The following is a 72,089-nucleotide window of genomic DNA, read 5'->3' as shown; positions in this document are numbered from 1 at the left end:
GTGAATACAGACTCTGCCTAGATACTCAGACATTTTGTCTGGACCCTTGGACTTACCTTTGTCTGATCCTGTACATGTATAGATGCAGTTCTACATGTAAAGAGAGACAAAGAAACGTTCGGTTATCCCTGCCTCAGGCAGAATAAACTGTACATAAGCAAGCTGCTTGAAACACTCGGGGTGAACCTCTGGGGGAGACGCTGTCACTTTGTCAGTCGAACCTTGGTTCACCCAGCGCCCGCACCCGGGGCTGACGCTGTCTTGGCTGTGGTGGGTTTTTGAAATTATTTTTTTTTTTGTTATTGATCTAATAAATCTTTGTTAAATTCTTTATAAATTTGGCTACCAATTTCATAATTTATACCAGTCTCAAACACACCCCTCCACCCCGGTCCCCTGCCTGTGGATGGGTGATACTTACCAGCTCCACTGTGCCTCATGCGTGCCTCAGGCCTCTCCCCCTGGATACCTAGGCAAGGTCCCTCCATGGAGGAGATAGGCGGGCATCCTGTCCTTCAGGTGGGTGAGGTCATATCCCAGCAAAGCCCCCAAGCTGTTAAAAATGAGATCAGACTCTTGGTACTAAAGTGATTTCAGCATTTATTATAAGAAAAAGAAAGTTCTAAAGCATGGGGGCCTGAGGGCCTAGCAGCGATGTAGGGATGTCCCTGATGTCCCAGATGGAGCAGCACACCTTCAGTGGGTCAGAAGCCCCTTTTTATCCTGGTTTTTGTCCCTCTGGATTGGTTCCTTTTTGGATCCTTCATTTGCATGACAGTTTAAGGCACTTGATTGGCCCATTACAGTTCTGTCCAGGCTGGCTCGTTTCGCTTGGGGAGTGGTGCACTTTACTTAGGTGTATTATGGTACGTTGAGTACCGTATTTCTTACAACTACCTTGTGAAAAACGTCAATCGCTTGTTTTTAAAATTGTAAAAGTTTAATTGTAATGAAATGGTTATAAAAATAGTAATATAATTAGAGTAATAAAAATTTGAACAATTGTGATTAGGACAATATGAGACAATAGAAACAAAGACTTACGAACAGTCTGGCTACCTCTTTCTGGGAAAAATAAGCCCGAAAAAGGACACCCGCTAACAGAGGATTAACCCTTAAAAACAATAACTTGTTGCATCTTCATACACCTCATACATGATGCATAAATTCCATTCAAACACAGGATTCTGTCTGGTCAGTGTCAACTTCTTCCTCCTAATCCTAATGGTGTCTTCAGGGCTGAGCAAGGCAGGAAGAAGTTAGTTTCTTCTGATAGGAGAGCAATAAATTCGTTTTCTCTGAAAGATTTCGGTGTCCTGTGGCTGCTATCTTGCTGCGAGTCCTCTCTTTAAAAACAAGTATCTGACATAGCATAGTTTCTATTTTACATTATTGAAATAAACAGGGCCAGGAGACTTCTTCTCCTTTATAATGCCTTTATTAAAAGTGATCAGCTCAGGATTGGGCGGCTTGGCAGGGCTGCAGTCCCCGTCGCGTCTCCCAGGGCGACTCAGAGGAGGAGGATATGCGCAGCTCTGTCCACTAGGGGCAGAGCCGGGGATCCAGTCCTCGTGGGAGCTCTAGGGCTTGGTGTCCCCGTCAGATGTTGCTTTTGAGCCTCGCCGGTTACCCTGGTCCCGGCGTTGGGACCACTCCCTGCTCAGGGCGAGAGGGGCTCCAAAGGTGTTCAGCATCTCTGCAGGCTCAGCACTCGGCTCCTCACGTCCAGACATCACTTTAGTCTCTCAATTCTTATTTGGCTCGTTGTTTTTGGGGTTTCCTCGTTGCATTTCGAGTCGGGGTCCCACAAAGCATTCTGGACTTTGGAGTCACTTTGCATAACCCCCCCCACCCTCTCAGGTGTCTTCCCTATGCTGGAAGAGCGCACTGCCTCGGGGAAGGGCCATTACCCCACCCAGCCAGGCTTTTTACTAATACAAAAGAGGAGATAAGCCTTAACGACCCGTGATTACAATAACAAAGCACTAAGAATCCTGGCAGAGACCAATCTGGCGGTATCCCTGTAACTCTTTCTCACAAAAAAATATTAACTGAATTTTTGTTCATAACAGTCCCCCCTCTTTTTCTTTGATCGAGCTGAAATTCTTAAGCTCGCATCAACTCACAATTTTTTGTTTTGAATCTACTATAAATCTCTTGTGCACTTTGGTAATCATGCTTACTTAACCTTGTTACTTTTCTTGGTTTTTCCAGATTGGTTTGTACAGCCACTACTGTTTTACTAAAACAGACAAATAAGCATAGTAAAAAGAGCAATCCTCCAAGTACACACACAGCGAGAAAAACCACTTTTTCCCATACATATTTTCTGAAAATCTCTAAATTCTCCCACCCACTGGGATCAAGTGTAGGAGTTTGATCTTGATTATTTACACATGCCAATCTTTTTATTTCGTTTGTAATGTCCCTAATAATTGAATTCTTTATTTTTAATACAGCCTGGAGCCGGATGACTTTGTTCAACACAGATTTTGGGATCCGAACTTGGCTTTTACAATTTTGGATTTTCCCAATTTCTATTTCACTTTCCCGGTTTTGTTTAATTTCTCCCAAATCATTATATATAGGAACTCCCAAACTTGATCCAGTTTCTTTGGGTAATAAGAAAATTGGTTTTATCACTCTAGCAATGCAGTTGCCAGATGAGGTCAAACTTAGGGGTTTAGAGTTCCCCTGAAATGTGTTCCAAAAGGGGTTTATCTCTTTTCCAGTACACTCATCTAAATACTTGTAACAAACAATTTTTCTTATTATTTTCACCATTTCTTTGCTTTTTACTAGATCTGCTGAGCTTGTTTCAGCAGCATCACATTCAAAGCAAAACCAGGCTTCCTCTATAGGGAACTCTCTTAGGAGTGGCTGCCTAAAAGTGGTAGTATTCTGGGCTATCCAATACATTCTCTTATTTTTCTGATAAAGGACCAATTGGGAGAGGTTAACACCATCAGGGTTAGAACTGATGTGGACTCTCGAGAAGGAGCTCACTTCTTCCTCATAGAGGGGTTGGTAGCACTCTCTGCACGGCTCAGCTGGGCTCCCCTGAGCACCACCAGCAATCAGAGCCAGCATTACTACCCTTCCCAAGAGTCCGGTATGGGTCATCTTGCACAGCCTGCCCACCCGGCCTTGCCTCTTGGGGAATTTTTTTCTGAGGAGAAGCTTCCAAGCTCTTTAGAGTCCCTTCTACCCGCTTCTCTGGTTAAGCCTCTCTTGGTCTGTTCCCTACAAATTTTAGTTTCCCCCCCCAGGGGAGTGTTCTGTAGAGGGTTAACCTGGAGTCTTTAGAAGTATATTGGGGAACTTAAACTAGAATTACTTATTTACAGCCTTAAACTTTTTACCAACATAATTTACACAAAACAGTTTTGAAACATTTTAAACAATATTAAAACTCTGATACCAATTTTCCTCTATACAGTCCAGTCTTTTTGACTCTTCCTTCTGAGAGTCAACTTTAAATCTCAGTATACTCAGGTGAATTAACTTGTGATGCGGATAAATTCTTATCCAGTGCCCGGAGGTGAGTGGTGTGGACTCTGGCTCAATGCCAGAGGGGAAAACTGGGAGTCTGGCCCAATGCCAGAGGTAGAAACTGGGAGTCTGGCCCAATGCCAGACGGAGACAGGGGTGGAGTCTGGTCCAATACCAGGGAGAATGGGGTGCAGTCTGGTCCAATACCAGAATGCCAGAGGGAAAAACTTGGTGTTGAATCCTGGTCCAATACCAGGGGTGAGAGTGATGTGAGTCCAACCGTCTTAGTAATGAAGAATACCTGAAACGGGCTTTCAAACACAGGCATTAATGGTCTACTGTTAATGATTTTATCAAAACTCAGCTTCTCTGTTTAATCTTATCAGTAATTTCTCTTTTTCCATAGCTTGTATGCTTCTCTCATCAACTTCTACATACTCTGTATTTTGCAAGGAGTTGTATTTCTCAGCTAACTTAACTCTCAAAGTACTTTTATTCTCCTATTTTTCTGTGTATTTAATTCACTGGTTTTCTGTTCTATTTTCAAGATCTTATTTATTTATCTCTTGCTTCTGTTTCATACTTTCACTTACAGCTTAAATACTTCTTTCAACCCCTTACACTTTATCTCTTTTTTCCCTTTTTCTTTCTTACACCATTCTTTTACACAATACAGTTCCCTCTAAGGAGATGTGGTAAAACTTGTAATGCACAATCTACATTACCTCTATTCTAACTCATCTATATTCACTCTCTCATTTCTCATTCACTTTCACACATTCCTCCACACCTTTAACACACAAACTTATTGCTAGAAAATCACAGGTCCCTATACCCCCCCCTCACCTTGGGGTTGGCCCACAGGTCTCAGTATCTCTGGGCCTCTTGGAAGGGCCCTGACTCTGGTTGCCTCTGGTGCACATTCACCTGTGAGGCTGTCTGCGTGTCACTCATGCTCTTACAGCTACGGCTCCCCCACACATCTGGGCAGCACTAGTCTGGTTTGCAGGTCACACACACACACTCCCACTGCCTCCTTCCCACCTGCCCGGGAAGTTGAGGCTGACTTTTCTTGTGACTCACTCTCACACACACAACAAGACAACAATAAGGTACCTTTTACATTCACACCACTTATAATAAGTTAAGTATTACTGGCCAGATTTGGTGGTATTGGATATCCTTTCTGCCTAGCTGTTTTTTTGTCTAACTTCAGATGTTCCTTTGTTGAGACAGGACTTATCTGCTCCTGTATCAACCAAAAATTCAAATTCTTCATTTAGGGGTCCCACCTCAAAGTTTACCAAGGGCTCTTTTAGATGTTTCATCGGGTCCCCTAAAGTGTAAAGCCCCTGACCCTCTACTCATCACCTCTAAGGATCTTTCCAGACATCATCTTGTTCCCTGGCTATTGCCACATCGAGACTGAGCTTACTACAAAACCTCCTGGTGTGTCCTGGCTCTCCACAGTAATAGCAATGTCGTTCTCTCAAAGGGACTTGAGGTGTCTCTATCCCTTTTGCACCTGACAGTACAAGAGGCCTATCCTTGCCTCCTCCTGGTGGTGGTCCCGCCCACCCTGCACTTTCTCTAGCTACAGCAACCATGATCTTAGCCTTGGCCTTTGCCTTTTCTTCCTCCCTCCTTAAATACACCTTCAATGCCTCTCTTAATAACTCATTTATGTCCTTCTCTTGCCAATCTTCCATCTTTTCCAGTTTTCTCCTTATATCAGGCCAAGATTTGGTAACAAATTGGACCTTCAGTAGCATTTGACCTTCTGGGGTGTCTGGGTCTATTCTAGAGTACAACTGGAAGTTCCTCTTTAGGCGGTTAAGCCAGGCAGCAGGAGCTTCATCTTTCTCCTGCATGCCCTCAAATGCCAATTGGGTGTTAGTTCCTTTGGGAACTGACTCTTTGATCCCTCGTATTATCAAAGACCTGTATTCCATCATGGCCTTCCTCCCCTCCTCCTGGTTAGGGTTCCAGCTGGGATCCGTTAGTGGCAATTTCTGTTCACCTGATGGCACCTGGGGTCCTGGACGGTTATCCTTCTCCCAAATTCTTATGCCAGCCACCCTAATCATCTGGACCTCTTCTGGGGAAAACAATATGCTCAGGATGGAATTCATCTCCCCCCAAGTGTAGATATTTGGACCTAGAAATTGATCCACTCGGTTGGCTATGCCCACTGGGTCCTCAACTAAATGCCCCAACTCTTTCTTGAATCCTCTCACCTCAGAAGCAGTTAGGGGAGCATTCACAAAGCCAACACCTCCCGCTACTCCTCCCATAGGAACCTCTCTGAGGGGAAAGAGTCTCTCTGCCTTGGAGGTCTTGGATCTGGTACTACAGTATGGCCCATCTTCAGATGCCAAGCTGCTTTGAGGGATATCTGGGTTACCCTGAACGTTCTGCCCATCAGCAGGTGTATTTGCTGATAGCTGTTTATCGGGTGAGGAGACATTTGTGTCCCAACTAGGAGGAGGTAAAGGGACAGCAATAGGAGGGGGAGAAGAGCCTGAGTGAATATTAAGTGCAGCTGGAGAAGGGGTGGAGAATGCAGCAGGTGGAGTAGGCACTTGTGGTGGTGCAGAAGGAACTGGAGGGGATACTGGGTTTATCATAGCGGAAGCTGAAGAGGTAGAAGGAGGAGTTTGAACAGGTGGTAGTGAGATGGCAGCCAGGGGAAGAACCGGACTTGCCATTTGAGGTGCTTGAAGAAGAGGATTATAAAGTGGAGGGGCAGAAGGAGGCAAATAATCCAGGGGATCCCATCTTTTACTAGTCCTATCATCCCCTCCTTCATTCCCCTCTTTCTTCCTCTGTACCTTACAAATTCGCACCCCTTCATCCCCAACAGCGCTCTTTAACCAGCAAGCTACATACAATAATTGCTCAGGATCAGTATCCCCTCGAGCTGTCAGATAATTATTTAACAGCTGGCACATCCACTTATCCTTTGTCCCACACCAAGGCCATCCTCCTTGTATCTCTAATTCTGGCCACACTTCCATACAAAAATGGATCATTTTCGCTTTATCTAATCCCTCTGTGGCCTCTATAGAATCCCATTTTACTAACAGTTCTCCTAAGGGACTATTGGGATGTATATACCTCAGTCTCTTACCGGTCTTTCTACTATTACACCCTCCCATTTTAGTAAAAAATCCCAAAGGTGCCTTTACTGACCGGTAATATCAAAAAGAACCTTCTTTGAGGAGCTTCAGCCTCCTCCACTGAAACTTCAAATTTTCTGCCTGATGCTCAGGACTTTATACTGAAACAACTGCCCAATCTCTTGATTGCCTAACTTTCCCCACGTCACGTCTTACATCTATCGGGACTTGAACACACGAAGCCTCGGCCTAAGAATCCGGGTCGTGCCTGACTCCCTCAATCAGGAAAAACAACTGCCTGATTTTTAGTTTGCCTAACCCGCCAATTTTTAGGCTTCACCGTATCAGGACTTAAAAGCAAACCACAGCCTCCTTCGCTGGGGTTTTTGCCTGGGTCCTGTGCCAGGACTTACTTTTGCCTGCAGGGCTTGTGAGCTACCCGAATCCTTCTCGGGACTGACAAAATCCTACGGGAATCCTTCTCGAGACTTACAACTGCTACCCGAATCCTTCTCGGGACTGACAAATCTGCCTGACTTCCCTCTGTCAGGGCCTATTTTGGGTGCGTGCCACTCATACAAATATTCCCTCCGCACGCCCGGAGGGGGGGGGCCCTTTATTCCCCCTTGGGAGACGACTCACTCTTGCTGATTCCAAGCTCCGCCCCCTGTTCCCGGCCGGATCCTTGACAGGAGTCCGGAACCGCGGTACTGAGAGGTCTGCTCTCACTTCGAAAGTCCGGCTGCCGGCCTTCATCTCATTCACACACACATGCGCACGTCTCCCGCTCCCGCCACCGGCTTTCTCACCAATCCGGTGCTCCAGTGCTCCTCTGCGTCGCTGCTCCTGAGCCGATCCCTCTGGTCCTAGTAGCCAGCTGTCCTGAAGTCCAAGATGGCCAGTCTTGAGTCTTCTTGCGGCGTGGCTATCCCGGACGAGTGCCCCCAGCTGATTTAAACAGGGCCAGGAGACTTCTTCTCCTTTATAATGCCTTTATTAAAAGTGATCAGCTCAGGATTGGGCAGCTCGGCAGGGCTGCAGTCCCCGTCGCGTCTCCCAGGGCGACTCAGAGGAGGAGGATATGTGCAGCTCCGTCCACTAGGAGCAGAGCCGGGGGATCCAGTCCTCGTGGGAGCTCTAGGGCTTGGTGTCCCCATCAGATGTTGCTTTTGAGCCTCGTCGGTTACCCTGGTCCCGGCATTGGGACCACTCCCTGCTCAGGGCGAGAGGGGCTCCGAAGGTGTTCAGCATCTCTGCAGGCTCAGCACTCGGCTCCTCACGTCCAGACATCACTTTAGTCTCTCAACTCTTATTTGGCTCGTTGTTTTTGGGTTTCCTCGTTGCATTTCGAGTCGGGGTCCCACAAAGCATTCTGGACTTTGGAGTCACTTTGCATAACCCCCCCCACCCTCTCAGGTGTCTTCCCTATTCTGGAAGAGCGCACTGCCTCAGGGAAGGGCCATTACCCCACCCAGCCAGGCTTTTTACTAATACAAAAGAGGAGATAAGCCTTAACGACCCGGTATTACAATAACAAAGCACTAAGAATCCTGGCAGAGACTGATCTGGCGGCATCCCTGTAACTCTTTCTCACAAAAAAATATTAACTGAATTTTTGTTCTTAACAATTATGTTATAACCTAAAGCAAAATTTACACACTGCTTAAGAAAATTAATACAGCATAACTTTCTAACATAACACATATAATATTAATTTTAATATTTGCGAAAAGCCAATCATAAAATATGCATTTTTCAAAACCCTTTTAATCCCTTTTATAATATAATAACCAAACTACCAGTACATGCTTAACGATCAACTATTTTACAACTGTTTCTAACCTATTTTTAACACAAGGACTCGGGAAGACCGTGTCTATTGCCGTGCGGTCTGTTGGCATTTGAAAGAAAGCAGGCAGGGAAGGAAGAATCCCCGCCGCGGCGATGGGCATTAGTGAACCACCGCTTGTGATTTCTGGGTCTGTTTGTAACCCTCGGTCTGGAATAAGAACTGTCTTCCCGTTCGCTTGTTCCAAGTGGTTCCTGTTCTCCCGCAACCTCTGTTTGCCCCCAGCTTGTCCCCATCAGGCTCTGCGAACTTGCTGAAGGCAAAGCCGTGCTTGTGACATTTAAAAATTGCCACGGAACTGCTGGGGCCACCCCGCTGGACGCCATCCTACCTGCACCGGGCTGCGCTAATTCCTTATTTTTCGCTGTTCGCGGTGGCTGTGCACTTTGCGTAGCCTGATCCGTCTGTGCAGTTCCTGGCTGCGCAGATTGCGTATCTTGCGAGCATTTCAGGGTTTTAAACTGTTGTGCACGGGAGAGCGATCCACCCGCTCTCGGGCTGGTCCCCATTAAGTCAGGGAGTCCCCTGTCTGTGGGGAGCGTTTCCGCAGGGTTAAAATGTCCCCGTCCCCTGGGGGAGCTATGGTTAGCGACTTCTCAGGCTCTGCTGACGCTGCTGGAGCGGGATCAGGGGGAGCTAAAATAAGAGATTTTTGGAGTTCACTTGAGTTAGTAATATGAATTAAGCATTTAAAATTTAGCCTGTAGAACTATGTGTTGAAATTTAACCTTTTTACTTAAGAAACCTCTGCCATGGTACAAAGGGCATAGGAAAATGCAAATTTTGGAAGCTTCTTGCATAAAGGACAATACCAGAGGAGACCACGGGATGCAAAGAACCCAGATAAAGGGACTCCTCCGTCTCCAAGCTGATCAAGGCCGACAGACGTACTCAGATAAGCACCAAGGGACCAAAAGTGCACGCGCAAAGGAGAAAAGTTCAAAAGTTGTCGTGATGAAGACCACAGTCTTCAGCCGCAGAGACTACCGAGAGACCCCCGTGCGACCATCACAGCAAACAACGCATGCCCAGAAGGGCGTGGATCTAATTACCATGCGAGGAGATGACAGGCAGGGCCAGGGCTTGAATATGCATGGCAAAGTTGTGCAATGTATTGCATATGGAACACCTTTGTGAATAAACATGTGGGTCAGACTAAGGCTCGGGGCACAAGTTTTCATAAGAGCTATCTCGGTTGCGCCGGGCGCTGACATACATACCCACTTCATAACTATATCTGGTTGTGGAGTCTATTTATTCCACGTATCACTTCAGGCTATCCCTCCCACCGCTTTTGGATGCGCGGGCTGGAGGGGAGAGGCTGCTCCAGGCCGTGGAATGACATCCGACCCACTCTATCTGGGTTCCGCCCTTTGTGCCGTAGCCTGGGGCTCAGAGGCGGGAGGGGGTGGGACAAATCAGACGTCTACTGGGTGCGGGGCCGCCCCTGCTGACCGAGGGGGCTGGAGAGATCCTTCTGACATCGGTTTTGGGGCTTGGACGGGGGCAGGAGCTATGGGTGGACCATCAGGTAACAGGGGGTTTGCCACCCCAGCTCCGGAGGCTGGCTCAGCCATTTGGAACTGCTCCCAAGGTGTCGAGAGGGGTGGGGAAAGCAGTGGCTTCCCGAGCCCCTCCCGCTTCTATCTCCGAGATACGCGTAGATGTAAAGAATTCAAAAAATGCCATGTCTGCTTCGTCCGCCTCCCCCACCAACAGTTTCATCTTGGGAAATCCCCCTGGTTCCCTTTCGGGCTTTGCCTGGGCTGCATCACCCACACCGCGCACCTCCCCCGGACCAGGGGATGACTCCAAGACAGCATTTATAGGGATAAGACCTCCCTCTTGTAATTCAGGGGGAAAAGGGGCGGGGGGGACAGTCTTTCCTCCTGTGGGGGCCGCAGGTCCCTGGTTTCCAGCCTGCGAGGAAACGCCCTGCAGCCACAGAGATGTTTGCAAAGCAGCCTCTGCAAAGGGTTTCTTGCATTTTGCCGCACGTAAAACTTCATGCACAACTGTACCAACAAAAAGCAGTCTCGCAGCATTTTTGCCTTTATGCGTAGCCACGTGGTAAAGCTTAGTATTTACATCTTCCCACAGATTTGGGTCAAATAAGACATTAAAAAGATATTTGGGCACATCTTCCTCACCCAGGATGACAAAAGTTCCTGTCTTGAGACTCGAGTGAGATGGTATTTCATCAATATTTCCAGATTATTTAGGACATCCGATTCAGTTTTTGAGGGGTTACTCCCCATCCTGACTCCTTGACAGCTTACCAGACCCTAATGGGTCTGCTGTTCATGGGTCTGGTCTGTTCCGCGACCTGAATGTTACGGGAATCGGCTCCTTCCACCGGGTTTTCCGAATGTCCAAACACCAAGATGTTCATCTGTGGAGAAATTTTCCTGTGTCCCGGTTTTCATCAAGGGTTCCTGGCACAGTTTCTTCTTACTGAGCTGCCACTTTTACACGGAGGCACCAGTTATCGGTTTCTCTAGACTGGATTGAAGGCACTTGAGACAGTAGTTCATGTTCGGACTCAGGTGTTTATTATTTCCTATCAGTGAAGCAGTCTCACAACCATGAGTTCTGCAGCCTTTCATTACCAAGGAACAAAAGGGCTATCTCTTGTTACAAGGTCTTTTAAGACTTTTTAAGACTAAACTATCCAAATAAGAAATGACATCTAGATTATTTTCCCTTTTAACCCAATAACTGATCCCTCTAAGCCTGCAATGCAGATTTTTCTGTCCAATTAAAAAACATCACCCAAACCCATGAAGAAGGAAGAAGGTAAAGAAGAACAACCTGCCTCCACCCTAAAACCTCAATTTTTCTTCATATTTATTTCTATATTCTAAAATCCCAAACTTTAAGTTTTCCACCCTGTGATATTACACACTTGTAACCAATTACACACCCGTAATCCCAGTGCTATCAATCAATTTTGGAAGTCTTCTCCACAGCCTCAGGTCAAATGCAGTGCACTCTTGTGGATCTGTGACTTTAAGCACAGAAAGTTGAAAATTCTCAGCATCCAGGGTCCCAACATAGAATATAGGCTTTTCACAAATATTAAAATGGATTTTATATGTGTGATGTTAAAGTAACTTTGTTATAAAGATATCGTTTTTATTTCTGTTGTTAATTAAGTTTAGACATAGTAGTGAAATAGCTATGCTTGTGTAAAAATGCCTGCTTGGATGGCATAACATCCAATGAACACAGGAGGAGGACACCTGCTACAGATATGCCAGCTATCAGCACTCACCGTTTGAAGGCAGTGTGGACCAAGGCCCAAACTGGAAGTGATAAAGAGGAGACAAAATCATAGCCAAGAAACACGCATGCTCTAAAAAGACAGACCCAAGGACGGGCCGTGTAAAACAGTTCCTGGAAAATGTAAACTAGTTCAGAGAGATGCATAAGGATCTATGAATATGCAACAGGCTGATGTAATGGAAAAGGTATTTAAGGGGTATCCCTAGAAGTTAGTGTGCTCTTGGCTAAGTGCCAAGATACACCTGGCTGTAATAACCTTTGCTCTACGATCCTTTTCTCCTATTGTCCTTTATTAAACTTTTTAAATTTTTACAGGAGTGTGAATGTGTTTTTCACAAAAACGTAACTATGCAAACAATAGATTAGCAAATTTAAGACCCACAGTCCCACTCACTATGTAATACCCCATTTCCATATCCCAAAATAAGGGAATTTGCAGGGCACTTTCCATTTCTATAGGAGCTTAGCAGACCAGGTTTTCATTGAATGCAGGTTCCAGAACTCCTCAGCTCAGAAGCGATGCTCCATTCACACAACCATGACCTCTTATTTGGCCTTTCAGACAGATTTTTACATCTGGGTACCCCATAGAGGAGTTGAATAAAAGAAATTAAAGTAATTTACAAGTATACTAGTTTAGAACAAAGGAAGAAATGGAAAATTATGGGTGCAGTAGTGATAGCATATCAAAGTAATCCACAGGAAATCTTTTATCTGCCAACAATGAATCAACCTCAAAAATAATTCTGCAAGTCAGACCTGTATCTGTTATGTGTCAAAACGTCTAATGGTACATCTTAATTACACTTATGATTCGATAGGATGCTACCAAGAAAATTATTTACTACATATCTGGTTTTGACTCAACAGCTATTTTCCCCATAGAGAAACAAATCACACTAATATTGCTAAAAAAAAAGAGGAATTTTATATTACAAAACACATATTAAAAAACAATGCAAATCCTTATGAAAAGACTGTTAAAAGGCAGGTATTTTTTAAAAGTCCTGTCTTCAGGTACTTTGAAAATGCACCTCAACATGCTTTTAAGTAAACGTTCAAATAGTCAAAAATACAACCTAAGAATGTAACCAGCATTTCCTCATCTTTAGAAATAGTGAACACTCTGAGACTGCGTATTAAGGAGGGATAAACCAAGCTAAGATACATCTTTTTCTGGAAATACGTCTGCATGTAATGAATGAATAAGCGAAAAGCTTACCTCTTGCATGCCCGACTAGAACGTCCTTATAGTTAAAATACTCGACTTCTTCAGTGTAATTTTGTGTATAGGCAGTGTTGGATCCAGCATTTCTAGATTCGCTCCAACGTACTTTTGCATGTCCTCTTGCATGAATTTTAAGAGCTTTCACTCTAATTTCCCCAGTAACTTCTAAACTGATCCTTCCCGAGACTGTGTCCCCGCTAGAATACACGGGGATATTGCTGTTACTGAGACAGTCAAAGCTTATTGTCAAACTCTTCACCTTCCCCAGCACCATGATTTTTAATGAAGTGTATAAAAATATACTGCAAGGAAAACAAAAAAAAGTCAAGGTCTCATACAAAACGCGACCTTCACGTTACACTGAACAACGCCTCTGCTGCGTAGAGCCTGCCAACCAGATCAGCGTCTCCCCTACGAACGCTTCATCGGAATTGCTGAGAAGACAACGACAGCCGCCCAACACTACGATATCTGTACAAAGGCAGCTGGCCCGCACGCTGCCAGGTCACTTTAAGAACAGCTTTGTGAAAAACAACCACCCCTGCGCATGCGCGAAGCGAGTCGTAGCGGCGGTTTCCTCCACCGCTTGCCTGTCTTTCCTGCCGCGTTCGGGTTTTTTTTGTGTTATCGCTTCCATCTCATGCAGAGAGTCAGAGCACTCCCTGGTGGAGTCAGGGCTCTGCTACGAGTTCGCAGTATGGTATTGAAATACGTACTGAAGAACTGAGAGAAAAACGTCGGGGGGAGGGGGCGCTAGGGCTCCTTGTCCACAGGGTCATCTCAATCTCATCTCATCTCATCTCATCTGTCACGGCCTGGGGATCCTGGCTTGCTGATTGGGAGGTGTCTCGGAAGAAGCTGGCAGCTGAAATCGGGCAGCAGTCGGTGGGCACCAGGCCCTGGATTCTGGCAGTAGACAGCACGGGTTCTCCCCCTCAGCCGGGGGTTGCCTGGCTAACAGTAAAGAATGCAACGACCTTAAAAATACATCATCTGTATCAAAATAATAAATGAGAAAACACTATAGAGCCATATCCAAATTATGTGAGAGTATTCCCTTCCTTATTAACGCATATACAAAAAAATTCCATAGCAATACCCACTTGGCTAGCAAGATTTGGGTCTTTAAACTTTGCAGTTCTTCAAGGGCCTGCCAAAGGTAAGCATCAAAGGTAACTGCTATGCACTTAAAATTCTGTGCAGATGCACACTGACAGAGGTACATGGTGACCATGAACTCAGAACCAGAAGGACAGGAATTGTGACCCTCCTGTCTGAACTCCATGAATAGAAGAAGTGGAAAAAAGGGGGCAAAAACCAACATCAGCAGCAAAGAAGCCAGACCCTAAAGGAAGATTCATATTAATTACATGTAAAAGTATTTAAATAGAAAACTTCACCTTGATAGAGGTTTAAATGTATACTTTCGCATAATGCCATGCTTTTGTACCCTCACTCCTCAGTTAATGCAGCGGGTGCTGCAAAGCAGGGGGGGGCCGGCAAAGGCAGCCGTGCCCCGCTCACCTGCCGAGGCCTGCCTATAATTTCGCCAGGATTGGCCCCTTCACGAATAAAGCTTTGGGTAAGGTCTGTAACTGAGCAACGTGCCGAGCAATTCCCTGACACAATGGTTCTGTTCTTTACTGTTAGCCAGGCAACCCCCGGCTGAGGGGGAGAACCCGTGCTGTCTACTGCCAGAATCCAGGGCCTGGTGCCCACCGACTGCTGCCCGATTTCAGCTGCCAGCTTCTTCCGAGACACCTCCCAATCAGCAAGCCAGGATCCCCAGGCCGTGACAGATGAGATGAGATGAGATGAGATTGAGATGACCCTGTGGACAAGGAGCCCTAGCGCCCCCTCCCCCCGACGTTTTTCTCTCAGTTCTTCAGTACGTATTTCAATACCATACTGCGAACTCGTAGCAGAGCCCTGACTCCACCAGGGAGTGCTCTGACTCTCTGCATGAGATGGAAGCGATAACACAAAAAAAACCCGAACGCGGCAGGAAAGACAGGCAAGCGGTGGAGGAAACCGCCGCTACGACTCGCTTCGCGCATGCGCAGGGGTGGTTGTTTTTCACAAAGCTGTTCTTAAAGTGACCTGGCAGCGTGCGGGCCAGCTGCCTTTGTACAGATATCGTAGTGTTGGGCGGCTGTCGTTGTCTTCTCAGCAATTCCGATGAAGCGTTCGTAGGGGAGACGCTGATCTGGTTGGCAGGCTCTACGCAGCAGAGGCGTTGTTCAGTGTAACGTGAAGGTCGCGTTTTGTATGAGACCTTGACTTTTTTTTGTTTTCCTTGCAGTATATTTTTATACACTTCATTAAAAATCATGGTGCTGGGGAAGGTGAAGAGTTTGACAATAAGCTTTGACTGTCTCAGTAACAGCAATATCCCCGTGTATTCTAGCGGGGACACAGTCTCGGGAAGGATCAGTTTAGAAGTTACTGGGGAAATTAGAGTGAAAGCTCTTAAAATTCATGCAAGAGGACATGCAAAAGTACGTTGGAGCGAATCTAGAAATGCTGGATCCAACACTGCCTATACACAAAATTACACTGAAGAAGTCGAGTATTTTAACTATAAGGACGTTCTAGTCGGGCATGCAAGAGGTAAGCTTTTCGCTTATTCATTCATTACATGCAGACGTATTTCCAGAAAAAGATGTATCTTAGCTTGGTTTATCCCTCCTTAATACGCAGTCTCAGAGTGTTCACTATTTCTAAAGATGAGGAAATGCTGGTTACATTCTTAGGTTGTATTTTTGACTATTTGAACGTTTACTTAAAAGCATGTTGAGGTGCATTTTCAAAGTACCTGAAGACAGGACTTTTAAAAAATACCTGCCTTTTAACAGTCTTTTCATAAGGATTTGCATTGTTTTTTAATATGTGTTTTGTAATATAAAATTCCTCTTTTTTTTTAGCAATATTAGTGTGATTTGTTTCTCTATGGGGAAAATAGCTGTTGAGTCAAAACCAGATATGTAGTAAATAATTTTCTTGGTAGCATCCTATCGAATCATAAGTGTAATTAAGATGTACCATTAGACGTTTTGACACATAACAGATACAGGTCTGACTTGCAGAATTATTTTTGAGGTTGATTCATTGTTGGCAGATAAAAGATTTCCTGTGGATTACTTTGATATGCTATCACTACTGCACCCATAATTTTCCATTTCTTCCTTTGTTCTAAACTAGTATACTTGTAAATTACTTTAATTTCTTTTATTCAACTCCTCTATGGGGTACCCAGATGTAAAAATCTGTCTGAAAGGCCAAATAAGAGGTCATGGTTGTGTGAATGGAGCATCGCTTCTGAGCTGAGGAGTTCTGGAACCTGCATTCAATGAAAACCTGGTCTGCTAAGCTCCTATAGAAATGGAAAGTGCCCTGCAAATTCCCTTATTTTGGGATATGGAAATGGGGTATTACATAGTGAGTGGGACTGTGGGTCTTAAATTTGCTAATCTATTGTTTGCATAGTTACGTTGTGAAAGTACAAGGGACTGTAAGCTTGTTATTTCTGAAGTTTCCACCCTTTGTTAGAAGCGGTTCAATCCTGTTTGGGGCCTGTCCCGGGAAGAAGGGAGGGAGTATTCCTTCTCTCCGCATATTGGTTGCACAGTCAGGTGGTAGTGATGACTCAATTCCTAGAACGAGAAAATGTTAAAACTGAGTACATAATTTGGTTGGGTGTTTTGGTGTGTTGTTTTGACTTTGTTGGGGGTGGGGGGGGGTGTTGTTTTTTGTGTGTGTCTGTGTCTTTGTTTTGTTTTTTAATTTGAAAGATATTTACTGCAGAAATCTTCTACAAAGCAGTTGCTATCGATTTTAATTATGTTACCATGATGCAAGCAAGCTCGGGTCGCTCATGAGATGTCTTTCTAGTTCACATGTTCTTTATACTGCTGCCTTAGAAATAATTCCTTCATGCGAAAAATTCATTCACCTCTGGCTTGCAGATGACAGAAACATGCAAGCATGCAGGAGTCACTCATAGCAGGATGTATCCTTGCAAGTAAGAAGGAGATCCTATGCTTCTGTCAACTTAAGCAGACACAATGACTTCCTATGTGGCCTGTAGATCCAAATGCTGACCTCGATAGTAGGTGCTTGGTTTTGTCTGGAAAGGGAACAAATGGTGGCAGGGAAGGGACAGATCTGACACATTCCAACACCAGAAGCAAGACTGGTGCTGCACGTGCAGCGTGCGCCGTCTTAAGCAGTTGTCCTGAGACATCCCTGTCCTTCCCTTGGCTGCAGGCAGGACTGTGAACACTCGCTGCACAGAGTGGAGTTTAACTCTATGCCTTGTACCCTACCATAGTCTGGAACACCACTCCCTGTCCCTGCCTTGTCATTGGCCTGCTGGGGTTTGTTAGCCTGTTGCCAAGGTGATGCCAGCCGCTGATTGTAGGGGCCTGGGACGTGGGGGAAGTTCCTTTGCCCGCTCTCTAGTGTGTGCTGGGAGGCGGAGCAAAGTGGCTGCAGAGGGCACATTGCCTTTCTTGAGAATGCCCACCTCTGGGGACAGACAGAAGTATTCAAGCTCCTGCCATGCACATCCACTGGGCCAGCAAGGAGTTGTGAGCAGGGGCGGCCGTTGGGACACACGGCCCCACGGCCTCTTGCATCGCTCACTTGGTTATCTCTCCTGGCCCATGCCCCTGGCCAGCACGATCTGTAATCGCATTTCAGTAATGGTCAGCACACGCTCCTGAGAGAAGTGCAGGACTGGGGTGTCTACACGGGGCAAGCCAGCAGCATGGCCCTGTGGTATGAGGAGAGCGGATGGTGAGGTGTGGGTGATGGCCCTCCCCCTTTCTCCTTACCTCTGCGGTAGTCAGGCCAGACTGTGAGCAGAGTTGCTGAGCAAATGTAGTGGGGTGTAATGTAGATTGTATGTATATGAGTGGTTGGCAGGGGATGTGCTCGTGCCTGTTTAGGCCAGTCCTGCTCCAGCCTCGTCTGTGATTGACAGCTCAGTACTTGCTTACCATAATTCTGCTGCTGCTGTTCAGGCTCAGTGGGACTGCTGATCTGACAGGAAGTGAAGAAGGGATGAAAAAATGTATGTGCAAGGAAAACACTATTATTTTTAATTAAACCCAAGCAAAGCCCTCCAAGCGTTTTTTTAACAACAACAGCAACAAAAAGCATTATACACATTGCTTTACTCTTTCATTGTATTGAAGATTGTTATTTTGTGACATTACATGCTGCAGGTGCATTTACATAAATAGTGTTCTAGGGGTTTTATATTTTTGCATAGGTTTGTTTCAGCATTTCTGGTGCACTAAAGAAATTGGAGCATCGGCACTTTTGTAGAACAGTGGGAACTAAAAAATCTTAAAATGTAGCAGCGTTCCTTCATGATGCTTCAGACTATTAACAACAGGAAGGGTCTTTTGTGTAATCCCACTATATGTGCCTTTATTATGCCAACCCTTTTGTATATGAGATGCTCAATTGTTTTATCTAAATAACTGTCTGTACTGTTGGAATCAGCAGGATTTTTTTTCTGGGTTCATGGTAATTATATCGGAATAAACCACAAATTTATTGGAGCATTTCAAGCAATACAAGAAATCATGACTCTAAAATAAGGTCAGCTTTCTCATTGAAATTAGGAAATGTTTGGGTCTTTGCTATCCAAGCAAAATTGAGCTAAACTTTGAATTTTTGATACATTAACTCTTAACAACATTAATTGGACAGCTTGCCACTTCTTGTGCCCCTGAATTTTTTTGGTACTTTCTAGGTGGTGCTTGTGCACTTTTTAAAAAAATCAATTTTTGGACACTTGCTATTTAGGCGGTAGGAGGAAGGTGAATTACTGAATGTAATCAATTAATGTAGCAGAAAATACTAAGTTCACTTACTACTATTAGAGAGCTCTATTTAATTTTAACTAGAAGTCATATTGGAAAACAGTTTCCATTACAGATCTTTCAGGCAGACCTTGAAATGGCAGCAGTTACAGCTATGTTAGTACTTGGATTTAAGATTGTTAAAAATGACCAGATAATACTGGCTTTCACATTTATGTATTAGCTTTTGCATGTTGTTATTGATTATAAGTATTTAGTATAGTAAAAATCATAATTCTTTCTAGCTGCTTGTTAATTTAACATAATCAGCTTAAGTATGCCCTGTATTGCTCATAGAAATAGTAGTGTAATGAATATAATATCTATGTATCTCTTATAGAAATAGTATGGTGATTAATGTATTGTACTATAGACCTTAGTAAAACATAAGATGTGAAAAGGGCTTTTTGTGACTTAGAAGAACAGTGTAAGGCCATGCACCGACTGACTTGTCCAAGTGATAAGATAACCATGACACAAACCAGAGCACTGGAGGACAATTAGAGAATACCATGTTAAATTTAAAGAGGACATAGTTATTTGAATTAGATCCCAATATTACCGGATGGAACGTGCCTGGGCTCGTCTGGCCCCTGCTGCTTGGACAGAGGTGGCAGCTGTGGTATTTCACCACAGAGATGCCTCTGGCTGGCTGGATGTTGCAGCTAGGCACTTGGAACAAGTCCAGGCTAATAAGAACTCAGTTTTACCTCTGGTGAAAGTCCTTAGGCTAGGTGAAGAGGAAAAGGAGACGGATTCTGTGGAGGGTTTAATCCAGAGTTTTATTCCAGGGTCACAGATCTCTGAATCTTGTAACAGCTCCACAGAATAACCGACCACATGGCCTCAATGTCCATTTAAGCCCACAGGGAGGGGAGAGGGAAAGGATAGGTGAGCCACTGACCAGGTGGGAGGGGGAGGGTCTCAGGGGACAATGACACATAGACAGGCCAATGACCCCAGGACTGAGAAGCATCTTTTGAACTTCTGCCAATCACATGACGCCCTGGCTGGAATGTTACGCTTGACGGACAGCACCTAGCAAGGGAGCAAGGGGGAGGGGAAAGGAGAGGTTGGCACACCTGGGGGACTGGGAAGTCTAAAACAGGAAATTGCAACACATTGCAACATCTCCCCTTAGTTTTGTTTAAAAAGAAGAGGACTGGGTTTGTGATGCAGAGTGCTCACCAAACTATGGTTGGTGAATCGGTTCTTCCTCTACAGGAGGGTCAGTGTTTTCCACTGAGGCTTCCATGTCATCCATTGGAGCACTAAGGGCTTCCAAATGGTAAACTTAAGGAGGGGGAGATGAGCTTAAAATTAACTTGAGAACCATGCGTTTGATTAGTCCAAAAACAATGCTAACAATTACAACAAGAACTAATATAAACAGTACTAAAAACACAGTTTTCAGAATAGATCCCAACCAGCCCGAGAGTCCTCAGCCTTTGAACAGTCCACTCAGCCAGTCGTCAGTTTCTCTCTTGGTGTTGCTCACCATGGTTTTCATCTTGTCGATTGTGGCATGGATATTCTCTGCTTTTGATGACAGGTTGAGGCAGCAGAGATCTTCAAATTCTTCACAGCAATGGTTGTGCAGAAGGAGCAGATAGTCTGTGGCTGCCCTATTTGGAATGGTGGCTTGCCTGGTAATTTCCTCATCCGATAAGAGGTCACTCAGAGCAGTAGAAGTGAGATTTGCCTGTTTTGCAACCCAACATTCCAATCGGCCTAATTCTCCCATGCTTTTTGCTGCCGAGATCCACGGCAGAAGGACTGTAATTGCGGTGGCCTTAAGTCTGGACCAGTGAACAATTTCTGAATTACAGTCAGGGTCTAATTGCCTTAGGTCTCTTTTTTGGATAGCCAATGTATTAGGTTTGTTCGATTTGGGGTTAACAGGCTCAGCTTGCCAAAGGTACGTGGACCTCTGAGCAAACGATGAGGGAGACCTGCCCATGCTCTGTCTCCACATATTAAAAACACACCTCTTGGGAGTTCACGAGGCTTGTAATCACCACCTGATGAGTGCATGACTAGGACTGAATTTTCACACCAGTTTTTGTCTGTTTAGTGTGAGTTGCTAGGGTCAGGATAAGTGTTTTGTTTAGCTTCATTATATGCTAACTGGGAATTGAATTTAAAGTGGACTCAAAAGGTTGCATTCATGGAGCCTAAGAGATGGAACTCTTGTGGTGCCCTTTTTGGCACTGGTAACTTTCTCGCCACTCCTGCCAAAACAGTAAAGGATTGTCAGCAGGATAGTGGCCAGGAGAAGGTGCGAGTAGGTTCACTTCATGTAAAGCACTCCACATTTCATTTGGGAACTCTGAGGATTTAAAAGGAACTCCCACCAGGCAAGTTGACAGGGGGTCAGAGGCTGTCGCTGCGGAGAGACAAATGTGATCTTGTCCAAGGGCTGAGGGACTATCCAGGAGATCGCTGGAGAAATGATAGCAAGTAGGATGAGGAGCAGCCTTGGTCTCATGGTGTCTCGAGACTGCACACGAACAGAGGGATCTAAACCGATAAAAGGAAACTTAAGACAAACATATATTACGAACTATTTCAGATAGGAGGCTTAAATGGAATTTCCTCCAGAGAACGCGTGCGGCGTTTCCTTCTCCAGGCAGCATTAGCAAACTGGGGTGCTTCTGTAGATTTCTCTGAGACCTTGGGAACATAAGGCTTTACCCATTTGGAAGGAACCCACTTTAAACCAGAGGGGGTGAACACACAGGCATATCCACGTCCCCAAGTAACCAATTTGTAAGGTCCCACCGTTTTCCAAGTCTCAGGGTCCTTTACTAAAACCGGAGGCTTTTCCTTCATCAACATATGACTGCTCCCCCCAAAGTGGCGTAGAATGGGCGGATTCAGGCTGTCAAAAGAACAGGTCAGAAAATTGGTTGTGAACAGCGCCCTGGACAACCGGATGTGGGAAGGTTCCACCTTCAGAACCTGATGTTGCCTGTCCAGGACTCTTTTGATATCACGGTGAGCCCTTTCTACTATGGCTTGACCTGTAGGGGAGTAGGGGATGCCAGTTTTGTGCTCTACTCCCCATTGTTGCAGGAAGCTCCCGAATTCCTTGGATTTATAAGCAGGCCCATTATCAGTTTTCAGCTCCTTGGGGATGCCCATGAAAGAAAAAGCCTGTAAGAGGTGCTTAATGGCATCGGTAGATGATTCTCCTGTGTGGGCAAAGGCATAGACTGCTCCAGAAAAGGTATCTACACTAACGTGAGCATATTTCTGCCGTCCAAAAGCCTGTATGTGTGTAACATCTGTTTGCCACAGTTCACAACTGTTCAGTCCCCTTGGGTTTGCTCTCGTACTCACTGTAGGGAGTGCATGTTGTTGGCAATTTGGGCAAGTGGCCACAATCGCTTTGGCCTGTTCTCGAGTGATGTTAAACTGACGAACCAGGCCAGGTGCATTTTGGTGGAAAAGCTGGTGGCTGATTTTTGCCTGTTCAAAAACATTTGGGAGAGTGGCCATCACTGCAGGTGCAGCAAGAGCATCTGCCCTTCTGTTGCCTTCAGCGATAAACCCTGGCAAGTCAGTGTGTGACCTGACGTGCATCACATAAAATGGTTGCTCTTGGTGGGTGACTAACTGTACAAGTTTTGAGAGCAATTCGAAAAGTGTGATGTTAGACACCTCTTGCAGTATTGCTTGATCTGCCCTGGATACTACTCCTGCCACATATGCAGAATCCATAATCAGATTGAATGGTTCTGAGAACTTTTCAAAAGCCCTAACAACCGCAGCCAATTCAGCAACTTGAGGTGAATCTTCCACCTCAGCAATGTCCGTCTCCCACTGCTGGGTTTGAGGATCATTCCAAGACATAATGGACTTGTGGGACTTCCCAGACCCATCTGTAAAAACAGTCAGAGCCTTTTTTAAAGGTCTCCTACTTAGAGCACTTCTCAATTTCAGAGTGAATTGAACATCTTGTTCGAACATTTTGTGGGCAGGCCTCTGGACAGAAATTTGTCCTGAGTAGGAATCCAGAGCAAACTGCAACACTTCATTTTCTCGGAACAATTGTTCCAACATTTGCATAGTATTTTGGCCCGATCTTAACTCAAATGGAATGTGAATGCACTCAGAGTCACATCCTGCTAACTCCCTGATCCGGGTCCTTGCTTTCCAGATCAGTTCTGCTACCAGCTCTTGAGGCTTTGTCATTCTCTTGAACCTTTTGTGACTGAGGAAAACCCATTCTATGATCAAGAGAGGGTCCCCCTGGTCCTGGCCCTTTTGTGGTGTATCCTTTGCCTTAGGTGTTTGTTTTCCCTCCCACTGGAAAATATTTCCATGGAGGTGTGGCAACTTACCTAAGATGATAAATTTGAATGGCAGGTCAAGCTAACATCGGTGGGCCTGTCTTGTGGACATTGCAATTTGAACCTTTTCTAGAGCTTTCCGTGCCTCTGGGGTAATGGACCTAGGAGCACCTGGGTCCTCTCCCCTTTTCGATCAATTAAAAAGAGGGGCAAGGTCTTCGTTACTCAGACCTAGCCATGGCCATACCCAATTTAAAGACCCACACAACTTGTGGACATCCGCAAGGGTCTTGATCTTTGGATTGATTTCTAGTTTTTGAGGAACAATGGTCCTGTTTCCAATTTCTAAGCCCAAATATTTCCAAGGTGGCATCTTTTGAATTTTCTTTTCCTGGAGCTCGAACCCTGCAACAATCAATGCATTGATCATTAGGTCAAGCACATGTGTAAGTAAATCATCTTTGGGGGCACACACAAGGATATCATCCATATAATGATAGATGATGGCCTTTTCTGCAGCTGCATGCACTGGGGAAAGCAGGGAAGAGACATACCACACTGGCAGATAGCTGGAGATACCTTCAGGCCCTGAGGAAGAACGGTCCAATGGTCCCTTTTCATAGGGACTTCCATGTTGATGGAAGGGACCGAGAATGCAGAACGCGGTGCATCGTCAGGGTGCAAGGGGATTTGGAAAAAACGGTCTTTTATATCAATAACAGCCAATTTCCAATCCTGGGGAAGCATAGTTGGGGATGGCATACCAGGTTGGGGAGAACCCATATCTTCAATTACATTATTAATTTGTCGGAGGTCGTGGAGGAGCCACCATCTCTTTTTGTCAGCCTTTTGGATGACAAACACTGGAGAGTTCCACGGGGATGTGGTCTCCACAATGTGACCCTTTTTTAGTTGCTCTTCCACTAGTTCCTCAAGCACCTTATTTTTTGTTTACTGAGTGGCCATTGTTTCACCTCAACTGGTTTGTCTGTTTTCCACTTCAGTTTTTGGGTGGGGCACTGTTCAATGACTGCTGTGCAAAAATGCTGTGGAGAGTCTGGAATATCAATTGTGACACCCCACTGGGCCATTAAATCTCTCCCTAACAATGGTTCCGAATAATCTAACACAAATGGACAGATATTTGCCAATTGTCCGTTTGGTCCCTCAATTTGGATGATGCTCTTAGATTGTCTCGCCAATTGCAGACCTTCTACACCTTGAACGTGACTGGCAACGTCTTGCAAAGGCCAATGTGCTGGCCAGTCTTGTACTGGGATCACTGTGCAGTCTGCACCCGTGTCTACAAGCATCTCAATGCGTTTGGACTCCCCACCCCCACTGACATTACACCAGATTTTGGGTTTGTCCTTCCCAATAACTTGGACCTGGGCGACTGTGGGCCCTTGTTTTTCAGTACTTTCCGGTAAAGACGGCACAGGGATAGCTTGGGCAACAATTTGTCCCTTGGGAAGAAACAGGGGTGGGTGGAAACAGTGCAGGCCGAGAACGAATTGCTCCGGATCTGATGTTGTCATTCCTGGAGCAATTTCGATCTCTTGTGGTGTGTGTTTGGTGTCCCCAATGACGATGTACTTACAACGAATTCGGTTCCAAGTACCCTTCTGTTCTGGATTGACGGAGCCAAAATGCCAGTCAGTGTCTTTCAGGTGGAGTGACTGTCAGCTGCAACCTGTAAGGCTCATTGACAGAAGATGTGGTTAACAGGGGTTCACCTAAATCATAACAAAGGTTATTTTGTTTCACTTGCAACAATGGACCAGCAGTCATGGTCTTTGAAGCATCTGCTTCACTTACACAAATATTAACATTACTGTGTGCTTGGTTTATTTTGCTTCCCTTATTCCCTTGGCCTGCTCTTTTTGTGTCTGCATGCTTGGCAGGCCAGTGCTCCCCTTTCAGTTTTTTTGTTGTTGTTGACCCCTCAGGGAGTGCTTGCAGTTCTCCTCCCCTGCTATTTCTAAATTCATCAAATTGTTTTTTCAGGGGGCTCTGGCTACTCCAGTGCCCAAGGTTATTGCAAAGCAGGCATGGCTTTGTGGGATCAACCATTGCTGGTCTTCGCTGCTGCTCAGGGTACTGCTGTGCTGAGGGAATGGGCGTAGGGCTGGAAAACGGCGACACGCTGAGGTAGTCTTGGCAGCAGCCTTGGTCTGGTGTCTTCAGCAACACTCATCAGAGGCACTTTCCTGTTATAGACTAGAAGCATATTTTTTACTGGGGGGGGGTTCTAGGGGAAGATTCAAAATTGCCGCTCGACACTGCTCATTTGCATTTGTAAATGCCATTTCCTCTAAAACCTCTTCCCTTGCATTCTCTTTTTAAACTTGTATTTCAATAGCTCTAGTTAAACCTTTGTACAAATTTCAAAAAAGCCTCTGATGGTAGCTGCTTGATCTTACTATAAGGCTCAAAAGGCCCCTCAGGTTGGAGGGAAAAGAATGCTTTTTCAGCTGCCTCTTTGACTTTCTCCAGTGTTTCTACAGGAATTACTGTTTTGTGAAGATATAGCCAAAAACTCCACAACTTTGTGAAAGTTGTAAAGCCAGTATGTTTATTACAGCGCTGGACGCATGTGGGAATCGTTCCCCTAAAATGACATGCGTATTTCTGGGAACTTCAGGTCCCTTTTTATCCTCCTCTCAAATACATATGCATACAATTTCACAATAGGTTTATACATATTCATTTTTACAAATTTCGTTTGACATTTGCTGCTAGTTCTTCTTTATCAGAAAGAATTCCTGGGTCAGGTTGACTTGCTCTCACAGCAGTCTCTGTCTCTCTTTATCACTTTCTGTGTCTTCCCCCCCTCCCTTATCTCTGTCCTTCACTGAATCCCTGAGCCTAGGCAGCCTAGGCCTTGCAGTCAGGCTACATAGCTATGTTTCAAACTACAGACTTAACTCAAAGATGTACATTTCACCTAAATCAAAATGGATTTCTACTCTGAAAAATTTTCCACTTTCCCTCATTCCCCCCTTTCCTAAAAAGGAGGAAGTAAATTCTTTTAATTCATACAAATTCTTATGACAATAAGTATACTTTAGTGCTTTGCCATTTACGTTTGATAAGCAAGTTAACACTGTTAGGCGCTGTAGTATTCTCCAATTCCAAATTAGCAATATAATGGATAATCCTAAACTTATTCTAACTAATATTAACAAAAATACAATGGAATGACACAACTTAATAAAGATTCCATTTGGAGTTGGTGATCACCTAAAGATCACATCCCACCAGTGGTGATCTGCATTTTGTTTTATTCTCTGTAGAATTCTGGTTATTTCTTTTGTATCATGTTGGACAGTAATTAAGGTTTTCTTTCCACTTTCTTGGATTTCCTTCCAGACCCCCAGTAGGTCTTGGTGCTTAATTAATTGTTTCACTAATGTAAGGTCCATTCTAATAGGAGTAGGTGATAGTCTGTGGTACATTGTGTAATTGGTTTTAATCAACTGGTGGGATGTCACTCGGGCTAAGCAGGAAAACCCACACCTGATAATCTTAACAAATTACAAATACAAAAATTAAAATTATTTCTGCTTGACAAAATAACATCATTGTTATCAATCTTTATAGCAGCACAAGCAGATCTCAGGCACACACAACTTTTACCAGTATATACGAGCACAGTTCTCTGGTCAGTGGCTAGATGAATTTTGAAGTGGCAAATACTCTGTTCAGTGTCTAGACACACATCCTGGGCATTAACAGTATTGCTTTCACAAATGAATTCTAGCTGTTCTCTAGTAATGCAGGATTCTAAGTTTACTGTTTGCTACTTTTCATTCACTTTTCGTGCCCACATTCTATGTTCTGAAGGGTAGAGCACTGTTTTTTCATTATTTAATTCTAGTGCAATGATGGGATGGATAACATAAACAGTGGCATTACGTATGGTAAGCAGAAAGGCAGTGGTCACATTAGAAGCAGGATCACAGGTGAAATTTACCATAGTCTACCAGGATTGAAACTTCCTTTCAAAATCAATTGCATTATCCCAGACAATTTTCTGATTTTCAGCTGGAAAATTACCTTCACCCCTTTCTCGTAGATCAGAGCTGCTGTTGCCTGCATCCATAACTGTGCTTGTATAAAACTGAAAACTAAAGACACATTATCTTGAACTGTACTAAATGCTTCTACCATTAACTTGTGGTCTTGGTCCCCGGTCTTTCTCACTTTGGCAGTACTTTTGAAATCTGCCACTGGCTAGTTCCTAATGCTAATAGAGATGACTGTAAAGGCTGCTTCAATTTTGTTAGGCCACTTGCTGCAGTGGCCAGTTTATTCATCAGTATTTCTGAATCAATTACATTTAAAACTCCTAATCCTGTCCCTAATATCCCAGTTAGATCCTTTCTTATTCTGCTCCTGAGGTATACCTGTTTTTGTAACTATGTTGTTCAGCCCTCAAAGGATGTTCTTAAGAAAGAGGAGCAGGCTGGTTGGATTTTGGAGATGTTAATTTGCGTTAGCAACTCAACACATTTAGAGAGACCATTCTGGATTGAACAATAGTTGTTGTTTACTCACATTCTTTACTACTTAGGGACCTATTTCATGCACTTCAGGTTCAAGTTTGGGTTGAGTCTGAACTATTTGAGTCTCAGTGTGGGTTGTATAAGGTCCTGCTGTTGTAGAAAGTGCAGTGTCTACTTTGAATTAAAATGAGAGTCTGATAGCATCTTGAGTACAAAGGCAAGTCACTTCTACGGGCTGTATCAAGGTGAAATTACACCAACAGTCTGATTCACTTAGGCTATCACAAACTTCCTGGTGTTTGTATACACCAGGAGAGGTGGAGACACTAATTGCATGTGGTCTCTCATAAGCTGTCCTATTGGCCACTCGGTACTCTTCTTTGATTTCTTCTCCTCTGATCCCTTGAAGTGTCCACAGTTCCTGTTCGTGCCATTCTTGTTCCTCATATACCTGATTCCCGTGGATTACTACAGTGGATAGGTTTAAATCCTTTATCTCAGAAGGTTTTCCCATGGATCCAGTATACTGATTAAACGCCTGGGACCAAGGCCATTCAGCATCGCTTTGGATAGAGGTACTCTCTAGTTCTAAAACTTCAGTTATAATTACATACAAAACAATTCTGTAAATCAAAGTATGAACTACCCCCGACCGCAATATACTCATTTTGCCTGAGTAAGTTTTAGTTCATTGTCTCCTGATGTCAATCTCCAAGGGACTTCTGGGGCCTTCTTCACTTGAGAGTGATGGATCCAGGCATTCTGCTCCTTGATCTTGATTGCAGTGAAAGTGGTGAGAAGTACTTGCAGTGGTCCCTCCCACTGTGGTTCCAAAGTCTTTTCTGCAAGAGGCTTAACATATACATAATCTGCAGGCTGTATGTTATGTACTGGTCTGTCTAGCTCTCTGCTCCAAGTTCCAGCCACGTGTTTCTCAATTTCTCTGAGCTGTTTGCTTAAAGCCACCATGTAGGTGGCCAGTGTTACCTCTCCAATGTGGGTGGACATTCCCTTTTGTATTCCATATGGTCTTCCATAAAGCCTTTCAAAAGGACTCAGCTTTCCTTTAGCCCAAGGTTTAGTTCGAATTTGCAATAGTGCTAGTGGAAGAGCTTGGGGCCAGGGTAGATTAATTTCCTGCCCCAGTCTTACAATCTGCTGCTTAATCAAATGATTTATTTTCTCTACCTGGCTGCTTGATTGGGGACGGTATGGAGTGTGAAGTTCCAAATCTATGCCCAGGTGGCTACCAATCTGTTGCACTACTTTGGAAATGAAATGTGATCCTCTATCTGAGGATATTGTGGCTGCAACTCCGAACCGTGGTATTATTTTTTGTAATAATACCCTGGTCACCTCTCGAGCTTTGACAGTTCTGGTGGGGAATGCTTCTGGCCACCCTAAAAACATATCTGTCAATTCCAATAAATACCGATACCCCCCTCTCCTTGGGAGTTCTGAAAAGTCAATTTGCCACTGCTATCCAGGCCCATGGCTTCTCTCAATCTGACCGAGTTTTGGCCTGGGGGTATTTTTGGGGTTAGTCTGGAGGCAAGGATCACACTGTCAGTTTACCTGAGTAATAGCGGCATATAAATTCCTGACGACAATTCTTTCAATCAGATGTGTGTTCTAGAAAGCCTGTGGGAACTACTACTTCAAAGTCAACACCTCATTTCGATGCACTCTGTATCACTGGCAGCCTTGGTCATTTTGGGAAAGGAGCAACACTTTATAAAAGCTTTTAAGTAGTTAGGCCCCAGTGTGTTTTCTAGTGCTCCTTCTTCACTAGTGACCATGAAAATGGGAAGGGATTACCTGCTCTCTTTCAATGGTAGCCCACCCCTTGTGGTTGCATGTCTCTTTTGATTAGTATTATTGTATTCTGGCTTACCTTCAAGGAAAATCTGTCCATAATTACCTCACCTTTTGCTGCTTTCTTTGCCTCTCCATCTGCCAGCTCATTTCCTTCCTCCAATTCTGAGCTCACTCTCTGGTGTGCCTTAATATGCCTTTTCAGGTGGCTGAACTGCTTCCAGCAGCCAGATTTTCTCTTCTTTAGCAGTCCCCTCTCCTTCCAGATGGCTCCATGTGCATGCACGACTCTGAATGCATACTTCGAGTCTGTATAGATGTTTATTTTGTTTTCCTTTTGCTGTTTCTAAGGCATGGGTCAATGCATTTATCTCGGCCATCTGTGCAGAGGTACTTTTTCGTAAGGGTCCAGACTCTATTTCCTCTCTGCAGGTAGTCACTGTGTACTTAGCATGTCGCTTTCCACTGGCAATGTAGCTACTCCTGTCAGTGAACTAGGTCTCTGCATCGTCCAGAGGAGTGTTTTTCAAGTCTGGCTAGCTGGAGTAAGTAGCTTCAGTGATCTCTAGGCAATCGTGGTGTACTGCTTCTCCTTGATTCCACTGAGAAAAGAAGCTGGGTTGACAATCTTAGTCACCACTACCTTTACATCATCTTGCTCTACCATGACGGCCTGGTATTTCAGGAACATCTGTGGTGAGAACCAGTGGCTGCCCTTTACTGCCAGTACTGCGGACACTGTGTGGGACACTAGCACAGTCATTTTCGTCCCAGGGTGTCGCTATAGGACACGAAAGAACACAAGCACACCACCGCTCTCAAGGTGAAGGAAAAAAGGAAAGTTTATTTTCTGACTCCAATATTTATAGTTTTACAAAAGTGACAGCGGATTGGAGGGTGACAGTGACACCTCTCCAATGACACTGGTCAAACCAACAGTCCATCAACTCTCTCCTCCTCCATAAAGGAATGCAAAACATTGAGTTATTTACAGAAAGTGTGTGAGAAAGTTCACTACAAGAATGTCAGCATCAGAAGGCTTAGAAAATCTTAAAAAACCAGGGTGACATCTCACCCTTTTCCGTTTAAAGAAGAAAAAGAGAAAAGAAAATGAACAATGTGAAAAAGAAAACATGAACAATGTTCAGTGTCCACTTGTGGAGGAATCATCGGAGTGATCACTCTCATCATCTGCATCCGAGTCATCACTCAATGATTCACCCGCTTGATGCCGTTCAGGTTGGTCACGGTCTCCATCTTGCTCGTCAGCTGAATTCTGCCTCTGCAGTCGCAGGTCAGGGCGAACACATTTCAAAGGTACCCAGCATACCCCAGTATCTGTGGATACACAAGCATACCCGCGCCCTGAAGCGATAAGGTCATAGGGACCTTCCCACTGTTTTGTGACTAAATTCTGCACCCGAACCTTCGCCCGAGGCTGATGTGCCTCATCCGCAGCCTGCAGTGAGAGATGGTGATTCAAAATGACAGGATTATTTGAGTTCTGCGGCACTGTGAGATGATTGATTGTGCACAAAGCTTTTGCCAACCGACTCTGCGGGGTTTCACCCTGCATTCCCTTTTTTTTGTTTTTGAAGAACCCGCTTCAGAGTACCATGAGCGCGTTCTACAATAGCTTGACCAGTCGGAGAATGAGGGATACCAAACTTGTGCGAGACACCCCACAACTGCAGGAACTGCTGCACCTTTTGCAATGCGTAAGCAGGACCTCTGTCGGTTTTCACAGCAGAAGGTATGCCCAGAATGGCAAAGGCCTGCCTCCAGTGGGCGAGGACATCATGGGCCTTCTCCCCAGTGAGCCAAAGCCCACATCGCAGAGGAGAACGTGTCCACAGTGACATGCACATACTTGAACCAGCCAAACTCGGCAATCTGGGTGACATCGGTCTGCCAAAGCTCCAAGGCCCTAAGGCCTCTGGTGTTTACCCCTGCTGGCAAAGGCGGAGCAAGTGCATGGCAGTCATCACATGACTCAACAACGTCACAAGCCTCAGTTGGTGTCAGCTGAAACCGCTTCTGCAGGGTTTGTGCGTTTTGGTGGAAAAACCCATGCGATGCCTTGGCCTGCACAAGTGTATCAGGCTGAGGCGCTACCCACACTAGGTTAGCCAACTTGTCAGCCCTCGTGTTACCTTCCACTATAAAGCCTGGCAAATTGGTGTGACTCCTCACATGCAGAACATAGAATGGATGAACCCGGGCCTGAATGGCACACCATAAGGTTTTCAGTAAATGAAACAAGGCAGGATTACTGCCCTCCTTCAAAACCGAATGACCCAACCGCTGTGCGATATCAGCCACATAGGCGGAATCTGTGACCAAGTTGAAAGGTTCCTGGGAAAATTTCTCAAATGGTATGACAGCAGACCTCAGTTCAACCAATTGGGCTGACCCATCCTCATGGCCTTCCAGAATCTTCCACACAGATCCGTCCCTCCAGGTAACAATGGCCTTTCCTGTTCTCCCTGAACCGTCAGTGAAGACGGTGGGTCCTTGCACGGGTTCCTGGCCATTCTTGGGCTGCAAAGAGATTTCTGTGAATTTTGCCATATGCAGTAGCCTATGGCTGGGCAGATGATAAATGACCTGCCCTGAAAAGTTTTCCAGAGCACTCTGCAGGGACACACTGTTTGCAAAGCTCCAGTCAAAATCCTCCCGTTGCACCGGGAGTATGATCTTTGCAGAATTTGCACCCATCAATAGCAAACACCGTTGCCGGCATTTGATTATCAAGAGAGCAATCAGCTCAAACGATGCAGTTGCCGTTCTCTGCCGCTGATGGAGCAGGAAAACCCATTCCAGAACGTGCAAGGAATCAGACCATTTGTCACTCCATTGGCCAATGCTGCCTGTGGGATACGAATCTGGAGTGGTGATGAACACAGTGACATCAACAGAGGGATCAATGTGATAAACTTGGCACGCCGAAACAGCCTGCTGAACCACCTCCAACGCCTTATGCGCCTCAGGGGTGAGTGTGCGAGGTGACTTTAGATCAGTCTCATTTCAACAAACCATACAGAGGAGACAGCTGTGTGTCGGTTAGTCCCAAGTACGGACGTAACCAAGTGATGACACCTACCAATTTCTGAGCATCATTCAGTGTCTTCACAGAATGCACAAATTGCACCTCCTGGTGACGGATTGTGCGTTCCAGAATTTTGACCTCCAAGTACTTCCAAGGTGGTTGTTGTTGAACCTTTTCTGGAGCCACCTGCAGTCCATGAGCATGCAAAGCATCGAGCAACCGAGGCTGAATCCTCAGCAGCTCATCCTGGGTGGACACGGCCACCAAAATGTCGTCCATATAATGATACAGATGCGCATCAGGAAACTGCTTGCGAACTCCAGACAAGGCACGGGCCACATACCACTGGCATACGGCAGGGGAATTGCGCATGCCCTGAGGCAATGTCCTCCATCGATATCTCTGTGCAGGCTCAGCCTCGTTAATCGCTGGCACCGAAAAGGCAAACTTCGGTCTGTCATCGCTATGCAAAGGAATTGTAAAGAAACAGTCCTTCAGATCCACAATGAGGACCGGCCAGTCTGTGGGAAGCATGGTAGGTGACGGCATGCCCGCCTGCAATGTTCCCATGCTTTCCATCACGGCATTGACCTTTCGGAGGTCTTGCAACAACCTCCATTTCCCAGATTTCTTTTTGATACAGAAGACAGGAGTGTTCCGGGGACTGGTGGAAGGCTCCAGATGACCCTGGTCCAACTGCTCCTGCACCAGATTCCGAAGGGTGTCCAATTTATCTTGAGGGAGGGGCCACTGCTTCTCCCAGACAGGTTTGTCCACCAGCCACCATACAGGAGGCGTAGGACACTCTGCGCCCTTCACTGCAGTGGCCCCCATCAAAAATCCGTCCCGATGCGCACCCCCCAGACAGACAGAACATCCCTCCCCCAGAGGTTGGCAGGAGTAGAAGTAGAAGTAACATGAGGCCTGTCCCTCTGGGTTTGTGACCAGCACAAGCCGCTGGCTCACGTAGCATTGTGCCGTTCCTCCCAGGCCTGCGACAGACGTCCCCACCGGATCCAAGGGCCACTCTGGGGGCCAGGTGGCAAGGGAGAGAACTGTGACATCAGCACCGCTGTCGAGAAGCCCGCGGAGGTGGATTTCCAATGGTATCGCACCAGGAACGGACAGGGTACACAGCATCTCGGGACAGTCCTTGGTCAGGACAGCAGTCCAGTGAACTTGAGGTGGCCCACTGGATCCAAAACCACCAGCTCCATGCGACCGTTCAGCTGTCCTGTGAACAGAGGACTTAAAAGGCACAAGTTGAGCAAGTCGCGTTCCTTTCGGGATTGTGACGGGGGGGTGGGTGTGGAGACCATGGCACAAATCCGCCCTGTGAAATCTGCATCAATGAGGCCCAGGTGCACAATGATGCCCTGAAGGGTGGTACTAGATCTCCCCATAAGGAGAGCACTCATGCCCTCACCCAAGGGACCAAAGGCATCCAGGGGAACCTTGCGTATCTCAGAAGATACTAAGACAACTGTTCCTGCGGTGCAGGCATCCACACCTGCTGCTCCGCGGGTGCTGGCTGCAAGCCGGCAAAGGAGACCTCCATCGGCTCTGGGGTCTGGAGAGAAGCTTGTGTCTGGGCACGCCCCTCCTGCGTGCTCTGCTTGACGTTTCCCGAGCCTGGTAAGCCTGGCCATTAACATGAACAGTTGCCTTGCAAACATTGGACATGTGATTCAGCCTACCACACCGACCGCACAAGAACATGGGGAATTTGACCTTCTGCACTTTCTTCCCCCACTTCTTGCCAGCCTGCGCATTCCCCTGCTGTGGCCGCTTGCCCTGCGGTGCCGCCCAAACTGGCTGCACAGCGGCAGCCACAGCAGCCAACTTCCGACCCGGGGATGTCGCAGACATTTTTTCATAGAAATCCTTTCTTTGGGACTTGTTCATTTTCTGGGAAGGTGAGGCCCCAGAAAGAGAATGTAAACAATGATTATCAGCTGCTGTGGAATGCAATAGGATGCACCTGGGATTGGTTCATGTTCCATGTGTACAATTAAGGGCTAATCACAGGGCAAGCTCTCTGGAACACAGGGACAGAGAACTCTCTTGTTTTTAGATTCCTTCTATTCTGATCTTAGCTTAGCAGCTCTATGCAAGCTCTCTCTTTATTCTTTTTAGTATAGTTATAATGTATTATATATTATATATCAATAAATCAAGCCTTCTGATCAAGGAACAAGATTCTCGTCCTTCTCTCACCCAGTGACCTCATAAGGTCACTGTAATACGGGGAGACGATGTCCGCACAGGCCTCCGCTATCTCGGAGATAGTAGGAACACCAGGCAGAGCCACTATGACCTTCCTACAAGCAGCATTGCAATTACACCTGACAAGGTTTGCAATTGTAACCCTCCTTGCCAGAGGATCAGGCACCTGCCTCTCCATAGACGCAATCAGCCTTGCTGCAAATGCCATGGAAGGCTCATCACCCCCCTGGACAATGGTCGAAAACGGCTGCTTCGGAGCAGCCATTTCCAGGGTCTGAACAAACGCTGCCATGCCCACCATGTGGCACTGGTCAAGCACAAGGGGATCGAATCCAATCTGCCCCTGAACATTGTCATAAAGCCCTGTTCCCATCAGCATGTCAGCGACAACCCCACGCCTGGGGTCCTGCGGCCCCAGCGCAGCATTCCATCTCACCGCTTGGGCTGCCAAACGAGCCCACTTGGTCTCAAAAACACCAAATTGCACAGGGTCAAAAAGAGAATGTGCCACACAATGGAGATGGTGAGGTGTCAGCATGTCCTTAGCAATCCTCCAGAGAGTCTGCATAACCTCAGCAGACCCCAAACCATGCTGAGCAACTGCTTCATGGAGTTCTTTCTCCAGCTTATATGAAAGGGGGTCATGGGTGTTATGAGCAACGCCCCTGAGCAAAGGGAAAGCCTGGGGACCCCCTGGCAAAGCCACCGCACCTGCTGTGTCCCAATCCTTGGGACCCACGGGGGCAAGAGAGGACGAGTGACTGGGAGCCAGGTCAACACCACTCATTGCTGCACCCCCTGCAGCACCGGCAGAGCCAAAGGAGTCCGCTCCGCGACCCTGCAGATGCCACGAGGAGACAGGCTCATTCATCTCGTTGGCCTTGGTTTTGGTCTCTCGCCACAAACGCTCGGGGTGCCTCGGACGCACAGTCACCTGGCGCGCAGGAAGCGTCCAATGATTTGGCGAGAAAGCGCCATGGCCCCGGGCACCCACCGGCCTCCCACTGGCTGTGTCAGCAGTTGCGCTAAAGGTAAACACCTCAGCACCCTGCTGCGCTGCAGCTCCGGAAGGGGGCGCCTCAGTGGACGCAGGTGCTGGCACGGCCTGCAAATCCGGCGCGGGCCGGGACGAGACCGGCGTGGGGCCCCCGACACAGGGGAGGGGCAGGATGCCGAGAGAGACGCAGCCCACGGAGCCACATCACTGCAGGGTGGCACAAGGGAGCCCGGCAAGCCCCCTATGAGAGCCCACCCCAAGCCGCAAGACTCCACAGCAGGCACCGCCCCCACCGAGCAGAGAGGGGCGGGCTGCCCGCCCACCGGAGCGGCCCGGATGGAACACCGACTGACGCCCCGCCCCCGGCTGCTTTCACCGACTGCGCATGCCTAGCAGGCTGCGCAGGCCCAGAGACGGGCAGAGTCGCCCCCTGCGCTGAGGAGCCCGACTTGGGGGCAGGCGAGCCCGCCCCTGCTGCGCTCAGGGGGAACGTGACAGACACACCGCAGTTCGGACACAGAGTCGTCACCGGATCATACTCAAGCCGAGGCAGAGGCTGACCCTCAAAGGCCGGGAAGGCACTAAGAGAGGGTAACCCGTCCCCTGCCCCCGCCATCCGGGCGGGGCGGGGCGAGGACAGCCTGCCGAATCCACAGAGCCCCCAGAAACCCATGGGGCTCCGCCCCCTGGACACGGGACCGGCTGGCTGCAAGCCCAATCCACCCTGGGAGAACAATTGCCATTCCCCAGCACACCGTCCTGGGGTGGGGAGGGGGACACCCCATCAGACAGAAACTCAAACTCCCCCTCATCCACATCTGAGAAAGAAGGGCTTCCCTGGGAACTCCGAGGGCTACAAGAACCAGACCCCTGCCAAACCTCCTCACATCTTTTCCACTGCACCAGCAGCTATGCCACATCTACCGTGCAGTCATCCAACAGGGCCTCCATGAGGCGGACCCCCACGAGAGACCACTCCTCCCTGGAGAATGCCTTCGTAGGGACCGAAAAGAACCCTCACTCTGGGGCCCACAGAAACAATCTCTCAAAATCACTCCAGGAAACAGGAATCTGTTTCCACTCCAGGACCCCCCTCCAGAGATCCAAAACAAGGGACTCGTCCTCGAAAGCCACAGAGGTTGCCATCACCCCAAGAACAGCAGGCAAAGCACCAAAGGGGGGCAGAGACCTCACCAAAATCCGCAGTCCGTGTCTCAGCCTGGGCTGTAATACACTCGGCGGTCACCAGATGTCACTATAGGACACGAAAGAACACAAGCACACACCGCTGTTCTCAAGGTGAAGGAAAAAAGGAAAGCTTATTTTCTGACTCCAATATTTATAGTTTTACAAAAGTGACAGAGGATTGGAGGGTGACAGTGATACCTCTCCAATGACACTGGTCAAACCAACACTCCATCAACTCTCTCCTCCTCCATAAAGGAATGCAAAGCAATGAGTTATTTACAGAAAGTGTGTGAGAAAGTTCACTACAAGAATGTCAGCATCAGAAGGCTTAGAAAATCTTAAAAAACCAGGGTGACACTAGGGTAAATTTGCGTGCCTCTTGAATATTCAGCATGACTGCTGCTACAGCTCTGAGGCAACCTGGCCATCCCTTTGCTGTTGCATCTAGTTGCTTAGAGAAGTAAGCAACTGCTCTCCGGTATAGACCCAAGTCCTGAGCCAGTAGTCCCAGGGCAATTCCTTGTCTTTCATGGGAAAATAGAAAGAATGGTTTACTTACATCTGGAAGTCTCAAAGCTGGAGCTGACATGAGGGCACTCTTTAGCTGGTGAAAGGCCCGTGTGGCTTCTTTGTCCACTGGAGATCTCTGTTTCCATTAGCAATAAGAGCATAGAGGGGTCGGACGATCAGTCTATAATTATAAACTCACAGCTGGCGCTATATTGCCATGCCTAAGAAAGTTTGGAGTTCCTTCGTTGTCTGGGGTTTTGGGGTATGGCATATGCCTTCCCTGCCCTAAAGTCCATTGGCCAGCACTCACTTCGTACCCCAGGTAGATTACTTTCTCTTTCACTACCTGTGCCTTTTTCTTTGATACTCTGTATCCTTGGAGTCCTAGGAAATTTGAAAGGCTTACCATCTAGGCCACACATGCTTCTTTTGTCTGAGTGGCTACTAGATGATCATCCATGTGCTGCAACAGCTTCTCTTCTTGTGGAGCTTTTCAGGACTCTGGGTCTTTGCAAGTTGTTCTCTAATCAGAGTGGGGGAATTTTTTAAGTCTTCATGCACATGGACCATGTGAGCTGTGTTTTGCACTGCTTCTAGGGCTTTCTCATTTGAATGCAAAAATTTTCTGGCTGGCTTCATGGATAGGGAGGCAAAAGAAGGCATCTCTCAGGTCCAAAACAGTAAACCAGGTTAACTCAGGTGTTAAACAAGTTAGTAAAGTGTATGGATTTGCTAACACAGGATATAAATTCTTTGTTGTCTTATTGACAGCCCTCAATCCAGGACTATCAATTATTGAGCTGATTTCTTCCCTATCTTCTTTTGAGGGGGTACTGCTCAATTCTCACTGGTTGTATTACTTAAGCTTGATTACTATGGGGGGGCATTTTTCACCCTCCCTGGTACAGCAGAAGCCCATACCCCCGAAAATACTTATTTACCTATTCTAATATCTCTTTACTAATGTCTTTCTTAATTTCAGTGTCTGTTAATGTTAAGCCTAACATCTTTATATCATTTGCCCCCAGAGTAACCTTTCTCATTTGAGAATGTTTAGCGAATTGAGCGAATTGTACAAAAGCTTCTAAGTACACATAGTACACATGTTACTTTAAAGGTTTGCAAAAGTATGGCTTCTCAGACTGGCTAGTTGTTTCCCACACTACAACATAAACATTCTCCACAGGTACTAAAGTTTTATTTAAAACTGAATATATGGCCCCTGTATGAACTAAAATTCCACCCCTTTCTTTCTTTTGATCTCACTGCCTCTTGCAGAGGGGTTTCTTACCTCCTAGTTCTGGATGAAATTGAACTGCCAGGAGGGGGATGGGTGCAAATGGGTATGCCTTTGGAGCCTGAGTCCTCTTCCCTTTTGGGGAGGTCATCCTTATCCTTCCTCCCTTACCTTAGGAGGAGCTTTTAACAAATCATATGTACTCATTTTGTGAACTGTAATCGCTTTGTGTTTCAGCATGATAATCTTTGTCTGACTTCATGCATTGCTATCTTATGCTGCATGCTGAACAACATGTTTGATTTGCCTTCTCTTTGCCTTGTTTTCCTTTTCAAGGGTCAAGACCAGTGGATCTGACAGCGATCTGATCCCACAGTCCCTTTGCCATTCTTGGTGATTTTTTAAAACAAAAAACATATCAGCATGCAAAACCTCATCCCATTTACCTTCCCATCTTAAAAACAGCATTAACTGCAATTAGGTGTTATACATCTTTTTATTTTCTGAGCTGCCCCTACTGGCAGCCTTCTCCCAGTGAGTACCTCCCAAAAGGGGCTCGTTCAGGAACCTCTTTGCTCTGGTCAGTTCTCATTATCTCCTTCTCCTTATGCTATCTTGTTTCTCCCCAAGCCTCACAGTGTCTTTTCTCAGTTTTTCCTCACACACAGATCTCCAGGTGGCAGATATCAGATGTGATTCTCCCCACACAAGCTTTAAGATCTCAGGTTCTGAATCAGCTTGATCAGGAACCTTTAATTTACACTTAAGACACAGAACAGCAATACCAGCTCCTCTCACAAACTCTGCATTGCACATAAGGTGCCAGCCTCTCAATGCACCAAAAACTCCCAGGAATTGCCTGCAGGCTATCCCATTTATCACTTCAGCGTTTATCACTTTACCTCTATGGCAGGTTGTTCTCAGTCCAAACTTACTATATTACCCACTGATGTCCCATAAACTCATTCATCTCTTCTATCTAAACTCTGTTTTACAAAATGTCAGTCTTTTCTAGTTTTCTTCTTGCACCATCTAATTAAAGCATTGTTTCCACTGACACTCACTTTACTGCCTTGCAAAAGGCTGTGCTTGTTATGGCAAAAACTCGGATATGCTGACAATCACAGACCCCCCCCCCCCATCTCAAATTCACTAGAGCCAGGGCTTGAATTGCTGTGTGGGGGAAATTCTTGGAATTCCTTTAATTCGCTTTTACCACAGTTAAACATAAATCACCATACCATAGTTCTTCTGTGTAAAATGCTACACTTGTTGCAAACAAAATCTTGAAATCTCCACAAACACCACTATACAATCCGAGAATCAAATTACCACAATGCGGTGGAAGAAAATCACCACACACACTAACTGGGAAAGGGCATATCTTTTCAAGTGCCCACTTTTCTCAACACAACATAGCATACAATAATTCAGCATTTACCCACATCAGCTTTCTCCTGACACAATCAAAATAACAGCACACAGTAAAATTCCAGAGAGCCTGCCTCAGCTGGCGCCTCAAGCCTCACCCAGCCGCTTCAAACACAGAGAGAACTCACCCCCCCCCCCCCCCGCACCATTGGTGAACTCACTTGTTCGCTCTCTCTTTCATACGCTACACACTTGCACAATTACAGAAACATTAACATTAACTACACAATGCAATATCCATACAATAATGTAGTGTCTGGACACCACACACACACACACAAGTTCACTTGACCCACCCCCAGGGGTGCTAGTGGTTCACCCTATCAAACAGTGAACTCCCGTCTCTAGTCCAGCTGTTCTATCAGCTGCATCCACAGGCCGAGCACTCAGACGTCTCTGAGTGACTTACTCAGCTGTCCTATCTTTACTCAGTTGTCCTATCTCTCTTTTCCTCCGGGAGCCTCTAAATACATACTATATCCTCCGCATGCCAGCAGGTCCTTGTCTGTCCATGCAGGAGGCAAGCCGAGACGAGCAGAGCCCCTCCAGGAAAATCCTGGGGCATGCCTTGGAGGTCCGTCTATCCCCTCTGCCCCTGCGGGGACAGAGAATTCCCATCTGGGGTGCCAAAATGTTTTGCGGAGATATAGCCAAAAACTCCACAACTTTGTGAAAGTGGTAAAGCCAGTATGTTTATTACAGTGCTGGACGCATGTGGGAATCGTTTCCCTAAAATGACATGCGTACTTCTGGGAACTTCAGGTCCCTTTTTCTCCTCCTCTCAAATACATATGCATACAATTTCACAATAGGTTTATACATATTCATTTTTACAAATTTCGTTTGACATTTGCTGCTAGTTCTTCTTTATCAGAAAGAATTCCTGGGTCAGGTTGACTTGCTCTCACAGCAGTCTCTGTCTCTCTTTATCACCTTCTGTCTTCCCGCCCCCCACCCCACCCCCCTTATCTCTGTCCTTCACTGAATCCCTGAGCCTAGGCAGCCTAGGCCTTGCAGTCAGGCTACATAGCTATGTTTCAAACTACAGACTTAACTCAAAGATGTACATTTCACCTAAATCAAAATGGATTTCTACTCTGGAAAATTTTCCACTTTGCCTCATTACGGTAGCTTAGATTGAGGGTAAAGACCATTGGCCCTCACCAGAGAGATGCTCAATGGTAATTGGCAAGCCATTGGTATCTTTCGCTGTGTTTGGATCAGCATGCAAGCCTGGGAGAGCTTCTTTTAGCAGTTGTTTCCATGCTAATTTCCGTAATTTGAATTCTGTAGAGGTCATGAGGCATGAGAAAAGCTGTTTTAAATCATGCGAGACTACTACAGTCCTACTCAGTTCAGAATTCAAAAGGCCATGGAAATATGGACTGTGTGGGCAATACTCCTTGTGTGATTTTCACACCTCTTTAATAAATTGTCGTCCAAAAGAGGTCCAATTAGCAGTTGGTGCTGCTTCCCCTTGTGCTGCAGGCTGATACGTAACAGGAGCGAATGACAAATTGGGACCCTGTATTGGGTCTGCAGTTTCCTGCCCTGTATCACTTGAATCGGAAGCATTTGGAGCACCAATACAGTTGTGGGGAGAAACAGTGGGTGTGCCTCCACCGTGGAGGCTCGGGGAGGGGGCGGGGACGCCTGGTGACGTCACATCGGCAGACGCCCCCTGGGAGGAGTAGAGGGGCGGAGCTGAGGGTACAGCAGGTAAGGGGGGGAGGGGAGGTGTCACAAGGAGCAGGAGGGGAGGGGGAAGGAATTTTGGGATACTTAGGGGGATCTTGGAAAGAAGACTACCAGGTATGGGAAGGTGCCACGTGGCATCCTCCATCTTGTGGAACCCCTAGGGACTGGGTGCCATTTTGGGGATCATTGCTCTCCAAAAAGCTAACACATGCTCTGGGTTTCAGAGCAGGGGACACAGGGGTTTTGGGAAAGGTTCCACGCAGTCTGGCCAGGACCTTGTGGACAAAGGAACTCAGGCATTTTAAAGTGCTCTGGGAGTCGACTTCCCAGGGCATTAGCAGAGTATGCTCTCTTTAAAACACCAAGTTTTGGGGTAAGAGGTTTAGAGCTGCGAGGGGGAGAGACCGGGAGAGCAGGGGTACATTGATTAATATTTGGCTTTTTCTCCAGTTCCCTTTGAGCAAGGCTGTTCGAACCTGTAAACTCCAGAAAAGGAATTTAACTGAAGATATATCCCCAGACTGTCCCAACGTTATCAATTCATTTCCTACTTTATCCCAAAATTTAATATTGTGGACTTCTTCAGGGGAAATTTATGGGAAGTGTAGAAAAAGCCACCGTATAAACTGTTTCAATTTTCCTTTAGAGAACTTTACATTTCCACTGACTAAAATTGCAGCAATATGATAATACACTCCTTTTTGTGCTGTGCTTAACTTTGAGCCCATTTTATATGTAAAAGGCACAATACAAAGTTCCGCGGACCAAAAACAAAGCCAAATCAACTACTGACTTCTAAAAAAACCCACAGATAAGAAGCGGTAACTGTTATAGGTTAGTTGCGGTGGGGAATTAATCACCGACTAACAAGTCCAAATAAAATGAAATTTATTAATTGATAGAGCAAGCGATAATAGGCAAAGTCAGCGCCCCAGGCGCGCTGGGCGACAGGAGAGTCCCCGCTCTACCACTGCCGCACACTTCTGATATTTCGTGTAGTTCTTATACAGTCCTGCTTCCGGGTTGATGTGTAGTACTCTGTGAAATAAACAGGGCCAGGAGACTTCTCCTTTTTAAGGCCTTTGTTAAAAGTGATCAGCTCCGGATTGGGCAGCTCGGCGGGGCTGCAGTCTCTCGTCGTCTCTCCCAGGGCAACTCAGAGGAGGAGGATATGCGCAGCTTTGTCCACTAGGGGCAGAGCTGGGGGATCAGGTCCTCGTGGGAGCCTTTAGGATGTGGTGATCCCATTCGATGTTCGTTTTCTCTGTTCCTTCCTGCCCGCTCCCGGTTTCGGGACGACTCCCGTGCTCAGGGCGAGAGGGGCTCCGAAGGTGTTCAGCATCTCTGCAGGCTCAGCACTCGGCTCCTCACGTCCAGACATCACTCCAGTCTCTCAACTCTTATTTGGCTCATTGTTTTTGGGGTTTTCTCCGTGCGTTTGGAGCCGTAGTCCCCCACAGCATGCTGGTCCTGGAGTCACTTTGCATAACCCCCCCCCCCCCCCCAGGTCTCTTCTCCTCACTGTTCGGGAAGGTCCCCACCCTTTACTGTCTCGGAGAAGGGCCATTACCTCGCCCCAGCCAGGGCTTTTACTAAAACAAAAACAATTATTAACAACAACGACCCGTAATTACCATAACACAAGCAGCAGCCCAGCAATAGTCGTAGCTTTTTTCTCACAGAAAAAAATCAACTGAATTTTTGTTCATGACACTCTGCGTATTCTTCTTTTTTGTCTAGGTGGTCATAGTCCACCTTCCGGAGGTCTGAATATGAAGGTTGGTATTTTCCTTTGTCTGATTGCTGGAATTTTAGGCTCAATCCGCTGAGTTCCTGGAATCTTAGGTTTACTGAGCAGATAAGCTAATACTGTGTTATCAATCATAGCAAGCCGATCACCCATATTAACAGTTTACTAAGCAGATAAACAAGTGTTTGTGAAACCCATTGTTTTTGGTTTCACCTTCCTTACCCTTTTAAGTCTGGAAATTTACTTAAGCAAACAAATTGAGGTGGTTCAACAGTCTTACTGGAATAACTTTGTCAGCTTTGATGAACAAACTTAAAGTTTTAACCCATTACAATAACGAGCAGACGTTAGCCTTTCACAGTGCAAGAGCTTACACTGCTTTTAAAATTGCCGCGGCAGCAGCATGGAATCGGAACCCGCCCTGCCGCTGCGAGGGAGAGACTAAGCCTCCCCTGCCGGCTCCATGTGGTGAAGCCGAAACTGGGGCCGTCCCGCACCGCGTCTAGAAAGCCGAGAAAGCACCTCCCGTGCACCGCGCTGCAAAAGCCACCCCCCCTCACCGAGAGAAAGCAGCCCCCCCCGCACCGAGAGAGAGCAGCCCGCCCCCCCCCCTGCGCCACGTGTAGAAAGGCCCCCGCACCGAGAGTTTCCCCCGGCCAAGAGAGCTAAGCACGCTGCGCTGCCGAGCCGGGGGGAGGGGCAGGGAGAGCTGCCCCGCTCCTCCACCGGCGCCGCGAATTTAGAAAGACAGCAAAGCCACGCCGCAGTGAGTTATGTCTAAAAGGGTATCACTCCCGCTCCGCAGGGCTGCGCAGCCTATACTGCAAGAGCAAAAAGGAACAGAACTCACAGCAGAGACTGTTTTTCAAGCTTCTACCCTCTCTAAGGAGCAGAAATACTCACCGAAATCGAAGCTGTTGCTGGCAATGTCAGGCAGGGTGTCTCTTCACCAGAACAGGACCCCACGGGCAGGAGGGGCTCCCCTATTCTCCCCTGGAAAATTTACTCGCCAGAAAGGAGCTGCACTTTCCAGAGGTGCTGAGCAGTCCGCGAAACTTCTTGTGGATTCGGTCCCAAAGTCTCTCTGGAGAGCTATGCAGCAAACGCTCTTCCAATGGGTGCTTAGCTGCCTAAAGTCTTTCCGAGGTTCTGAGATGACTTCTTGGGGCTGCAGATTCGATCAGCCGCACGGTTGGGTGCCAAATATTGGAATAAGATTCCAGTATTACCAGATGGAACGTGCCTTGGCTCGTCTGGCCCCTGCTGCTTGGACAGAGGTGGCAGCTGTGGTATTTCACCACAGAGATGCCTCTGGCTGGCTGGATGTTGCAGCTAGGCACTTGGAACAAGTCCAGGCTAATAAGAACTCAGTTTTACCTCTGGTGAAAGTCCTTAGGCTAGGTGAAGAGGAAAAGGAGACGGATTCTGTGGAGGGTTTAATCCAGAGTTTTATTCCAGGGTCACAGATCTCTGAATCTTGTAACAGCTCCACAGAATAACCGACCACATGGCCTCAATGTCCATTTAAGCCCACAGGGAGGGGAGAGGGAAAGGATAGGTGAGCCACTGACCAGGTGGGAGGGGGAGGGTCTCAGGGGACAATGACACATAGACAGGCCAATGACCCCAGGACTGAGAAGCATCTTTTGAACTTCTGCCAATCACATGACGCCCTGGCTGGAATGTTAAGCTTGACGGACAGCACCTAGCAAGGGAGCAAGGGGGAGGGGAAAGGAGAGGTTGGCACACCTGGGGGACTGGGAAGTCTAAAACAGGAAATTGCAACACACTGCAACAATAGTAAATCCTTATCAGAGGATGTGAAACAGCAGAATGGAGACACAAGAAGAAATAAAATATATTGACCTGACACCCAGGATGTCATGCAGATAAGCTGGAATGAGAAGAAGCCAAACAAAGAATTTCCTAAAATATCAGAAAGGTCAAAAGAAAGTTTGAATAATGTATGAAAAACACATGAATATGCATGTACCCCAGTCAGATGTAAAGGTATAAAGATAACACTATGTACTGGTGTGTTCTTTGGCTGTTGGCCAGGAGCACCCCAGCGCTGGAAATATTGTCCTTCTTTATCCTATAATTATTAAACTTTTAAAAATTCCAAGGAGTGAACTCTGTTTTTCACGAGATCATAAATTAAAACAAGTTAACTTCTGCTTTTATGTCAGACAAGTCTTGGAATCTCACCTAAGGTTAAAAATACTGCAGCTATACATCTAGCAGTTAATACAAATGGACTGGAGAGACTTGTTTCTGAGACACTGTATTCTTAGTATTGTAAAGAATGTATAAATCCCTCTTATGCTGGAAAAGAAACCTATATAATATTTTGTGCTGTGTAAAATGTTCACAGGTGGAATAGCATATTGGGTTTTTCCCTCCTAGATGATGACAATTCGGAAGAAGGCCTTCACATCATTCATTCAGGAAGGCACGAATATGCATTCAGCTTTGAGCTTCCACAGATGTAAGTACTTACATGCAGTACACAGCTTGTGTGAGAGAAGGCTAAGATATATACCTGCTCAAGAAAATTTCTTGTGGGGGGAGGGAAACCTTTTCAGTGGTAGTAGGAGTTGTGCTCAGACATGCAGTAGAGGACAAAATCTCATTAAACTGAAGAGGTTGCTTTTAAACTGGTTAAGAGTTGTTCACAAAACAGAAGCTCATTTTTGCCCACTTGGTTACTCTTTCTTTTGACTGAGGTATGTTGGCTCCTTTTGGAGGATTGGACCCCTTCACAAGAGAAGAGAGGGGAACTGGTGTCATTTGAGTCCTGCAGAGGGGCTGAGGTATCTTCTAAATTAAACAAGATTTTACTGGAGCCATGCAGGCCATCAGAACCTAGTGATAACAGTTTAACTGTTCAAGCTCAGTCTGAAAGAGATGTGGCAGGCTTAACTGCATTTGAACTAAATAAGAGTTTGCTTAGCTTTTTTTTTCCATTTCAAATAGGATGTATGTACTCAGGCTGACCTCTAGACAAAACAGCCAGGATCGAAAAAAAACCAAATGGATGGGTGGATGAAGCAAGAAACATTCCCATACCTAATCCCGCTTTACTCAGAAAGCAAAGGTGAAGCAAGAGTGTTAGCAGAAGTCTTAAGATAAATTGCCACACACACACACATTTGAGGATTCTAATGTATGCATTGTGAAGGGAAGATTTATACATAGAGGAGTTACCAACATGGAAATTAGCTCAAGCACAAGTTGCAGGAAAATTAAATATGAAGGAACAGAGAGAGTCTGGAAATAGATGAAAGAAAGGAGGTAGGAGGAGCCTTCTACTGTAAAAGCCAGGTACCAAAGTCATTAAGGTTAAAAAAATTAGGCAGAATATTAGACTGATACCTAATTTTAAAGCTAATAAAACATCTGCTTGTTAGAGGGACTGGCTTTAACAGAACTTGCAGATGATAAATGCTTTTACAGATCAGTTTCCGCAAATAGCGCAGGGCTTTACAGTCGATAATATTAGAATGCTGAAGAGGATGAATATGTATGGAAACTTAGAAATCAATTTAAGGTTCAAATGAAAAACTCTTCTATAAGAAGTGATAAGGATGATACTGATATTCCCTTGAGTTGGAAGAAATGTTCAAATATGACCACTAAAATAGCACAAGAATTGATTAAAACACTAAAGGTCTTGTCAAGTGACTTGAAAGAATAACTATGAAGCCATCTTTGATAATACAGGAAAAAAATGAAGGCTGGTAGGAAAAGGCCTGAAGAACACTAGTTTGACACTGCCTCCTTACCATTTCTTACTATTTTGTATCCATGGAATATTTCTAAAATTTATTTAAAACAAGACCAACGTGGTGATTTGACCTGGCTTGCCTGCCAGCCCTCCATGCAGTTGCTCTCTCATTCTTCTGCATCAACAGGCCAGGGAGAGAAAATAAGATGGACAAGCTTGTGGGTCAAGATAAAGGCAGTTTTAATAAAAAAACACAAAAGCTGTATGTGGAAGCAAAGCAAAAATAAGAATTAATTCACTAGTTCCCATCAGCAGGCAAATGTCCAGCCACTTCCTGAAAAGCAGGGCCTCAGTATGTGTAGTGAACGCTCCATGATATGGGCTATTATGAGGCAAGTTTTCTCCATCCCAGCCAGACCCAGTGCAACCAAATACAAAGCAATAGTGAAAAGAACAAATATGCTGACTGGCCTTACTGTTTTTTGTTTCTTTTTTTTCTTAAGGATACTGCAGCAGGATGAAACACTGAAAGTTGATTAGAAAATGCTTTCATTTGCGTTATTAAGAAAAAAAGTAAACATTTCAGATGTGCAAATAGAGATGTCAAACTTGTAGCAGAATGATTCTTTCTAGTAAAGTAATAGCACAGCTAATATTATTTGATATAGAAATTAGGGAGGGAAGCTTTGCCCATAACTTATATTTTATTATGATGCATTTCAAAGATAGTGCAATATAAAAATTCTTCCTGGAGACTAAAGGATGAAAGTGTTAGGAAAAGACAAGTTACAGTTAACGGGACATAAAGGGAATATAAAAATCTTATGTCCTCCATCTTATGATGGGGGGGGTGGGAGGGGGAAGGAGGAGTAAGAGGATAAAAGGGTAATGCTGAAAGGTTTGACGTCCCTATCTGCATATTTTTTTTCCCCTCTCCAACTCCCTAAAAGGATTTTGTCATTCAGTGTTCAGAGCAGAAGAATAGTCTTTATCTTCTATGTGTGTGTGTATATATATTAAGATGATCTCATGAGGGTAAAGGAAAATTAGACGATGCTCAAAAACTCTTCAGAACTCTACATAGAAATTTTTAACTACTGTACTTAAAGCAAAACAAACTACAAAAGCATTTAGTTATAGTTAAACCGCTGAGATACCAGCCAAGTAAATAATACACAGTTATTTACAGAATACAATGTCCAAAATAATAATGGGATGGTACTAATGCTAATTTTTCTTGGTGGCCTTAATTTGACCTTAAAAGGGCATGCTTTATTCTACACTTGAAAATGGCCTCTAAAGGAGATGTGTATTCTTCTGGCACTTTTCTTGCACAATTCCTTAATTGCTTCTTAGAACTTCTACAAAACTACTGTTGAATGAAACGGGGATGATATATTTCCCCAACTTTAATATTATGTTTTTCTGAGATATGGGAATGTTGCAAATAAGTTATGCTTATTATGATACATTAAAAATACAGTTCTTCATATGTCTTGGTTTGAAAGGCAAATGTCTGCCAAGGAAGGCAGGAACCTCCCTTGGAATGGAGAATATGACCCCCTTCCCTCCGAATAGCTTTGAAATTAAGGGGCTTTCAGGCAAACATATGGGAAAAGGAATAACATTTCTTTACTAGTATGTATAACAAGGCAAACGAACAACAATGACAGCAACAACAAACAAAACCAGAAACCCAGTAACAGCCTTCTCTTGGCTGTCAGGCACCTTCCCCTTTGGTGTAGTTATGGTCACAGCTGGCAGGGGCACTGATGGCTCCTCAGCTGGGAAGGGCAGGTGAGATGATTTCCCCACGGCTGCAGGGGGTGCTGTGGCGTGACATCAGTTGTCTCTCTGCACGTGGACAATGGCGGGCACAGCCGGCAGAAGGGATGGGAAAGGGGCTTCCTTTACAAACCACCAGGGGCAGCTGATCCTGATGCCCCTCTGAATAGCAAAAGGAGCTGTAGCAGGGACCTTGAAAGCAGCAAGCTGGAACAACAGGGACAAACAAAATCCCAGAGTGGTAGACGAGATGTATCAGAAACGCTGTAGCTGGAGCCGCCGAGCATCCTGGTAGGTGTGATAAACGAATCGACCAAATTTAAGAACCGTACAATTATCTTTATTATTATGCAAGCAAGAATAAGCAAGATTCAGCGCTGGGCGGCCAGGAGTCCCCGCTCCTCTTAGGCGCGCCCTTTCCCCCTTTAAAGTTCGCTTTTTATTGTCCTTTTTCTCCGGATTCCTGGATGACTTGGTCCATCTTCTGCGCTTGCTCCTCCGGTTGCTAGGGGTCGTTTTCTGCCTTCTGGTGGTCGTGGGATGAAGGCCCCAAGTCTTCCTCTTTTTTCCGCTTTCCTTATAAGGCATATCTATAAGTCTAAATTCTACAAGCTAAGCAATTCTTGCAAGGTTAATAATTGTTACCATATGTGTTTCAGAAAGTCTCCTATATCTATGGGGTGGAATTTTGTAGACCAAGCAATTCTAGCGAGGTTAGTAATTGTTACCAAAAGTAGCTGTATCTAGTTACAAGGGGGGGGTTTGTAACCCAAGCAATTCCTTAAAAGTTTTCCCATACGTGGCTGCATAGGTATCCTGCTAAACAAGAGCTATTTAGCTATTGTTTTATAATTTAAATTATCTAGCTATTAATGAACAAATATATTGTTACTTATTACAGCAGGCAGGAGGTGTGGGCTGTGGGCTACAGTGTAGCAAAAAATCCGGAGCAGAGGCAAAGAAACTGTGGGGGCCAGGCAGTGGCAGCCCGGCGCCCAAATGCGGCAGAGAGAGGCTGCCTGGGAGGGGGAAAGGGCTCGGGATCCCGGGGTTTCCCCTGAGGTACCCAAGCAGATGGTGAGAGCCCTTTTTTTTAGTGAGGTAGGGTGTTAATAATGTGAGAAATTATACTCACATTTAAAAAAAAATTAAAAGGTGAATTAAAACCTTATCAAAACTACAACAGAAGACTGAATAGAGAAAATATTACGGCGCCGAGAGGAAAGGATTTTTCCTGCCATGTGCTCACCCAGACAATGGAGGTTTTGCCTTTTAACCCTTTAGCCCCTCCCAATGTTCTGTCCATCGATTCCTTCTTCACTGTCCAGTGGTGGAGTTTGCTTCCTTAAATCTTGATTGGAGGTCAGATGTTGCCATAGTAACAAGCCGACCCTCTCAAGTATCCCGAACCCAGGTCACTTCCTGATAACAATGCAAGGGAGGGGGGTAAAACATAAGTCTTTAAAACTTCTCTTCACATATATACATGATATTTGCCTTTTAATTGTGAGAGTCAACCATTGCATTACTCATCTTTTGAAATAAACAGGGCCAGGAGACTTCTTCTCCTTTTTAATGCCTTTATTAAAAGTGATCAGCTCAGGATTGGGCGGCTCGGCAGGGCTGCAGTCCCCGTCGTGTCTCCCAGGGCGACTCAGAGGAGGAGGATATGCGCAGCTCTGTCCACTAGGGGCAGAGCCGGGGGATCCAGTTTTCGTGGGAGCCTTTAGGGCGTGATGTCCCAGTCAGATCTTAGTTTCCCTGATTTGGTCCTGCCCATTCCCGGCGTCGGGACGACTCTCTGCTCAGGGCGAGAGGGGGTCCACGTCTCTGCAGGCTCAGCACTTGGCTCCTCATGTCCAGACATCACTTTATTCTCTCAGTTCTTAGGTGGCTCATTGTTTTTAGGGTTTTCTGGTTGCATTTTGGAGTCGAGGTCTCAAAGCATGCTGGTCTTTGGAGTCACTTTGCATAACCCCCCCCACCCTCTCAGGTGTCTTCCCTATGCTGGAAGAGAGCACTGCCTCGGGGAAGGGCCATCACCCCACCCAGCCAGGGCTTTTACTAATACAAAAGAGGAGATAAGCTACAACGACCCATGATTACAATAACAAAGCACGAAGAACTCTGGCAGAAACAGAGATCCGGCTGCCTCCCTGTAACTCTTTCTCACAAAAAAATATTAACCGAATTTTTGTTCATAGCATCTATGACAATAACGTCCCAGTTCAGTGGCTGCTTTCACGAGCAAAGGCTCACCCACGGCAGAAGAAGCAGAACAGGGCTGGGTTGCGGCGGCGGTGGCAGCAGTGAATTCTCCTCCCTCCGCCTTCCCCCCCAGGGAGCAGCAATCACTCACCCGACTCCGAGAGAGCTAGAAGCTGCACCCAACCCCTTCCCTCAGCCCAAATCTCACTATATCTCTGCCCTTTCTAGGACAATGCCCCCTTAGCTAGGATATTAAAGCCAGCTGCACTCCTCCCCCTTCTCTGTGGTTACTTCTTTTGTTTCTCTTAAGTACCGACCGTTATTGTTTCTTAGCAACAAAATGGGAGAATATTCCCTAAGAGAAATAAACAAAAGGAAAAATCCTAAACCTCAACAACATACGAATTCCAAATCTTATCAATTGTACTGGAATGAGAAAAAAAACTTTACTCGATTTTGACCTTTGTCCTGCACAGACCACTTACTACCTCATTCGAAGGCAGACACGGCAGTGTGCGGTATTGGGTGAAAGCTGAATTGCATAGGCCTTGGCTTCTACCAGTAAAATTAAAGAAGGAATTTACAGTCTTTGAACATATAGACATCAACACTCCTTCGTTACTGGTAAGAACTGACCGAACTACTCATTCTTTTTCTGGCATAAAAATAATGAAGTATAATAAGTGAAAGAACGTCAACATGTAACTATACCTAATATTTATTTGCTAGTTTAAGTACAGCTCTTCTTTTAAGTATTATATCAGTTTAACAACTCTTTAAGTGTTGGTATTTTGAAGGCTAAGTTATGCTGTACTTGGAGTTACTTGATCTTTACAAGATGTAAAATGCATTTTTCAGTCTAAACTGATGCCACCAACTTGTAGACTCTCATTAAGGAAGAAAATTTGGTGAACTGGTCCTCTTAAATTATAAATAATGAATAATATATGATGGAACAATGCAATGCTTAATATTTTAGTGAGAGACTGCAAACTTAAAAATGCAAAGGAAAAAAGTTACTGCAGTGCATAATTGGTAATTTCCATATGGATCGTTTTCCACTGATGGGGAAGAAACAATTGCAATTCTGTATAATCCTTTTCTGAAATATCATTTCATTAAAATGACTTTAATATCACAACTGCTCTCAGTGAGGATTTGATTTCACTCTGGCCTAAAAATCCTTTTTTTATTCCCTTCTCAAATTTTAATCTAGAGGGGAAAGAAAATCAGAAGATCATTGAAACAGATTTCTTGTGTGTATGGGTGAAAAATCAGCTTGCAAAGGGACCTTGTAAAAACTCCATGAAAATCGAGGGTCTCTCATTTGACTTTAGTGGGCTTTGGTTCAAGCCCTAAATCCTGGTGTTGTGTAAAATAAGTCTTTTTAACATAGATGAAACAGGATTATTCAGAAACTGAGGAAATAGCAGGAGTAAAGATTACAGTAGTTTAGCTTAGTTATTTTGTTTTGGAAATGCAGCATAATGGAAAGTGTGAAGATGTTCTAATCTGCTGTTAGTTAAATTAAAAGCTCTGCAGCATTATGTTGGGATGTGTAGCCTATGAAGCCTTTTGTTTTAACCTATACAGTATTTTCTTTTAGCATTGTTGTAATTGTAGCTGTAGTATGAAGGATCACATAAAAAGCAATACGAATACACCAGTGGAATTAGGACAAACACTGTGTCTGTATAATGTTGTTTAAACTGCTTGAGACTTTTCCTATGAAAGCAGCTTTGTTTATCAAAATATGTAATAATAAGCACATTATGAAAATTATTATTTTCCTGTGTTGGTTTAAATACCTGATGAGATTCATGGAGCTCGTAATTTGATGGACAGTACTTTTCTTCTTCTTGCAGTCACCCCAAGCAGGCACAAAAGCAAAGACTCTATGTTGTTGGCTTTGTACCTCAGGCCCAATATCTTTAAGTGCGAAAATTGAAAGAAAGGGCTACACCCCAGGTATGTGATCCTATAATCAATTCTGTGTGATTTTCCTTCCTTTTTAAAGCTGGAGTCTGTACTACTGTTTTAACATAAATGAAACATTAAGGATATTTGTACCACATCAGTCTGCATTTAGCAATCTTCTCTGCATACCCTGTTAACTAAGAGAGCACAACTTGTATCTCTAGATGGTTCAATGACCTCATCTGTTAGACTGGCATGTTTTGGGTGTTAGACTGGCTTTTTTTTTTTTTTTTTTTGAATGTGTTGTTTTCGTTTTCCTTTTAAAACAGCTCATGAGGATCTTGTTTCTATTAGCATCAGTGGATGTGGTTTTTTTCAGGTAGAGCAGTGATAGCAGCATTGTTATAACAGTATAAAGAATGTGAAAGTTTGCTTAAACTGCCTTGTAAATGTAAAGGGAAATTGAAATTCTGGTGTGTTTTGTTGAGTTTTTGTTTTGGTTTTTTTTTCCTTTTTGTTTCAGGTGAATCAATTCAGATCTTTGCTGAGATTGAGAATTGCTCTTCCCGTATGGTAGTGCCAAAGGCAACCATTTACCAAACGCAGGCATTCTATGCCAAAGGGAAAATGAAGGAAGTCAGACAGCTTGTTGCCAACCTCCGTGGGGAATCCTTGTCATCTGGCAAAACAGAAACCTGGAATGGCAAACAGTTGAAAATTCCGCCTGTTTCCCCTTCAATCCTTGACTGTAGTATAATCCGTGTGGAGTATTCACTGATGGTATGTTGGGTAGTCTGTTTCACTCGCGAGAATGAGTAGCTTCCAACAGGCCATACAAATTTCTAGCACAGCATTTTGTGATGATTAGTGTTATAAATTATCAAATCGTGAGCCAAAATTATCAAAGATTTATTAATTTGTCTGTGAGACCGAAATTCGGTCTTTGAAACCACCACAGCCAAAGAGACGGCATCGAGCCTGGGATCGGCGCCGGGTGAACAGGGATCTGACCTCCCGAGTGTCAGAGTTCCCCCGGTTCACACTCGCAGCTTCATGCAGTGAAATTTTATACAGTTTATTCTGCCCGAGGCAAAGATGACCAAATTTCCTTTGTGTCTCTTCACATGCATCACTGTTGCTTTCCATGTGCAAAGGTGGACAAAAGCCTCATCCAGGTGTGCCATTGGTGTCAATCGGCTTCGGAGGAGCTGTGTATTCAGATGTATCAGGGTGGCACAACTGACTATCTTGATAGATGCAGTCAGCAAGGGGATAGATAATCGCTTTCGAGTGGCTCCCCGACAACTAGGGAAACCAGAAACCAACGATCATGGCCCTGGAAGCTTCTATTCTTATGTTAAGGCATCAATTGTTATCTTAACCTGTGTCAGGGAACTAGTTGAATCTAAATAAGACAGCTGCTCCTGGCCGGAGTAGGCAAAAGACATGGTTTGGATTTCACAATATTTTTATACTATACATTAATAGCATGAATTATCCCTACCATATATTACAATTAGTTATGAAAGAAATACATGTTCTGGTATTAGTGTCATGACAGGAGGTCTGGTAAGTAAATTTAGTTTAAATCATGCAAGTTCTCAAAGCAGTTGTCTGTCAACTAAGCGAGCATTTAATGAGTACACTGCATTTCCATGTGAGGGCTCATGTTAAGACTCTTCTTAACTTGAAGAGCTCATGTCTTCATAGGGGCATGGACCCTAAAAGGGGCTGTGAAAAACGTGTATTTTATGACTGGCTTTTCGCAAATATTTAAACGACTATTACATGTGTTATTTTAGAAAGTTATGCTGTATTAATTTTCTTAAGTAGTGTGTTAAATATAGTTTTAGATTATAACATAATGTTAAAATAGAAACTATGCTATGTCAGATACTTTTTTTTGAAAGAGAACTCGCAGCAAGACAGCAGCTACAGGACACCTAAATCTTTCAGAGAAAAAGAATTTATTGCTCCCTTATCAGAAGAAACTAACTTCTTCCTGCCTTGCTCAGCACTGAAGACTCCATTAGGATTAAGAGGAAGAAATTGACACTGACCAGACAGAATTCTTTGTTTGAATGGAATTTATGCATCATGTGTGAGGTGTATTATTGATATATTTACCAATATAGCAGGACAGGAAGTGCCTTAGCTTGTCTGGCCCTTGCTGCTAAACCAAATAGTGGCAACTGTGGTGTTTCATCCCAGAGACACTTTTGGCTAGCTTTGTGTTGTGGCTGGGCATGTGGAGACAAGTCCAGGAATGCTGGAGCTCTGGTGGTGGTGGGATGGAGCTTCCTCATGAAGAGGGTCAGCTCCTCAGGTTTTCCTCTGACGGACAATCTTTAAGGCAATGGTGAAGGAAAGGAGTAGGTTCTGATGGAGGGTTTTAATCCAGAGCTTCTATTCTGGCCCGCAGGCCTCTGAATCCAGCAACAGCTCCAACAGAACTCCCCGAGCCATGTGGTTGCCTGCCCTTTTAACCCGGGGGAGAAGGGGAGAGAAGGGGTAGGAAGCCCACCAACCAGGTACAGGAGAGGAGGTCTTAGGGGACAAAGGATACCTGGATGGCCCAATGCCCCCCCCCCTCCCCCGGGGGTAGACGGCATCCTTTGAATCTGCCAATCACTCAACGCCCTTCTGGAATTCCAGGATTGACAGACAGTTCTCGGCAGGGGTCAGGGTGAGGAAAGGAATGATGACTGACAAACCTGAGAGGGAATCTTCAGGGGAGGTACTCGGGTTTCTGAGATAAACCCTGAAATAATAACGCAACAGTGTATGAATATGCAGCAGGCTATTGTTTTTAAGGGTTAATCCTCTGTTAACGTGTGTCCTTTTTCGGGCTTATTTTGCCCAGAAAAAGGTACCCAGATGTCTGTAACTCTTTGTTTTTATTGTCTTTTATTGTCCTAATCCAAATTGTCCAAATTTTTATTATTGTAATTATATTACTATTTTTATAACCATTTTATTACTTTTACACTTTTAAAACTTTGAAAACAAGTGATTGGAGTTTTTCACAGGGGCTATTAGAAACAAGCTCCTCATGAAAAATTTCATAGAAAGATAACTTAGACTAATACTTATGAAATGCTGATAAAACCCCACATTTTAATCATATACTTGTTTCATTTTTCTTCAGGTATATGTTGATATTCCAGGAGCTGTGGATTTGTTCCTTAACTTACCACTGGTCATTGGTACCATTCCTCTACATCCATTTGGTAGCAGAACATCAAGTGTAAGCAGCCAGGGTAGCATGAGCATGAACTGGCTTGGTCTGACTCTGCCTGAAAGACTAGAAGGTAGCATGATAATACAAATCCCAATCAATTTGCTGCTCTCTTGATTTTTGACTGCTTTATTCATTGTAGTCTTGTTAACAGAGTCAAATTACATGCTTTTATAATAAAGCCCACAGGAGATCTATTGTGGATGCTTTCTTGCCACCTGCTTGTTCTGTGTAGAGCAAGAGATTTTTTTTCCCCCTCCCTGCCTTTCTGTCCCTAGGACAGGCAGTGAAATCTAGCTTCTTTGGAAAGCGGCAGAAAAAAAAGCACAGGATACCATTGTATCTGTGCATAACTTCATTGCTTCCACTTCCAGTATCCCAATTGCATCCTTGGTTATAAGGCATTGCAACCCATAATAGCAGTTTCTGGGCTTTCTCATCAGCCTTAGTAGCCAAGGCTTTGTGAAAAGATAATATTCTTTTCTATGGGAGATTTCTCATGGCCAAAGAAAGAATTATGTATTTCCTTCCTTCTCTTTTTGCACATCTAATATCTTGCTTTTTTTAAGTGCAAATCCCAGACTTGGAGACTTCTGGAGTACAGAGGACTGCAGTGTTCTGTCATTTCTACTTGTACAGAGAATAAATTATCTTTGGTCTGATTTAAATTTTAATGGGATAATTCAGCCACAATAAACAGTGGTCAGTCTGTCTTTGAACATAAACTTAATATCAGAATAGAACAAAATAGTCTCCCTTTTTTGTTTAACAATTTTAAAGTCATTGTTTATCTGCTGGTTAATCTTTCAGTGGTTGAAGTCTAATATTTATCATGTTGTATATTTTGTCATGCATAAGAACTTGTTGTTTGAACTGTATGTACCTTCTCCCTCCAGCACCTCCTAACTATGCAGAAGTGGTCACAGAGGAAAACAGACAGTCTGGCCTTGCTCCTGTAGCTGCTTTTGATGATTTTCAGAGAGCACTGCAAGGACCATTATTTGCATACATCCAGGAGTTTCGTTTTCTGCCTCCTCCCCTATATTCAGAAGTAGGTATATCTGTCAGACTATGATGATTTATATATTGTTTGTGGCTGATTTTTTTTTTTTTTGTCTGATGGAATAAGTTTACAAACCTGTTTCTCCTTCCTAAAATTGGAAGAAACCATTAAAATTATGAACATGGAATAAGCTGGTTTTGAGGAGGATTTTTGTTTGTTTGCAAGATGCAGATGAATCGCATCATGAGTTTTCCATGCCTGTTTTACATCATGGGTTACCCTTTTTATAATTTTTTTCCTTTTTTTTTTTTTTTTTTTACGTGAACTCTGCAACCTTAAATGTAAAATGTGCTCCATGAGGTGCTTTGGCTTCTCCATCATGCTATGTCCTGGAGCTGCCAACAGGGGGAGGTAATTCTACTTGGCAGCACTCTTCCCTAGTCTAATACTTTCTGGAAATTTTCAAAGTGGTGTTTGCCATTTTAGAAACATAATTTTTAAAAACTTGTGTACTAAAAATAAGGTTTCAACTCTTTCACCTCTGCCGCTTCCTAACATTTTATAGCAACCACTAATCTGTTTTGCCTGCATGTGTGTTTAAATTCTGTGAACGTAGGCCTTTCAGAAGTTTCACGTAGAAAAGTGATGTATTGGTATTAATTTATGACTTAAGTTTTCTGAAGTACACAGTTGTTTAACACTTTTGTCCTTCACAGAACTAAAAATGCAGCCACCAAATAACCATGAATGAGATGCAAATTTCAAAGCTTTTCATGTTGCTTTGGTTTTTTTTTCTTTTTCAAGAAAAAGAAGTGATGTAGGACAAATGAAAAAAAAAGTGTCCTCTGGCCATATTTGGTCTGAATTGATACACTTTAGGAAAATAGCATTATGTAACATGACATCTCCCCCCCCCCCCCCCCCGGCTTGAAATGCAAATCCAAAGGGCTACATGACTTTAACTGATTCAATGTCTAGAAGATGCAATGTACATGTAAACTATTCTTACATCTATTGTTTGAGACCTAAGTTAGCAGGCTTGTACCCTTTAATTCTCCTGTTGAGAGGAAGAAGAGGTAAAGTTTAGAGCACATGAACTTTTTGAAACATGCCATAGGATATTTGAGTATTAACTACTTTAATTTAAAAGTAGAATGATTTTTGTATTGATACATTTCTACCATTTCAAGAAAAACTTCTTTGCTTCTCTCAAGTAAATATTTCTTGAATTATGTTTCCAGTGGAGTGTCAAGTAATCTTTTTTGTATATATCAGATAATTCAAAAGACTTCTGTGTGAGTAAAGGAGAAAAAATTTTTTATAGCAGTTATTCATGCTTAAATTGCCATCAACCTGTAGTTTAAAGTCTTCCACTGGATCTAATATTTCTATTACTGTTGATCCAAAGTTTTGTGTAACTAGAAGTTTTTCAGTTATTTCAATAACACCTGGACTGGAAATGCCACATATTATAATTGTCTTAAACTTATGAATTTTGATTTTTATTCCTAACAATTGATGCTGAAATGCACTGAGTTGTCATGGCTTTTATTTTTGGGGTTTTTTGGGTTTTATTTGTTCTGGGTTTATTTGGTCAATTGTTTGGTTGTTTTTTTTGTTGTTTATTTTTTCTTGTTGTTGTTGTTTTGGGTTTTTTTCTTTTTCTTTTGGTTAGATTGATCCAAACCCAGATCAGCCCACAGATGAGATACCGTCTTGCCCCTCTCGTTGAAGGTATCCATAAAAACTGACTTCACTTGGGTTTTGAATCACACCTTCTGTGTTGAAGATCAAGGTACCATAGTGGAGACTTGCTTTTAAAGGAAATGATATTGCTCTTGCCTGTATGGTGAATAAATGAAAAGAACCTGTGATCATGCTTTTGACACCTGCAGCACATCATAGGACTGTTCCACATGCTTGAAAACTTGCGTCCCCTTCCATTAAATTGTAGCAAATACTCGGAGCAGCTTTATTAGCATGCAGTCAGGTGTTTCAAAACACTCAAACCATGTTGTAATGTTGTAAGAGAGGAATGGCTGCTTTCTATGATTCTATGAAAATTTGCACATGCTTATTACTTATGTTATACAGTTAAGTGTCACTACAACTTATTCTCATTTGTGATGGACTGTTGTTACCAATCCCTCCCCAGTTGTTTGTGATCTGTACAACAAGGAACAAATGACAGCTTTACCAAAAAAAAAAAAAAAAAAAAAAAGATATGAAGGCTGACAAATTGACAAAATTGACAAATGCCCTGACTTTTAATTTGATGTAGCCTGGACTTTGCCTGCATATGCACATGCTCAGAATTGTCCTTGTAGGCTGATCATGTATCACCTCTTCAGCTTGGATCCTATTGTGGATTTATTTACAAGCATTACATGCCTTCAAAGTCAATCCTTGATGTATGTTTTGCAGCCAAATGTAGTAGACAAGCAACAGATAGGTGGGAGAAGAGAGAACAGAAGGAAACTAATGAGACGTAATCAAGATTGTATACCTTCTTGATTTCTTAAAATAATTTGTTGCCTTTGTGCTTTTATTGCAAAGCAATGTTTTGTTACAGACTGCCTAAAGATCACTAAATCTCAGGTGAATTAATCACTTGCCAAACTGTTAGAACACTATTTGTTTCATGTTGCACTGTTATTTATATTTGTGTTTTGGTTTTGTTCTTTGAGGGGGATTTTGAACAGGGACATGCGCAAAACTTACAAAGTGAAAGCAGCATCAGCACACTAGCAAAGTGTGAAAAGAAAGTGTGAAAAGGGGATAATCAAATGCTGTCCAGGGTTCACGGGCAGCAATAATGTTAACTATTAGGGATGGAAAAGAGAAGGTTTGTTGGTTGGTTTTTGTTTGGTTTTATTTAAATAATATGTAGTTCCCTAATAATCAAAAATTATATATAAAATGAGTCTCCAGTAGAAAGCGTATTTCAGACTGCAAGAAAAAATTGAACTATGGCAACTAAGCAGCAGCTCAGTTTGCCCATTTGGTATTATCTTCGGGGTTTATGATACTCTGTCACAGAATCATAGAACACCAGTTTGGAAGGGAGCTCAAGGATTATCTGGTCCAACCTTTCTTGGCAAAAGCATGGTCTAGACAAGATGCTCTAGTACACCTAAAAAGTGTCCAGTGTTAGGGAATCTGCCACTTCCCTGGGGAGATTATTCCAATGGCTAATTGTTCTCATTGGGAAAAATTGTTCTCTCGTGTCCAATTGGAATCTCCCGAGGAGTAACTTGTACCTATTGCCCCTTGTCTTTTCCATGTGACTCCTTGTAAAAAGGAAGTCTCCATCTTCTTTGTAGCCACCTTTTAAATACTGGAACATGGTTATAACGTCTCCCCTTAGCCTTCTTTTCTCAAGGCTGACTGAACTCAGTTCTCTCAGCCTTTCTTCACATGGCACCTTCCCAGTCCTTGAATCATCTTTGTGGCCCTTCTCTGGACCCTCTTCAGCCTGCCCACATCTTCTTTTGTATATCAGGGACCAAAAGTGAACACAGTATTCCAAATGTGGCCTGACAAGGCACTGAGTAGAGTGGGAGAATGACTTCTTTATTTCTGCTGGTGGCACCCTTGTTGATGCAACCCAGCATCCTGCTGGCTCTCTGCCACAGCAGCTCACGTTCACTCATATTCAGCTTGTTGTCCACCAGGATCCCTAGGGACCTTTCCACAGAACACCTTCCCACTGGGATAGATCCTAGCCTATGCTGCATTCCTGGATGATGTTTTCCAGGTGCAAAATGTTTGTCTTTGTTGAACTTCATAAGGTTCTTGTTAGCCCACTCTTCCAGCCTATCCAGGTCTTCCTGCAGGGAGGATCTTTCTTCCAAAGTGTCCGCTTCCCCATTCGCTTTGGTATCATCAGCACACTTCATTGGGGTACACTTAATTCCATCATCCAGATTACTTATGAAGATATTAAACAGCATTGGGTGTCATAGACATCTTTTGTGAAAAATCCTTTCTTTAGGATTTTTCCCCCTTCTGGGAAGCTGTGGCCCCAGAAGGGGAATGTAAACAATGGTTATCTGCTGCTGTGGAATGCAACAGGTGCACCTGTGATTGGCTCATGTTGGGTGTTTACAATTAAGGGCCAATCAAAGGCCGAGCTCTCTCTGGGACAGAATCAGAGAGAGCTCCTTTGTTTATTCATTGCTTTTTTATTCTTAGCATAGCAACCTTCTGAACTTTTCTCTCTATTGCTTTTAGTATAGTCATAATGTAACATATATATCATAAAATAATAAATCCAGCCTTCTGATCATGGAGTCAAGATTCTCGCCTCTCTCTTCACCCTGCAACCCTTGCAAGCCCGGCAACAATTGGGGCCCAATATTGATCCCTGGGGGACCCCACTTGTGACAGATTTCCAGTTTGAAAAGGAGCTATTTACCACCACCTTCTAGGTGTGGCCTGTCAGCCAGTTCCCCACGTACTGCACAGACCGCTTGTCTAGACCATAACACATTAGTATCTGTAGGAGGAGGCTGTGGGAAACAGCATTGAAAGCCTTGGAGAAATCCATGCAGACAGTGTCCACTGCTTGCCCCACGTAACCAAGCCAGTTACTTAGTCATAGAAGGTGATCAGGTTTGTTAAGCATAATTTGCCCTTGGTGAGTCTGTGCTGGCTTTTCCCAATCCCATGTTTCATTTGACTTCTGATAGCCCCAAGGAAGATTTGTTCAATAACTTTCCCAGAGACTGAATAAGACTGATGGACGTATAATCTCTGTGATCCTCTTTTAATCCTTTCTTGTAGATGGGGGTGATATTAACCTTCCAATCTCCTGGGCAGTCCCCCGATCTCTGTGAGTTCTCAGAGGTTATGGAGACCAAACAGCCTTGCAATGATGTCAGCCAACTCACTTAACACTCTTGAGTGGACAGTGTTAGGGTCCATTGATTTGTTGGGGTCTAGCTCCTGTAACAGTCCACATGCCAACTCTTTCTTCATTGACAGTAGGTCTGCATTTGCATCAACCTGGATTTTTGTTCCCAAGGCCTGGGGTCCAACAGTGCTGGGTGAAGAAAACAGAGGAGAAGAAAGTGTTGAGAACCTCTAGCCTCTTCAGCATTGTTGGTGACTAATGCATCTCTCCTGTTTAACATCACGTCCATATTTTCCTTCTGTTTCTTACTGTTTACATACACAAAGGACCCTTTCTTCAGATTTTTGACATCTCTGGACAATTTCAATTTGTTCTGAACTTCTGCTTTTCTAACTGCTTCTCTGCATGCCCTGGCAGTGCCTTTGTAGTATTCAATAGCTATTTGTCTGCTTTTCCATCTCTGGTATGCGTCTCTTGGTTTTGAGCAGACTCGGAGGCTTGCAGTTTAGCCAGGGGGTCTCTTGCTCTGCCTATTTGGCCATGAATTACTTTTGTGCTTCCAAGAAAGCATTCCTGGAAAAACTCCCAACCCTCACTAGCACCTTTATCCTCTGTGGAAGCTTCCCATAGAATCCCTCCCAACTGAGCTCTGAGCAAGCTGAAGTTTGCTCTTCTAAAATCTAAAACCTTTGTCTTAATACTAACCTTTAGCATGCTCAGCTGGCTCTCCAATTCCACAATATTGTGATCACTGCAGCCAAGGTTATCACTAACAGATATTACGAAGCAGATTTTCTTGATTTGTGAGAAGCAAGTCCAGCAGTGCCTCATTTCTGTTTAGCACATCCAACGTTTGTATGAGGAAGCAGTCCTCTACGTATTCCAGGAACTTGATGGCTGATATATGAGCTGCTGTATTCTTCCAACAAATGTCTGGGCAGCTGAAGTCATCCTTGAGAACCAGGTTCTGTTGACCTGAAGCTTGTTTAAGTGACTGAAATATTGCTCCATTTGCCTTATCATCTTGGTTTGGAGATTGATAGACTAAAATTATTATAAAACTGAGCCAGAGTATCAATGTTACCAACCATACTCAAATTAGTTTGCTGAGAATTGCTCTGATTGCTCCTGGGCTAGTCCTGAGAGCTTTAAAACAAACAATTTATAACAAAAAATTTCCATTTTAGGGCCAGTTCTCTTCAACATCTTCATAAATGACTTGGATGCAGGACTCGATGGTAAACTAAGTTTGCTGACGATAATAAAATGGGAAGAGCTGTTGACTTCCTCAAAGGCAGAGAGGCCCTGCAGAGAGACCTTGACAAATGAGAGGGCTGGGCAATCACCAACCGTTTGAAGTTCAACAAAGGCAAGTGCCAGATTCTGCATCTGGGATGGGGCAACCCTGGATGTATGGACAGACTGGGGAACAAGAGGCTGGAGAGCAGCTGTGCAGAAAGGGAACTGGGGGTCCTGGTCAATGCCAAGTTAAATATGAGTCAGCAGAGCCCTGGCAGCCAGGAGGGCCAACCATGTCCTGGGGTGCATCAGGCACAGCATCGCCAACCAGTTAAGGGAGGTGCTTGTCCCACTCTGCTCTGCACTGGTGTGATCTCGCCTTGAGTCCTGGGGGCAGTTTTGAGTGCCACAATATAAGAAGGATATAGATCTATTAGAGAGCATCCAAAGGAGGGCTACAAAGATAGTGAAAGGTCTAGAGGGGAAGCTGTATGAAGAGTGGCTGAGGTCACTTGGTTTGTTCAGCCTAGGGAAAAGGAGACTGAAGGGAGACCTCATTGCAGTCTACAGCTTCCTCATGAGGGCAAGTGGAAGGGCAGGCACTGATACTGATTTCTTCTCTCTGGTGACCAGTAACAGGACCCGAGGGAATGGCCTGAAGTTGTATCAGGGGAGGTTTAGGTTGGATATTAGGAAAAGGTTCTTCATCCAGAGGGTGGTTGGGCACTGGAATGGGCTTCCCAGAGAAGTGGTCGCAGCACCAAGCCTGACAGATCTCAAGAAGTGTTTGGATGATGCTCTCAGGCACAGGGTGGGATTCTTGGGACTGTCCTGTGCAGGGCCAGGAGTTGGACTTCAATGATCCTTGTGGGTCCTTCCAACTCAAGATATTCTATGATTCTATGAAGCAAACAAAAAATCCAATGGCTTTAATCATACATTCATCTAGAATGCGAAAACATATAGAAAAAGCACTGACTCCTTGAACATATTCTGAAGAAGAAATGAATGATGGAGCTATTAGATCTTATCAGTGTTTTTATGCTAGAGATTTGTAAATGTAAGTTTTCTTTTCAGAAATCATGTAAAAAAAAATAAAACCAACCAACCACCAACAACAAAAAACCCCACCCAAAACCAAAAACCACCAACAAAAACTATTGTCTGAGACATGTCTGATGTTGACTATTTAAAAACTAATTCATCATGTGAATCCTTGTGCAATGAAACAGCTCAGAAGGGAGGAGAGGGGAGGGAAAGCTGATGTTTCTGTATTGTGGTCATTCTTACAAAGTTATGCCTTATTTTTAAGGCTTCATAAATATAATAAAATAGGCTTTTCCATAAGTGGCCTTTAAAAGAACATGAAAGATATTTTATGTTCCAAAAATGATGACAGGGTGATTAAATGAGAGTCATGTCTTAAGTGATTCAGTTCAAATGTTTGGACTTTGATAAGCAACAATTGGAAAGTGGGTGAGGTCTTATGCTGCCATTTTTGTGACTGTCCTTTCCTTCAATCCTTTACAACCAGACAAAATTGCACAAGTTAAAATTGTTGGCATAAAAGGGCATTTGATGATTTAACTTTTTTTTCTTTTTTGTTAACAGACTAGGGAACAATTGTTGATATATGTAGCATTGAAGCACTTATCCCAGTATATTGGAAAAACTATATATGAAGCAAAATTGACCAATGTTGTCATAATTTATGTTGCATCACAGGCTGTGATCAGAGTGAAAAATTCTTAAACCTTATCAAATAAAGATTTCCCACTTAAACTTTTTATTAGTTGTTCAGAGGCATTATAGGTTCATAGTTGTAGCCCAATATTTGATATAGAATCTTGATCTGAATTAGGAAAAAGTAAAATCCAAGCATTAGAGAAACAAAGTGCAATATTAAATGTTTGCTTTACAGATTCTATTCTATGGCTAGGTTTTGGCTGGGGTTTTCTGTTTGGGTTTTTTGGTTGTGTTTCTTTTTTAAATTAACTTTTGGTGCTGAATATGTCCTTATGGACTTTGTTTTAAGAGAACTATGTGGAAAGCAATTAAATTTTTTCTGTTGTTCTTCCTTGTGAAAAAGAAACTCTAAAATTTTGTTTAAATGCTTTAATATGCTTTAATTGTAATCTGTAAGATTGTTTGTGACTTCACCATTGAATATGTGTCTTTGTGTAAGACAACAGCCATAGGGATCAAATTGCTATCGGAAATGCATATGCTATGTATCAACTACATAGGGATAAACAATTTCTGGAGCTACACCACTGATTAGTACAAGAGCTGAGTTTCAGCACCTTCAGTTCCTTTGCCTTGTTTATATCAATGGTTTCTTAGGGCTAGGTTTCAGTTGGGAAGCTATAATACAATCTCCTAAACTTAGAAAATACCAATAACTTACAGGATATTAATGGTTTTTTCAGGACACTGCTTAAAAATTACTGTAACTCGTGACCTCTGATCAAGTTATTTAGTGTTTTCCAGTACAAATGGTGGGGGTGGGGACTGCACATTTTTGTAGGGTGGGAGGAAACTGGGGAGGGGGAATTACTTTAAAAGCCAGATAACTCAGTGATTTGCAGTTGGGATCTGAAGGTTGGTTTGTTGAACTGGGGTCAATAAGGTGTGTCTTGCTGTTTACTTATAAGTCTAATGTTACCAGATGTTGAAAACCACTATCTGTGATTTGTGTTTTGGTCAGTAGAGCTTTGCAAGATATTAATACAGCTCCTCAACATTCCAGAAATGAAGCACTGCCATAGCATCTTGTTTCTGTATACTGCACACAGCTGAACCTCTGAAAGAATGGACTATCATCATTGCTTAGTATCAAAGTGTCTTTTGACCTAAGGCAAGGTTCACTAGGCTAGCAGCCGGGACTCAGGAGTCCAGTAAATGCTGTTCCTGACTGTTGGTGTTGAAGGTACCGAAGACCGCTAAATTATCATGGTATTGTTACAGGAGGTTTTATGGTATATGCTACTAACATAGACAACACAAACATTGGATCTAACTCCTTGTAGAATGCAAACAGTAGACTTCCTAAATGCGTGAATTATTGTATCAAATATAGCATTTTTATTTAATTTTGAATTTGCAACTGCCAAGTAGGGAGAATCCAGAAAGATCTTTTAGGGGGTTTTTTCCCATTAATACCACTGTGAATCATTTGTGCTTGAGTTTTGATTGAAACCAATAGGAAATGTAAAAAATAAAGTTGTCTCTCATTATGATTATAGACTCAGAACTCCTTTATAGCTGAGTGACAATGATTAGAATATTTTTTCTAAGAAGAGCATGACCCTTTTTAATAACTGAAGTTTGTAATGCTATGTGGCAATGTCAGATTTTAAATTATCATCAGTGTCATTGAAGGGACAGACACTTTGAGCATTTTTGTGCAACATTTTCTTGAAATTACATTTTTAGACCACAATCACTGCTCATTATTTTTTCCTACCTTTAGGTTTATTGCTAGTGATGCCTTAAAGACCTAGAAATAAAACAACACACTTTCCAGACAGTATTAGTATAGGAGGTAATATAAAGGCTGATCTTTATTGGAGGGCTTCAGGGGCAGATATGGAAAAATGCCCAACCCACATGGGGTGAATACAGTTTTATAAGCTTGGCAGATTAGCATAATTGGCAAGAATCCCCAATTAGAAGCACAAGTGATGAAGTAATTCCCCCCTTTTGGATCCACCTCTTCTGTAGCTCCCCTTTAGATAGGAACTAAACTTTGTTTATGAAAATGTGTCTTGAAGAGCTGGTTTCAACCTTGGCTCCCAGGAAGAACCAAGATAGGATAGGGGCTTTGGACCCCCCTGGGATTTGGAGCCTCTGGAATGTGTTTTGTCTTTCTGCCTATCAGGGTAGGGAAAAGTACTGGAGTGAGCTAGGAACTATATAACTGTTCAACAATAGCCTACAGAGCTATGAATATATATATATATATATATATATATATATAAAAAGAAATTATAAAAGCAAAAATCATTCTGGCAACACTAGCATTAACAAAAAATTGGAAATTAATCAGTTTTATTCTTTGAGATATGGGGAGTTCATTTAAAAAAACCCAAATATTTTGTATTTCTGAATATTAAAATACGTGTGCATGCATACAAATCTGTGCTATACCAGGATATAAAACTAATGACTCTTTCATATCAGCTATCCATAAAAAAATATAAAAGAATGATGAATGATGAAACTCCAATATCTGAGAGATATTAGGCAACATTGCAAAACTGATCAATTTTTTTTCCAGTTATCTAGTTAAAATAACACTTATTGATACCTTTTTATATTTAAGCATTTCATGTTTTAGGAAAATCAGCCAGTAATTTACCATAAACTACAGCTACCTTAGTTTTTTGTAGGACAGCAGCACTCACAAAAGTTCAGCTACAGAATCAAAGAACATTCTTCAGAACAGATAGAGTAAGCTTGTCTTTTGTCCAGTAATGAACTTTCTACAGGGACACTTCTTTGCTAATGTGAATGCTGCTGCTTTGAACCAAATCCTGTGAATCAAATTATATGGCTATATGCAACTGCAGAGTCAAGTGTCCAATATGATTTTTCAGTAGGCTTCTGTTACAAGATGACAGCTGTTCCTACCTAGGAATATTGATTTGACTGGAGAGTCCAGCCTGACTCAGTCTAGTCAGACTTTCCACATTCCATGAATTTTGAGCAGAATCTTCTTCAGAAACTCTCAGAACTTTAGGAGATGCCAAGGACTTATACTTGCATGACAGTTAAAAAGGATTTTTTTTTCCTAGTGAAAGCAATGTACAAGACATGTCATCAGGTGTGTTTCAACTGCCCTCTGAATGATATTCTTGAAATAGGAAAAAAGTAATCTATTTGTTCTCTAAGTAATCATTCACTCCCTGTCAGCTGCAGCTTGCTCTTTTTAGAGCTACGTCTCCATATCTCCTGACCTAGTGTTAGCTTCTGAATAGAGGCTAGATGATGCTGTGGCTTACAAGTTGAATAGAGTACCTTTAATCCAGTTCATAACATGAAATATTTGGAACTTAGAAGGACATTGTATTTTTAGTTTGTTTCAAGCACTTTGCTATAAATGCTTGCCACATTTGGATGAAAGACAATAACTTAAAACAGGGAAGGTGAGAGCATGCAATTTTTAAGGGGGTAGAAATATACAATCACAAAAAACCAAACGAACCCCAAACTCATATCCAGGAACTGATACCGAAGTGCAAAACCAGGTATTAAGCATTAAGTTTGCCTCTTTGGCAGTAGCGTCTGATCCATTATACAAGAAAAACAAAAATCTAAGATGGTGAATCACCACACATGACAGCAGTGAGACCTGCCATGAAATCCCTCTACCAGTTCCCACTAAGGACAACAGAGGGAATTGTGAAGTGCAAGATGATTCCCTTCTTGTTTCTGTGCATCAGGCTATTCTAAAGTATGCCTTTGACATGCCTGCTCTTCAACAAATGTTGGGAATGGGAGAACTCAGAACCTGTTAGCTGTTCATTGATTTAATAAATGTTCTGTCTAAAATGATTTTATGAGTGAGATGTCATTCAATCTTTCTCAAAAGAGATATGGCACTTGTTTTCAACTGCATAAAATGGGAAAACATAAGAGGAAGGAAAAATCACTACAAAATCTAGTATTATTTTTTTTATCTGAAAGGGCATGCCATTATCTAAATATAAACAATCCCTTAGTGTCATCAAATTGCCTAGAATCCAAATTAAGATTCCCACTAGACCTGGTCATATTAATGTTCAAGGTGAATTTGTCATGCTTGTCCATCAGTCAGCAAACAGAATATAATTTATTATTCCATGTTTCATTCAGCTCTGAAGATATAAACCATTTACTGGTGTGGTGGGTTTGGTGTTGGCTAATCACTAATATACTTACTTTTTGTTGTGAGATAGGATTGGGAGAAAGGCAAAGTAGGCTTAAAACTTTTAAAGGGTATAAAGAAGATTTTATTAAAAGTAACTAGAAGGAAAAAAGTAGTAAGAATCAAAACAAACCTTCTAGAACACTTCTCTTCCCCCTACAACTTTTTCTCACTGAAAATGTAAAGAAACTACACTTAAGATTTCTGGTCCATTTACTACTTCTAAAATAGTCTTTTTTTAGTTTATTGAGCAAGAGAAGTCTTTTTTGTTAAGGTTATGGAGACTTCTCCACAAGAGGAAAAATAGTTTTTTTGTGGTTCTCAATTTTGTTACAAGTAGCAGCCGCCCAGGGAACTCTGCTATTGTGAAATCTTTCCCATTTCTACAAGCCTTCTTATAGCTTGTTGATGGGCTATGTTGACTTATGTGGTATTGTTTTCAAGATGAGTTGTTTAAAGGCAAAAGTTTTCATTATCTATTTCTAAAATCATCTTTATCTCTGGGAACAGAGATTTTTTTTTTCTTCTTCTGGAAGCACAGGACTACTCTTCTCTCCCTCTCTCTGTTTAAACTTCTCATGGGATTACAGTTATTTTAACATCTACTTATTTTACAATGGAGGTTTTTCCTTGATAATAATTTGAACACTTTTATCTCTCTATAGTTTTATGTGCTATAAGGAAAAAGAGTCTTTTCTCTATAGCTTACAAGAGGATTTCAGCTCTAAAAACAAGGCATCTCCTCACCCCTCTCATCTGGGACAACTTTTTTTTTTGATTACTTCGATGACTTCATGTTGTTCTTTTACATATTTGTCAGCGAAGGAGAGAGATGGGGAGACTGATTTGGTGATCAGAATCTGATTTTATTGTGGAATACAAAGGCTTATATACTATTTCAGGGAGATTAGTAATGTGTACTACAATGATTAGGTTGAAATCACATACACAAACTTATGCATATAACAACATCTCTTGCTTGCAGAGTTTAATAGGATTTTCTTTTTCTGGTAAACCTGTCTGATTAAATTTTTTTGCTATCTAGATCTAATTTTCAGAGTTCTGTTTGCTTTTGCCAAGGCATCCTGTTATCAAATCTCTTATGTTAACCAGGTCCAAAGCCCATCATCTGTCTTGTGTCCCTCAACATTCCAACGCATATTTGCATCTTGGTTTTTTCTCTCACTCGAGGGAGGATTGAAGTATTGAAAGGGTTAACATTACGCTTGAGGTCTACTTGACTTGCTGGTAACTTGTGGCAGGGAGCTGCGGTTTGCTTGTGTCAAGATCGGTTTGCTTGTGTCAAGATCGCCTTCATGGTTGGTTTTTGTTTTTTTGTATGGGTTGTAGAGGTCTCAGGTCTCAGCCGCGCTGGGAGAAGGGCATTTGATGATGAGATCTTTACAGCTGTGGCCAGACCTGCTCTTGAGTGCAATTGCACGGCACATACAGGACAACCAGGGAATGGGGCCCAGCCAGCATAGGTTTAGGTAAGCCAAGTCCTGCTTGGCTAACCTGATCTCCTTCTATGACCAGGTGACCTGCCTAGTGGACGAGGGAAAGGCTGTGGATATTATCTATCTGGACTTTAGTAAAGCCTTTGGCACTGTCTCCTGCAGCATTCTCCTTGAGAAACTGTCTGCTCATGGCTTGGATGGGTGTACTCTGCTGGCTGGATGGCTGGGCCCAAAGAATTGTGGTGAATGGAGTTTTAGCCAGTCACACATGGTGTTCCCCAGGGCTCAGTATTGGGGCCAATTCTGTTAATATCTTTGTCGTGGATCTGGATAAGGGGATTGAGTGCACCCTCAGTAAGTTTTCAGATGACACGTAGCTGGGCGGGAGTGTTAATCTGCTTGAAGGTAAGAAGGTTCTGCAAAAGGGATCTGGACAGACTGGATCGATAGGCCAAGGACAATTGTATGAAATTCAACATGACCAAGTGCTGGGTCCTGCAATTGGGTCATAACAACCTCATGCATCATCTTCGTGGCCCTCCTCTTGTATGGAAAATCATGCTATGCAAAGCCAGTGTCCATAAAGGAGGCAGAGAAGTCCTGCAATTTTGTTTGAATAAAGGGAGAGAGTCCACTGGGCCACATGCCCACAGAGCTGTCTCTCTCGAGGTTTCGGAGGGCGCAGCCTCCTTTTATCCTAAACTCCCGGCTGCATGTTGCCCTCCTCCTTTCCCTGTTGGCTGAGGTACTATGAAGGTACAGACTTCCGGAACCACCTACCACGTATCCTCCCCTTGAACCTGTCATTTTACCCCAGAAGTTCAGAACTTTAGGCTTGTGCAGACCCACTTGACTGTTTCAGGAGTTAAGCTGTCTGGGCTCTGTAACAAACCTGGCTGCTTGAAGTTAGTAGAGACATTAAGACCCATTTCAAAGACGTTAAGACCCATACCCTCACCCATTTCATTGTAAAGACATCTACCCTATCAGTGCCATCTTAGTTTCTGTTACCAGCTTCAAAAGGTGCTTCTTCATTTCTCCATTCATGGTTTCTACTTGATCTGAATTCTCAGGGTGCCAGGGGGTATGGAGGTCCCAGTGAATTCTCAAAGCAGCCATAATCCCTTTGTCAGGAAAATTAGCCCACAAACACCAGAGGTTATGTCCAAAAAGGAGACAGAGGAGTACTGTAACTTTATTTG

The 72,089-nt window shown here is 43.9% G+C and overlaps 1 protein-coding gene across 1 annotated transcript; it reads left to right on the top strand.

Annotated features, from left to right (window-relative positions):
- The first annotated feature begins 15,040 nt into the window (after positions 1-15,040).
- On the top strand, positions 15,041-59,632 carry LOC135460417 (arrestin domain-containing protein 3-like). The gene is made up of 8 exons (XM_064737232.1): positions 15,041-15,583; positions 45,957-46,038; positions 51,747-51,894; positions 53,136-53,238; positions 53,711-53,967; positions 56,336-56,498; positions 57,322-57,476; positions 59,104-59,632. The coding sequence occupies exons 1-8, from the start codon at positions 15,304-15,306 to the stop codon at positions 59,158-59,160; spliced, it is 1,245 nt and encodes a 414-aa protein (XP_064593302.1). The 5' UTR covers positions 15,041-15,303; the 3' UTR covers positions 59,161-59,632.
- Positions 59,633-72,089: the final 12,457 nt, after the last annotated feature.

The sequence above is a fragment of the Zonotrichia leucophrys genome, unplaced genomic scaffold (assembly GCF_028769735.1).
Source record: "Zonotrichia leucophrys gambelii isolate GWCS_2022_RI unplaced genomic scaffold, RI_Zleu_2.0 Scaffold_41_468701, whole genome shotgun sequence".
NCBI lineage: Eukaryota > Metazoa > Chordata > Aves > Passeriformes > Passerellidae > Zonotrichia > Zonotrichia leucophrys.
This window is presented reverse-complemented; position numbering and strand designations above follow the sequence as displayed.

Excerpts from the sequence above, each read along its gene's own strand:
- LOC135460417 (XM_064737232.1), top strand. The coding sequence starts at position 15,304 with ATGGTGCTGGGGAAGGTGAAGAGTTTGACAATAAGCTTTGACTGTCTC. Across the intron at positions 56,499-57,321 it reads TCTGCCTGAAAGACTAGAAG|CACCTCCTAACTATGCAGAA; the intron begins GTAGCATGATAA and ends TTCTCCCTCCAG. Across the intron at positions 57,477-59,103 it reads CTCCTCCCCTATATTCAGAA|ATTGATCCAAACCCAGATCA; the intron begins GTAGGTATATCT and ends TCTTTTGGTTAG.